Raw genomic sequence first — 51,241 nt, forward strand, 5'->3', positions numbered from 1 at the left:
CATAGCGACACGAACATAGTGCCGGTCCTACAGCACGATTATAAAGCTGGTAGGAGTGATATCATGGTCAATAGCACAAGCAATTAGAACGTTCTTACTCATTCGTTAAGCTCTGTAAATAGGTGTATGTGCGCCTATTTACAGGTCAGAAATTATATGATATGTTATATGCATTTCTTACTGAGTCTGTTGACTCACAGTTCTGCTTCCATGTGTAGGTAAAGGAAAGGCGAAGGCTGAACAGGAGTGAACCTGAGCTCAGGTGGGATTGTACATGTCAAAGCAGCGCGACCTGCAGTGTTCGGTCTCGGGACATCTGGGGATCTTATTTTGATAGTCGTTGTGCGACCTCTAACAGTTATATATTTTGGAATGTTAACTTTTAAAAGTTTAAAAACGGGATCCCGATATATGTAAATATTTTATTACATTTCAAAGTTTAATAATTAATATAAAAGTTTTAATTTGACACGTTTTTCGAGAAAACTCTTTGATTAGCAAAGACTGCACTATAATTGAAAAACACTGTAGCGTGCCTTAGCATTAGGGCGCTACATAAATAAATATAAAAATTGGTATTTTTATAATGTGCGGTGCGGTGCGGTTTGAACCGCATATTAACAATTCAAAACCGCAAACCGCACCACACCGCGCGGTTTAGGAAAAATTCAAACTGCGACCGCACCGCAAAGAATTTCAAACCGCATTTTTTATGCGGTGTGGTACGGTGCGGGCGGTTTGAGCGGTTTGGGCGATTTGATGAACACCCCTACCAAATTGTATCATTATTGATTTTGGAATCAAAATCTAAAGAAAAAACAAGAGGGTTGTTATTCTCATCAGGTGGCTTAAAGTAAAAGAGTTTCCCTTTTTTTTTAGCCAAAATATATCATCAAAACCCTACTTTTTCTATTTTACCTTAAGCTTTTACACCATACGTCACCTTCTTTAAAATACATAACCAAAATTCTTCGTTTTTCAAATTTAATATATTTTATTCATTTTAATTATTTAATATTAATATTTACACATATCCTCACATAAAAATAAAATTAAAACCTCAAACAATTAATAAAAGAAGTTTAAAGCACTGAATAGTATTCTATAAATGTAGATAATGAATTATAAATTTTAAAGAAACTTTAAAATAGAGAAAGGGTTTAGAGCGTTAACCCCATTGCATTGTAGAGCACTGTCAAATACACCCAAAAATTTATGATATCGCAGATGGAATTTTTTTGTGAAAACTGTTTTTTTATGTGAAAAAAATGAATCATTCCCATCAGTTCAATCACATTATAAAGGTGAATGGATTGAAAAATCATAATGGGAAGAAGAACGTTTTCTAAATCGTGGGGTGCAGTTGGTTGAACGTGTCCCTTAACTGATACACCTATGTAATCAGTTTCAATTAAACACATTTCTCTTAAAAAATAAAAAATAATTATTTTATTAAATAATTTTTCTGTAAAAATAATAAAGTGTCACCCCACACCAACCCAAATCAGACGAACAGCACGCGCGCATGTGCGGTGGGTTAAGTGTGTGAGTCCTCACCCAATCACACAAAACTGGGTACCCCTTGGGGCCCAAACTCAAATGCCAAAGTTGCACTCTAAATACCCTTGTAAATAAGGGTTCATATCCCATGTGGGACTCTTTCCACTTCACACACACTATAACACTTCTATATTTTTTAAAATATTCATCAAAGTTCCAACAATCCCCCACTTCATTTTTTAAAAAAATATTTCCATCTACTAGTATCATTCAATAATAAGATTGAGCAGAAACAAAGGTATCTTTTGATTTGAACCTCTACGTAATGAATACGATTTAGATTTTACTAGAGTGACTCGTAGTCTTAAACTCTATCTCTAACATTGAACCACGCAATAAACTTTTCAAAACTGTAATCAAAAGCCTGTGCATTAATGGCCATGAACGTCTATCCTAGTATATGAACGCTCTAGAAATTTTGCCCAAAATTTTATAGGAAGCGACCCCACTCCCACATTAACGTAGGTGAGTTTATCAAAGTACTCACGTAGCTCGGTACTCCACTCCACTTGGAGTATTGATCTGTTGGAAATATTTTACCAGGATCTAGATTTACTACCATGTATGTTTCATTAACATCCTAATATGAATTCTAAAACAATGAAATAAACACATATAAAGTTTAGGAAACCTTACATTGGGTGCAGCGGAATATAATGACTCCTTCCATTCAGATCTCTAGCCCTTGATTCCTTTCTGTAGCAAAGCATTATCAAGATCTGAATCTGGATCTCTTTCTCTCCTTCCTTTGATGCTGATTCTCCTTCTTGTTGTCTGGATTCTTCACAGTCTTCCACACTATGACTGAGATACCACTTGATGTGTGTGGGCACTGCTCTATCACTTAGGGATTTTGAAACAAAGAAGAAGAAAGAGAGAGAGTGGCGGCTCAGGAATTTTTTTCTGAAAGGAATGAGATGCAATTGTGCATAGTTTCCTGAAGCCATTACTTTCTATTTATAGAATACCACATAGGGTTAGGGTTGAATTACTTGGCATTAAATTTTTTTTAAAAATTAAATGATAAAACTAAATGCATGTGGCCGGCCAAGACTTATGGAAAAAGGCCTCACTTTTGCAACTTTCCTGTTTTATCAATTCTGTTTCCCATTTTCTCAAAAATTGCCAATTTTCACATTCAACCATTTAAATGTCAATTTTAACTATTTAATAACTATAATTAATTATTAAATAATATTTTCATTTATTATATTTATTAATTAGACTAACCAAAGTCTCTTAATTATTAAATATACCCTATAAACTCTTTCTTTACAGTTTCGTCCTTGTTTAGTGAAAATTCATAAAGTAGACATAGTCTAACTTTAGAATTATAAGTGATTAATTAAAATCAATTAACTGAGTCTTACAAACAGTATGGTCTCAACTAGTATGGGGACCATGGGCCTATATAACTGAGCTTCCAATAATTCGAACCGAATTTACCAAGTAAATTCCCTAACTTATTAATTCCTTATTGAATCAACACTTAGAACTTGGAATTGCACTCTCAGTCATATAGAACGCTCTATATGTTCCACGATACAGATACGCTATTAGTTATCCATTGTTATAATCCTAATTTGATCAATGACCCTATAATAGATGATCTACATTGAATAGGAACTAAATTACCGTTAAGCCTTCAATGTATTTTATCCTTAAAAAACTTAGCTCCGTATAAATGATATTTCAGCGAAGTGAAATGAGATCTCCACCATTTATCTCTGTTTAGCCAAGCTTGAAGGATATCATCGTTTCACTTCTAAATTCCTATAGAAGTTATAGACTCCATATTTATGTTAGCGCTCCCACTCAATTATACTATCATGTTCCCAAAATGTACGTATCACCCTGACCAAAAGTAGGCTTAACTAACAAATCAAAGAACATGTATAATACTCTTGAGATCGAACCTAACCATATCAGGATTAAGATCATTTGATCTAGGATCAACAGGTGATATTGAATTGAATAGATATTACGGTAAATTTTAATATATCTAATCAAAGTTCAATATCGGTCCCTTCCGATGTATACTCCATACATCCGATACTGGTAAACTTTGCCAATGCCCTGGAAAGACATAACACTTATCCAAGGTGTAAGAATACCTATCGCTGATTATCATGTCAGTCTAAATCCAATGAACTGACAAATCAGGGAATAAACTTTCGAACATATAATTAAGATTATATTCCACTGTGCTGACAACACTATAATCATTAACAAATTCATATGTTCTGGACTTAAATAGAATTCATACATTATATGTATAATCATGAAATAAATCATGTGAACCATGCAACATAAAATGTTATTTCTGATCTTTATTAATAAGTAAATCTTATTATATTGAAATGGGTTTTATTTAGAGCATAAAACCCAACATGATCTCATTAAGAGCTTCTATTAACTCAGCCTTAAATTTCTTCAGGAATTCATGCTTCTCTTTTCGTATAATTATAGCATGATCTCACTATTATCACTTCATAACTTGTTATTACCCACTGAACCTATTTCTTGGGATCTCCAGTCTATAGGTCGGGTTGCCACTATGAGTGATTCATCAATTTAAGGGCAAAAATCTCATTCCTTTTGATATTTTAAGGACTTTCTCTCTAGCTAAACCTTTCGTGAAAGGATCAGCCAAGTTATCATCAGTGCGCACATGATCCACTTTAACAGCTCCTGTTAAGAGAAACTCTCTAATAGTGTTGTACTTACGACATATTTGTCGTCTCTTACCATTGTAATAACAGTTCTGAACTTTTGCAATAGTCGTGGTACTATCACAATGGATCAACACAGCTGGAATACGTTTTTCCCATAAATGAATCTCACCTAGCAGGCTTCTTAGCCAACCTGCTTCTTCACTAGTAGTAGCTAGTACAATCATTTTAGACTCCATTGTAGATTGAGCCAAAATAGTCTATTTCTTACACTTCCATGAAACAGCTCCACTAGCTATGCTAAAAATATAGCCATCGGTTGCCTTGCAGTCATATGATAAAGTGTTCCAATCAGCATCATTGTACCCTTCAAGTACAGCTAGAAACTTCTGATAATGTAATCCAATGGTCAATGTTCTTTTGAGGTATCTCATGACCCTCTCAATAGCATTGTAATGCTCTGCACTAGGTCTACTAGAAAATCTGCATAATAATCCCATGACATACGCAATGTCGGGTCTAGTACAATCAGTGGCATACCGAAGACTAACAATGATGGTCGCTCATTTAGATTATCTTACACCATCACTAGTGTTCTTAAATAATTTTACACTGGGATCATATGGTGTACAAGCAGGTTTACAGTTAAAGTAATTATATTTCTTTAAGATCTCTCAATATTGTGAGATTTATCCAAAGAAATTCCCTTTTCAGACCAAGTGATCTGTATACCAAGGATTACATCCACTTCACCTAGATCTTTCATGTCAAAATTTCCACATAACAAAGATTTCACATTGTTCACGACATGAATATTTGATCCAAAAATCAGCAAGTCACCACATATAAACATATAATAGCACACACATTATTTTCAGATTTATAGTAAATGCATTTGTCACTTTCATTTACTTTAAAACCATGTGAGATGACAAGATTATCAAATTTCTCATGCCATTGCTTAGGTGCCTGTTTCAAACAATACAAAGATTTATCTAATTTACACAATTTATGTTTTTAACCAGGAACAATAAAACTTGTAGGTTGGTCTATGTAACTCTCTTCTTCTAATTCACCATTCAAGAAAGCAGTATTAACATCCATTTGGTGCACAGCAAGATTATGAATAGAAGTAAGAGCAAAAAGCACACGAATAGATGTAATTCTAGTGACAAGTGAAAATATATCAAACAAATCTATATTTTCTCTTTGTCTAAACCCTTTGGCAACAAGACGTGCCTTGTACTTTTTAACAGTACCATCAGATCTCAATTTCTTTTTAAGAATCCACTTACAAACTATTGTCTTACAACCTGGTGGTAACACAACTAAATGCCAAGTTTCGTTTAACTCGAGAGAGTCCATTTCATCATTAATAGCTTCCTTCTACAAATCAGCATCTAGTGAAGTCAAGGCTTTTTGGAGGTTAGGAGGATCCTCCTCTAGAGTATATGTACAGAAATCAGAACCAAAATCTTTAGCTACTCTAGCTCTTTTACTTCTTCTAGGTTCGGTTTCTATACCCTTTTCATGCTCATTATCCCTAATAGCAGACATGTTACTAGATGATGCACCCCCACTATTTCTCAATTTAAATGGAAATTTATGTTCTTAAAAATCAACATCATTAGATTCCAAAATAGTGTGCACATTTAAATCATAAAATCTATAGGCTTTACTATTAATAGCATATCCAATAAAAATAAATTCTAACATATGCCAAACAACCCCAAGTTTTAAAATATGAGATATTGGGTTGTTTATTTTTCAAACTTTCATATGGAGAAATTTTGCTTTTAGATTAGGAACTCTATTAATAAAATTTAAGTAATAGCAATGAGAAGCAGCACCCAAATTCAACAAAATAGCAACAACAGATTCAGTAGGAGTTCTCAACTTTGCCATTCATTTTAGGTAAATAAGGTGTTGTCTTATCGTGTATGATTCCACATGAGTTATAAAACTCAACAAAAATAGTGGAATCATATTTAGTGCTTCTATCGCTACGAAATTCTTGATCTTTATACTAAGTTGATTTTCAATTTTAGCCACAAATATCTTAAACATATTAAGAGCTTTACTTTTATTTTTTATTAAATGCACATAGGTAAAGTCAGAACAATCATCAATAAGAGTGATAAAGTAGTGTTTACTATTTCTAGTAAAAGTTTCATCAAGTTCATAAATATCAGAATGGATTAAATGTAGAGACTCAGTTTCCTTTTCTATCACAGATTTATGTGGTGCTTTAGTAATCTTGGCTTGGCTACAAAATTTGTATTTTTCAAAGTCATTTAAAAATAATTTAGGAATTAGGCCTAAACTATTCATGTTCTTGATGATGCGTTTATTTACGTGACAAAGTCTAGCATGCCAAGTATTAAAGAACACAACATATAAGTAGAAGCATTAACTTTATTGACTTGAACATTCAATTTAAATATTCCCTTAGTTGCATACCCTTCCCTACAAATATCCCATTTTTGATTAAAGTAAACAAATCAGCTCCTATAGTCTGTGTGAACCCCGCCTTGTTGAGAAGGTAGCCTGGGACCAAATTCTTCCTCATCTTTGGAGTGTGCATCACATCTTTTAGAATCCAGTTCTTCCAGAGGTGAAGTTCAATTCTACATTTCCAGTACCAGCAACTATAGTGGTGTAGGAGTTGCCCAACAATACTTTTTGATCCTCAGTAGCAGCAACATATGTTTTAAACATAATTCTATCATAGCAGACATGGCGAGAAGCGCCAATATCTACCGACCACCCTTCAGATCCACCAATGAGGTTGATCTTTGGAATCATAGTTGTAAATGGCAGCTTTTCTATCAGGTTAGCCTGCGGAGTAGAACTAGGAATGTTCTTACACTTTCGTGCTTTATGACCTGGCTTGTTATAGTTGTAACACATGAACAGACCAGAGTTATTTCTATTAGGGGGTACTCGCAGCCTATTATTTTGGTTTCTTTGATGGTTTCAATTCTAATTGTTATTATTAGTCTGAGGTTGACTGTTGCAGTTTGGATTTGCTTTGCGATTCTGATTCTTAAAGTTTTTCCCATTGGATTTCAGAACAGCAGTGGATATTTTATTAATTTTGTTGTTGTTTCCAACAACAACCACCTCTTCCTTTTGGTCTTGTTTTCGAGCTTCCTCCTCAATTCGAAGACGAGTGACCAGACTTTCCAAACGAAAACTCTTTTGTTTTGTGCCTGAGAGTATTTTTAAAATCTTTCCACAAAGGGAGTAATTTATCAATCATAACAACAACTTGAAATTGTTCACCAACAGTCATACCTTCTGATAGAATTTTGTGAGCTATTTTCTAAAACTCGTGAGACTGGGCTTCGACTGATTTATCATCGGTCATTTGAAACTTCAGGTAGCGGCTCACAGCGTATTTCTTTGTTCCTGCCTCCTCTGTATCATATTTTTTCTGTAATGATTCCCATATCTCCTTCGTAGATTTGTCAGGATTATAATAATCATACAAATTATCAAACAGACCATTCAAAATAAAATTCTTACAAGAAAATCGTTCTCTACCTGGAAGTCCCTTTCCTTAACTTGTGATTCGTACTTCTCGACTTCATCCTTCTTCTCGGCAGGAAGTGGAGTCTCAAACACAACTGGTTTCAAAATAGTAAGCACAAACGCAAATTTTTTCATGGTAAAAAAGACAATATCTTCTGTGTCCAACATTTAAAGTGTAAATCCTAAAAACAAAAAGGCCTATGTCAGCAGTAGAACCAGAAAATTCATCGGTAGTAGTCATAGCAGAATGAACGTCTTAAAATTGTTGAGTAAATTGCTAGCAAAAAATAAAAGAGGAACGATGTTACTAAATTAAAATTTTGGGTTGAGTTGTGACTAAGTCGCTCTCTTTAAGACGTTCACGGCACTGCCTAGGAATGTGCAAGCAGTCAGAATTCGCCTGTCGTCCCCAGGATAAAACAGCCGAGTCGTATTGTATCGGAACCCCACTGCATTGCAGAGCACCGTCGAATACATACAAAAATTTATGATGTCTCAGATGGAATTTTTTTGTGAAAATTGTTTTTTTTTTCGATGTGAAAAAGATGTATCCTTCCCATCAGTTAAATCGCATTATATAGATGAATGGATTGAAAAATCACAACGGAAAGAAGAATATTTTCTGAAACGTGGGGTAGTTGGTTGAGTTGGTTCAATTAAACATGTTTCTCTTAAATTGAAAAATAATAAATTATTACATATTTAAATAATTTTTCTGTGGCATGCGTGTATGTGGTGGGTTAAATGTGTGAGTCTTCACCCATTCGCTGGGTACCCATTCGCATTATACATATGTCAGAATTATAACAATCATCAAATCATTAGATAGACCATTCAAAATAAAATTCTTACACAGAAAATCATTCTCTACCCAGGAGTCCCTTTCCTTAACTTGTGATTCATACTTCTCGACTTCATCCTTTTTCTCGGCAGGAGGTGGAGTCTCAGAAACAACCGGTTTCAAAACATTAAGCACAAATGCAACTTTTTTCATGGTCAGAAAAAACAACATCTTCTGTCTCTAACGTTTAAAGTACAAACTCTCAAAATGAAAAGGCTTGTTAATATCAGTAATAGAACCAGAAAATTCATCGGTAGTAGTCATAGCAAAATGAACGTCTCAAAATTGTTGAGTAAACTGCTAGCAAAAAATAAAAGAGGAACGATGTTACTGAATGAAAGTTCTGGGTTGAGTCACGGACTAGGTCCCTCTCTTTAAGATGTTTGTGGTACTGTCGAGGAATGTGCAAGCAGTCAGAATTTGCCTGTCATATCTAGGATAAAACAACCCAATCGTACTGTATCGGAACCCCACTACACTGTAGCACCGTCGAATACATCTAAAAATTAATTATATCGTTGATGAACTTTTTTTTTGAAAACTGGTTTTTTTTCGATGTGAAAAAGATGTATCATTTCCATCAGTTTAATCGTATTATATAGATGAATTGATTGAAAAATCATAACAGCAAGAAGAGCGTTTTTTGAATCGTGGGGTAGTTGGTTGAGTTGGTTCAATTAAACATGTTTCTCTTAAATTAAAAAATAAAAAATAATTATTTCATTAAATAATTTTTCTATAAAAATAATAAAGTGTCACACCACACAACCCAGCTCGAGCAGAGCGCGCGCGAAGTGAGTCAAGTGTGTGAGTCCTCAAAACATTAAGCACAAACGTAACTTTTTTCATGGTCAGAAAAAACAACATCTTCTGTCTCTAACGTTTAAAGTGCAAACTCTCAAAACGAAAAGGCTTATTAATGTTAGCAGTAGAACTAGAAAATTCATCGGTAGTAGTTATAGTAGAATGAACGTCTTAAAATTGTTGAGTAATCCGCTAGCAAAAAATAAAAGAGGAACGATATTACTGAATGAAAGTTCTGGGTTGAGTCCTCACCCATAAGCACAAAACTAGATACCCCTTGGGGCCCAATCTCAAATGCCAAAGTTGCATTCTATATACCCTTGTAAATAAGGGTTTATATCCCATGTGGGACTCTTTCCACTTCACACACTAAAATACTTCTATATTTTGTTAAAATATTCATTGAACAAGTTTGTTATCGCTCATTTGTCGTGTACCATACGCTCCCTTCCAAGTCTCCAAGATGACTCCAGCACACCAGGTGCTAGAATTGTTACAAACATGGCTAATCATAAACTTTCCACAACTGTCAGTGTTGCTGAGCTTTTAGGCATATGTTGGGAGGCACGACGTAGTCGCATTGGTGGGGAAAATGAAGGATCAACAGTCACCCCTAAAAAAACACCAAAATATTGACATTATTTTCGTCAATTATAATTTGATCAAAATTGTTAGAGGCAAGACACGAGGATTATAGTGGTTCGGCCCATACATAAGTGATCTACGTCTACTCTTGAGTTTTGTTTAATATCAAATTGAATTTTGATAGCATTTCCGCGCGCCTAAAAAAATGTCACTTTCACTTTATCACAACCCTCTTCTTTAAAAAGTGGCTGGAGCTCTTTGTTTCAAATCAAGAGTATTGTTACCTGAATAGTGAATTGTACTGCCAATATTCAAATTCAGATAACTGCATTAAATATCATTAACTAGACTTCTTATTTTAATTCTTTTTGACTCGATAGAAGAGTAATTAGAACATAAGTTAAAACAACTCTATAACATCTCATGGAAATGCAGACCAATGATTTAGAGCACTTTAATGAAGAATAATAACCGCAAAAAGTCCATAGAAAACAATGAACGTGATTTTAATTAATTTTTGGAACGTATGAGTCCATCTTGTCAAAATTGAGAACAATAAGGAGTTTTGAAATTAATAAACATGGCTTCACTTTCTAAATTTGTAATTTGTTCTTGATCCCACTCAAAATTTTCTTCAAAGAGCTTTTATCATAAGATAGCAAATGTCCCGCGCAGACTTGGGGGCAAATGTTTTACTATTTTTTTCATCATAAGATAGCATGTTCTATTTATATTTATTTTTATTTAAGTTTTCATAGTAATTTGTGTTTAGTATGTAATAAAATAATAAGAAAGGAAAAGTGAAAACAAGTTTCAATACAAGAATCAGATGGAGAGAATCTATCTTTTCCCATAAAAAATGGCTATTTAGTTTAACAAAGTTATGGTACAAGAACATGGGATGTCTGAAAACTATGCTAGCTATTCTACACTTCTTTCTTGGGATCTCAACAACAAAATGGTCGGAAACAACAGAAGCATGATAACCATTTGCTATGCTGATCAAAAACTCCTTTAGCCCCACCTGCCATAAATGATGTTGATTTAGGTGTCTCTACCCCCGATTTTGGCGTTTGTTTTTCTTCTCCTCCTCCTTTCTTTAGTGATGCAGTTTCTCCTGTCAATCTTCATTTATCAAGAAATAGGTTCAGTTATTTAGATCATGTAAAAATATGCACATTCATATGTTGTCAATCAAACTTGTTAACAATATTATGCTCATATTATTATATGCATTTCAAAATTTGTTGGCTCATTTTAGCAAAGGGTAATATGAAACTTCCTACGTCATTAAGTCTCTTACAATATTAGGCAACAATGAGAAACAAATGAAAAGCTTACCTTGGAAATGCAAAAGATTGGGTGCCTTCATTTTGTTGGTGAGAGATCTTGGCTGATTTCTTGTTAGGAGAAGATGCACCACCATCCTTATCCCAATTCTCTGCACTTTCCCTTATGACTTCTCTCATTATTTCAGCAGCTTTTGCTTCAGTGGCTTGAGAATTGTTTTGAGCACTTTGAACAGGTCTGTTATTGGTTAACTCACCAGTTTTCCCAAGCTCTTCTGATTTACTTACCCATGACATTTGGTCTTTATTAAAACTCATGTTCCCCATGTGAATGCTGAAGAGGGATTCATTGGATGCAGTACTCCACTCCATTGGAGCTGTGGATTTTGTCCTGGCAAAGACATAGTCTGGAATCCTATAACCAGGTGAGTTGTTATCACCACCAACAGGTCTCTCCATCACTTGAGTTGGAGGAAACTGTGTTGTTGAGCTATTTCTACTCTCTGGCTTCAAAGGGGATCCTATTGAATCATAACTCAATTGCTTACTTCCAGGCCTAGAGTTGGCTCGCATCTCTTCTTCACTACGATTTTTCAGCGCCATTGCATAATCTTCAAGTTGGCTTGCAGAGATCTTGAATGCAACTTTAGGGAAACATTCAATAGAAGATCTAGTGTTATTAGTCCTGAAAGAATCACAACTGCTTCTGCTCACATGTTCATTTCCATGTCCTGTGTTTACAATTGTCTGAATTGGTGTTACGTCATTGTCCTCATCTTCTGTTTGGGAGACAAAAGAGACTAAGGGAAATGTTTCACTTTCAGTGAGTTGAAAGCAATACTCAGAGGACGATTCAGATGATGAAGTGGAGTGATTTAGCTTTTGGGATGTTGTAGCAGAACCCTCATCTCCTTCTCCAAGTATTGAGGTGGAAGGATTTGTTCTCAAGTTCCCGTTAGTTTTAGTATCATGTCCAGATTTCATAGCTAAAGATATGACTTGCTTGATTTAGACTCTAGTTTTCATGCTGCAAAATCATATCATGTATATATACATATATATATATATATAAAAAAAAATGAGTCAAAGCTGTGATAAAAGTGAATAACATTGGCTCTTCACTGGATATCTTAGAATTTGAGTTCACAAATCTATGACATTAGGAATTAGAATTCAATAACAATCATCACAATCAATTGAATTTAAAAGAAGAATGAAATGGGGGTGCAAATTCATTTTAATGTGTGTATCAATTCAAAATCAAAATATATTTCGTTTAACAAAATTCTAAATTCTCCCATGCTCATATATAATTATGAATGTATATAAAGTAATGCTCATATACTCACATATTCAGAATAAAAAATACATCAACCTTCCTTTTAAAATAAAAATAAATGACAATGTCTAAAACTTGCCTTGAGAAAAATGTATGATCACCTATTTTGTTTTGCATTGAAGCACCATGCAAGTGAAAGAGAAATCCCAGTAAAAGTAACTCTTGTTTTTGTTTTTTTCCTTCTCCTTTTCCTTTTCTTTCTCTCTCTCTCTTTTCTTCTTCTTAGTTTTTACAAAGAGAAAAATTTGAAAAAGAGAGAAAAACCAAAAAAAAAAAAAACAAGAAGCAAAACAGAAAGTGATGAAATAGAAGGCATTGCATGGCCTTAGGCGTTTGTTTCTCAATTTTTTGCTTTTATTGTCAAAAGGGAAGGAATTAATTCATACAACGTTACACTTATAACTAAATTATTCTCCATGTCACCCCAAAAGAAAATTAGTTTTTTTTAGTATGATTGTTAATCTAATAATGATTATATTAATAGTAAAGCCAATCTATATCCATATATTAATATAAAACAAAGGATAAAGTTAGTGAAGTGGAATCTTACACCTTTTTTACTTATTTTATTTATTTTATTAATTAAAATTAATAATTTTAGTATTATTTTATGATTTTTTTATATAAAAAAAAAAAAAAAAAAAAAAAAAAGAGTCTCACATGGTTTACTGTTTACAAATAATAAATAATGTATTGTATTTCTAAACTATAAATAAAATAATCTTATATTAATTTTATTATATCATGATTAAAATTGAATAACTCAATCTTTTTCAATTAATTATAAATCTTTTTTAGATTGATTAGTGTGTTTCAATTAATTATAAATCTTTTTTAGATTGATTAGTGTGTGCATATTAAAATTAAAAATATAATATCATAAGTATGTAAATATGAATTTTGTAAAACTAAAATATATATCGTGATATATCATTTAAATTTGCAAATTTCATATAATATAATTAGAAAAATAATATCACATATAGTGTAACAATAATATCTATTCTTTAAAACACAATGTAGATACCTATCAACTTTATTATTTTTTAATAAAATATATTTTTATAGATGGATATAAAAAATATATAGTATAATAAGTTTGTTAGAAAAATATGTACAAAAAGAAAATTAAAATTATTTACATAATATTATTTATTATGGTTGTATCATGATTTATTTTATGTGCTAATAGATTATGATATTCTTATATTTTTAATACATTAATAAGAACAAATATTGAAACTGTTTTGGGTGGCATGCAATTTCATATAAATATATAAGTATAAAATTATAAAAATTAATAAAATATAAATGTATAGAAATATCATATTTTTATTTAATTTTACAATTAACTAAATAATCAGACCAAATTATTTAATATATTTATATAATTGTTATTATGATACATCTTTCAATATTTATTTTATTTATTTATTTATTTTTCCATATATTTATATAATTGTGAAACTTAAAGAGATAATGTGATATTATATATGGTGATGCATAGTTCAATATTATTTTTTTTTTATTTTGTTCTTCAAAATTTAGAATAACATGATTCCATAACACTATTTTTTAAAAAACAAAAAAAACTATCACATGAATTAGGAACTATTGTAAGTGATATGTTGTACACTGTAAATAATATATTCAATTCCTTAATTTAATTTGTGTCAAAAATAATATATTTTTTATTATAAAGGTGATTAGCTAATTTAATCTAGTTTTACTTTTTTAGGAAAATACCATATGTATTTTAACGTTTTAGTAATTTTTTAATTTTTATTATCTATTTTATTGTTTCAAAGTTTGGAATATATAACACAACTATTTTTATAATTTGATTTTTTTTTATTTATTTCATAAATTTAATTTAAATTATTTACATTGTGAAAGCAGATTAAATAAATATGTTTTTTTACCTTAAAAAATATTTTATATACTTTTAAATGATAAATTTATATAAAATATATGAAATTTTAAATCTATAAACATATAAAGGAGAGATATGAGGCGGTGATATATTACTATAAAATCTTTCTAACTAGCATTATTTATTCTCTTTTTTTAATTTTTTAATAAGACTAAAATCTCTATCAACTGTACATCAAGTTTTTTTTTGTTATGTGTTCAAAAAAAAGTTTTATTATTATTATTATTATTCTTTATTAAGAAAACATTCAAATACAATTTTGGACAAAAAAAAAATCTACCGTACACCACTATTTATTTTCTAATTATTTTTCTATTTTTCCTATTATTTTATTAAAATAAACTTTCTAATCCAATTTTTTTTTCTTTTAAAGTCCTTCTCCATAATGCTATATAATTACATATATCTATTCTATATAAAGTGTGCCTATATAATAGAATTCTTAGTTTATGAGAAATTTATAGGTTTAACTTATCCTAATTTTTTTTTTCCTACGATTGAAAACATTCAAATTATTTTTTGGATTGAAATTCGAAAAATGTATTTGGGATTTATGAAATCAATATTTATGAAAACGTGTTTGAAATTCTTCTGGCTTCATCGTCGCCGACTCTTGGTCCATCAAGAGCGAGTACAGTAGCACGCTCGATGACGACCAATGCCATGCCAAAGCCGCCGAAGCCCTTTCAATCGGGAACTTCCGCGCGCTGCCTTCGGTTACAGGTTTTTCTTTCATTTTATTTTTCGGTTTGACTCTGAGAAAATGTTGCTATGAAGATATCTTAGGAAACAACTAGGATTATTGAATACAAGTTAGGGTTGCAAACATGGATGGGGTGAGTTGGAATTATCTATTACTTTGTTAATGAATGCATTGAAATAAAAATAGATGTATGATTAGAACTTTCTACATGTATGAATAGGCATCTCATTATGCTTTGGTTATTCTAGATTGTTTAAATACACATAGGCTATTGGTTTTGGAATTTGGTGTCTTATTATGTGTGAAGTTCTGACAAACCAGATTCTGAAGCAGAAGCATGTTAGGTCTTCAGAGTTATTGGTTTTGGGATTCCGCATATGCCGATGAGTTGACTAATTTCTGTGAGCATGTCCATTCCGGTGAAGTTTGGTACAATATACTTTACCTCAGGCCTACTTACTTATGTAATTCTAAAAATCGGTTTTGGGATTTCTTCTTTTTATTGTTCTTTAGTTTATTTTTATGATAGAAAATAAAATAAAATAATAATAATAAAAAGTTTGACTACTTTGTGAATAGATTAAATTTTTTTAATTTTGGCTTTTATAGTTCATTAAATTCATTGTACCTTATTTATTTTAGATCTTATTGGTATTTGGTCTTTTTTTCCTTTAAAAAAAATAGTTGAAAATATTGTAAAAATATTTTAAACTTTAGTTGGAGATTTTATCAACCAGGTAAATTCTATATTTTAGAAAATAATATTATTTTAATATTTTTCAAAGTGTAATTTTTTTTTTTTTTGTATTCCTTCTTTCAATCAGTTTATTTTAAATTTTAGAATTTAAAATTTAATTGGGTTACACAAACAAAAATTAATCTATGCACTAAATTAATTATGTATCACTCACAATTTTTTTAACTCTCTTTTTCTGTCACTATCTCAGTAATTGGAAATACTTCCAGCAAAACCTCACTCTTTTATTTTTTAAAACTTTTCACAATTTTAAGTGGTGTTTGTTTATTATTCTAACACTTTTTTTTTATCATGATTTCTTCAAGCATCATACAATTATATTAAATCATTAGAACTAACATATTGCAATCAGCATTTACTTTTAGGTTGCAAGGCCATCATTTAAATTATGTGAATATACATAAAAATTACTCAATGTAAAACTTAAAATAAGTTTTTCTTGAATAAATCACTTTATTAAAAAAATTTAATTAAAATATAATAATAAATTAAATTATAAAACATCTAACATAAAATTAAAACTAAGTATACGTGCCTTGCACGAAATTTTTTTCATAACAACTTAATATAAATCGCATTCCTCCCTACATTACTCTTTCTACAATATTTATTAATTTTTTTTATATCTAGGTCAACAGATTGATTATAACATAGTGATGACAGAGAATAGAATCAAGAGACTCGTTATGATGAAAACAGAAGAGTATCAATCAAGTAGAGTTAATTATCGGAATCAGTCGTTGATAAAAATATTATCTTCGAGACTCACTAATCATCAATTTAAGGTATCTATATATAAATTACATCTTGCTAATTTTACTTTAATTATTTATCATATAAATATATATAATACAATTTTATTAGCAATCTAATTTTTTTTTCTATGCTCTTCTGTTTTTATATTCCAAGGATTCTCCCCACCTCACATAGTCCCATATCAAAGTCAACTAGTACAAATAATAAAAAAAAAAAGAAAATTGATCTCTAAAATCAAAAATAAGATCGACTACGGATTCGAGCCATAGCACATGGTTTCATAAGACTGTACGATTTCATTACCAAAATAAATAAATGCTTATTAAGACCAAAAAATATCAATATATCATCAATCAATCTATCAAAGGAGAGATATAAGACGGTGACTAGCACTTACAAATTGCTCCAAATAATTCTATCTATTCTATCTTTAATTTTCTTACTTTTTTATTTTTTATTAGATTTATAAATATAAATAACAAATTTTCTATTTTTGTTATACATATTTTAAAAAAAAAAAAACTTAAATATCTAACTCTAAACTTTCTCTAATTTTTAAAATACATATAACTCTAAACTTATATATGTTATTTTTAAAAAAAAAAAAAAAAAGTTTCGATTCCTTTGATACGAGATACGTTCCCGTTTATATTTCATTGATGTTTTTGTATACTAAGGTGGCGTTTGGTAACACTTTTGTTTTTTAATTTTAAAAACAGAAAAATAAAAGTAGATTTTTTGTTTTTAAAATTTTATTTTTAAAAATAAAAATGTGTTCTATAACCACTTTTATTTTTAAATTTTAAAAACAGAAAACAAAAGTATGTTCTCTAACCACTTTTATTTTGTACTTTTAAAAACAAAAAAAAAAATAAAAAATGTGTTTTGTAGTTATTTTTATTTTTTAATATTCAACACAAAAAACATGAATTTCTTTTTTTTTTTTTTTTTTGCTTTTTTTAAATAAAAAATTATGAATATTATTTTTATTTTAGATAAATGTATAAAGATTAAAAATCAAATAAAAAATACTCATCAACATCTTAAAAAAATTAGTATTTTGAAATCACGAAGCTCATTATTTATAACACAAAACCAACAAAAGTCATAATAAAATATGAATTAATAATTATCCAATTTTGAAGAAAAATATTAAAAACCGACAAGAGTCATAACACCTACTTTCATGACCATGCAACACTTCCATTACATACTCACGTCTTGAAAGGGCCGAATTTCTACACACTTCTTTAGATAGATATAATTGATTGTACTCTGCTCAAGCAAACAAAACTAATAACTCTCCAAACTCATTGTCTGAATTATCAAGAAGTAGATTATTTTTGTTGAATGGTGAAACATTTGAAGACATTATTTTATCCTGAAGAGCTTTGGAGACAAAATATATAATCAACAATAATAGTAACATGATATTATTATTGGACAAGCTTTGGTAACACTTTTATTTTTCAATTTTAAAAATGGAAAAATGAAAGTAGATTTTTTGTTTTTAAAAAATAAAAATGTGTTCTATAACCACTTTTGTTTTTAAATTTTAAAAATAAAAAACAAAAGTATGTTCTGTAACCACTTTTGTTTTATAATTTTAAAAATAAAAAACAAAAGTGTGTTTTGTGATCATTTTTATTTTTCAATTTTAAAAACAAAAAAATATAAATTTTAATTTTTTTATTTTTTTTAAATAAAAAAATTATGAATATCATTTATTTTTATTTTTAAATAAATACATAAAAATTATATAAAAAAGGTCAAATAAATAATACTCATTAGCATCTTAAAAAAAATAAGTAATTTGAAATCACAAAACTCATTATTTATAACACAAAACTGACAAAATCATAATAAAATATAAACTAAAAATTGTCCAATCTTGAAAAAAAAAATATTAAAAAAGTTCTAATCGTTGATAAACTTCACTCATTATCTTCATCGTCGATTTGCTCTCTATATATAGTCAGCAATTTCACCACGGACATTAGCTATTTTATGAATTCGATCTCTTGAAATGCTAAACTCAACACTATCATTCAAAGTTTCATGGGTCCTTTGTATAGTAGTACCTTGTACTTCAAAAATGTCTTCATCTTCATCAAAATATGTCTTCTTGCATTCGTCCTTATAAATTTGTAAATCCCACAACAGGAATCACAATGTACTTCTGTATTTTTAGATCATACGAAGGCATTTACTTTAAAATGAGAAAATGAGCCTTCAATACGCTAAAGCACCGCTCGATGACATTTCTCAAAGACTAATGTCGATAATTGAACAACTCCCTTTTTCTTGAAGGACTACGATCTACATATTGATTCAAATGGTATATTTTCCCTTAATATGGGGAAAGAAAACCAGGCATGTTTGTGTATTCCGAATCAAATAAATAATATTTAGTCAAAAATTGACTACCAAATGGCTGGAGAGAATGACTTTAGCTCCATTCTGAGTCAAATACTATTTAGAATATTTTAAGAGCAATTATAAGTGGTTAATCCTCATGAAGTTTACATTCACCACACTTAATCAAAATCTATGTTACATGCTAAAGTGAACTAAATAACATACATTCTTCACAGTAATGCTAGCAAGCGTCATAAATTTGTAAATAATTTGCATCAAAATTGACAAACAATATACAGTATCAAAATACTATTCAATCATTTTCACAAGCAAATCAAACATAAAAATATTGTTTTCTAATCAGAAAGACTATATTCAGGTTGGTCCAATAAGGTTCTTTTTTAAATTTTAAGCTTAGTACCACCAACCAACCTGAATTTCTAGAAGAAAAAGAACCAAACAGAACATCTTGAAACCAACATTAACTTACTAATCAAATTTTGATTCTCATGGTTGGTCACTAAAGAAATCTTGTATTATATGATTCTCAGTTCTCTCACCACATTTCCAATACATTGAGCTGACTGAACAAGTCAAACCACACAACACAGCTTATAATTGTTCTTTAAATCAAAGTTGGCACCTCCTATAAGTCTCACCAAGACAGTTAAGAAGAACAATGCTCAAATCAAGTCATTCACTTAAAAAGAGTCTCCACTGTGAGCTAAATTTCTCAGGCAATAAATCTCACCAGAACTGGAAGTTTATTTTACCATAAAATACAGTACAGCACAAGGACTTATTACGATGGGATATACCAATCAATCTTGTATTGTATATGCCTCAGTTCTCACCACATTTTCAGTTGATAGAGCTCAACCAGTCAAATCACACAACAAAACTTTTACAAACAAATTAACAAACCAGCTCATTTTATAACAATGCAGAATTTGAATCTAGTGGGAAAACAGCGGTCATTGTAATGATGAATTTAGGTAAAATGTATTGCTAACTAGAATAATGTATACAGTGGCCTCTAAATAATATATGCTATCAAATTTGTCAGAATTAATAGATTAGATTATAACAACACAAGCATAGAAAGTGTCTCCACAAAATAGCAAGCAAAGTAGGCGTCTCCACAAGTATATACAGCTATGCCAGACCATGTCGTGAACCATGCTTAGTTATGATAAGTTCACATAGAAAACAATGCATATAGATAAATCTTAGCTAAAAAATAATCCTCTGCCACAAAACCAATTGAATCAACCAATGACAAAAATCACTAGCATACTCAAAACCCACTAATTTGTTTTTGAAATTAAGCAACAAAATCTCATTTCAAATATTAAACCCAAAACCAATTTGAAAAATTAAATCCAAAAAGCTAATAAAGGCTAAGAACAAATTTTCTCAAACAAAAATCCTAAAATCAAAATAAAATACAAGAAAAAATTATACCTGTAATAACAAAGATATCTTTCACACTAAGAGCATCTCCAATGACACATTAAATTTAGTGTTACACTATCACTAAATTTGGTGTCAAAAAATATTTCTACTCCAACCACAACACTAAAATTTACACCAAAAAATATATTTTATTATTATATTAATAAAATATAAAATATTTTAATATTAAACAATATATATATAAACAAAAATCAATTATTAAATATCAATAATAATAATAAAAAAGATGCAGTTGCTACAGTGCTACTGCATAAATGCAGTGCACTGTAGCAAAGACTGCATATTGTGCATCAAAATGGTGTTACCTTGGAGAAGATTAGCCACTGCATCTTCAAATTTAAGGACTCCTTGGAGTTGCTCTAAGAAACCATTCTCATGTCATGCTATTCTCATTTTTTCATTTTCAAATCTGAGAATGAAGGAATAAGAAAAAATTTGAGAAATAAGGAGAAAGAGAGGCCAGATATATATATATATATATATATAGAGAGAGAGAGAGAGAGATACATACATACAGAGAGAGAGAGAGAGATTACCTAGAATAGCTGAAGCCATGGAAGACTCATTGAGGAAGAACGAAGATTAACGAGAGAGAGCGAAGCAAGAGTCAAAAAAAAAGTATTTTTAAAAATTTTTAAAATCATCAAAAATCTATTTTTAAAATTTACTCCTTTTGATTTTAAATTTTAAAAACAAAAAGTGAAATTGATTTTACCGAACACCATTTCTATTTGTATTTTCAAATTTTTGATTAAAAAAATAAAAAACTACTTTTAAAATGGTTACCGAACGTGGCCATAATCAACAATAATAATAACATGATAGTAACAATAATAGTACATTACAGAGTTAGCTGTATTAAGAGGTGCAAGAGAACCAAACAACTCAATGGTATTTGTTCCTTCTTATCCACTAGCTATATTAGAAAATCCTCTAATTACAAGCACAGGGAATCCATTGGACAAGCTTGTTTGCAAAAAAATACACACACCCAATTATATTATTATTCATAAATGGTGTATGATCATATTAAACCTTGTAAATTTTATAAAGAGAAAATAGTTAAGTAATTTACCATAACCATAGCAAAACTTTCCATGCCTGAAGATGAAACCTGAAATGTTTGGAAAAGGAAGTCCCTATAAGCTGCATTGTCCACAAAAATATTAGATGTTGAACCCCTAAGTCCCACAACTAACTTGGGCTTTTTTTCCAAACACAAAGTTGAATTCACACACTGTTTCAGTTCCATCCCCTGAAAGATTTGCTCAATTATGATAATAATTGCCTATGACATACTAGAGTGAGGATGGAGGAGAGAACAAGGCTATTGTACTTATAAAAAGACCAAATGCTTAGTTGGTAAAATAGTAGTAATCATAAATTAATACCATCATATGCTCATAAATTTCAGTTATCACACCAGAGTATGTATAAGAACAAGATTAAAACTCTCCACTGCAACTATTACAATCCCAATTGGCTCACTCCCATAAATCTCTCTACCCATCCAATCAGTATAATAACACTAGTTCAGATACTACAAACCAATACTACTACTACTACTACAAATCATGATCAAATCTTGATCATGATATCATCACTACCAGTACTACTTCTAATCATGACCATCATCTCTACCAGTACTCCTCCTCCTCAAGCACTAATCTGACAAAAAAACCAGCACAAATAAGCAACTAAAATCACAAATAAAATTGGTAAATTTATTCTAAAAATTAAACTAGTTCAAACATGAACAACTCCATCCACACATAATTCAAACAGAAAACTACTAAACCTAAAATCTTATATCAGAGATTAAACCCAAAACCCATTTCAAAGATTAAATGTGAAAGTAAAACAGAGATTTCTTCAAATTTTGCAAACCCTAAGATTAAAAATAAAAAATACAAGAGAATTATACTTGCAACAACAAAAATTCTTCCTCAAGCTACTCTCATCATGCTATTCTGATCATTTTTCATTTTCAAATCTGAGAATGAAAAAAAGAGAAAAAATCGGAGAGAGGGAGAAAGAGAGAGCGAGATATATATATACACACACACACACAGAGAGAGAGAGAGAGAGAGGAAGAAAGAGAGGAAGAGATTTTACCAATTAATTAAAAACTGAAGTCATGGAAGAAACATCTAATAGTTTGAGCTTCTGAAGAGGAAACGAGCAAGAAAGAGAGAAGAAGCAAAAAAGAAAATGTGTTTTTAAAAATTTTTAAAATCAACATAAATCTGTTTTTAAAATTTATTTAATTTTGATTTTAGATTAAAAAAACAAAAAATAAAATGTTGTTACCGAACTTGTTTTCAAAACTTATTTCCAAAATTTTAATTTTAAAAACAAAAAACCACTTTTAAAATTGTTACTGAACAGGACCTAAGTGTTTGTTCCATTAGTACTTTATGGTGATTGAGTATAAAATCTAATTTATGATTTATGATGATGATGATGATGATATGTTGCTATGGTTTGATCAAAGAATTAGCATTAGGATGTGGAGAGAGCATGCTATGCTACTGTTCCATTTAACGTATTTACCGATCGAGCTCCATTATCTATATATGGAACACTATTATTTTTAATGTTCACTAGATAGCTTCAAGACATTAATTTTTAATTGGTATTGTCGATATTCACTCTATTTCTTCTTTTTTTATTTATATATATATAACTATAAATAAATAGATATATAAATTCTTAATCTTTTTCTCACTCATTAAAATATTTCTTCATAATTATTTGGAGATATACAAACTTTTTTTGGATGTCGACAACTTCACTATCGTCGATGACTTCAAATTATTCATGATTTACTCATTAACATGAATTATTTGATATAGAAAAAATTATTTTTTTTAATGATAGACTCTTAAGATTCATGAAAAGTAATGAAATGACTATTGTAATTTTTTCTTCTTTATTCTCACCTGATATTTTCTATTTTTTATTTATTTCTATTGCTCTCTATATAGTTATTTTTAGTATATTTTTTTTTTCAAAAAGATACACATAGCACACATCTTTAATTTTTATTATGGGAGATTTTAATATATATTTATGACTTGCGATAATGTATATTTATTATATATTTATTTTAAATTTTCATTGTATAAAGTTTGAATCATGTGGTCAATCCATTCTATCTGATGCTTTCTTTGGTGATCTCAAACTCCTTGAAGACCATTACAACACCGAACATACTCTTGGTAAGAGATTTTTTTTTATCATATTAAGTAAACTCTTTATAAATTTTTTTATTTGTAATTTATTTTTTTACTTTGTGACAAATAAATTTAACTTTTTTTGTTTAAAAAAATAATAATGAATAACTTTTACTGTGCCAAAATGAATTTAGTATTTTATTTTTTTCCTCAAATATTAAAATTAATTTATTAATTATTTACTATTTCTTCTCTATTTTTTTTTTTTATAAATCATAAATTTTATTGCTACAAATTTTATTTAAGAACTAGATAGTACCAACAAAGAAAGATGGCTTGGGTTGTTTAGCTACTACTATAATGGACATGACATATATCTTCTACAATTTGCATATCCATGCTAAATTCTGTTGTTTTACTTTTTTTGGCAAAATGAAAGATACTCTACAATATATATATATATATGTGTTAAGTTTAATTTAAATGTATCATTTTGAAAATTATACGAGTTCAACGCTATTTTAATTTATTGTTTTGAAATATTTTTTAACAATATTTTTTATTTTATAATATTCACTTTCTTTTTTAATTCATCGTTTGATTTTTGTTTATTTTTTATCAAAAATCATAAACAAATATTAATTTATAAATCTATATATAAATATAGATTATTATTTATTCTGATTTTCTATTAAGTTTTTAACATTGTTATCTAATATCTCGTAATACATATTGTTACGACAAATGACAATGAAAATTTTTGTATTTTATTTACATAATTTTTTAGACTTTGAAATTTAAAAAAAAAAAATTAACTAAAAATAGCTTCAATACCTTCATCTATTCTCTTCTTTATTCTATCATTTTTTTTTTTTACTTTTTTATTACTTTTAAAAGAAAAAAACCTAAAATTAAGCTAATAATAATAATAATAATAACAAAAACAAAAATATCTAACTAAAAGAAACTATATTATCATATCACACCATATTTTTTCTCTTTCAAATCTATATAGATATATATCTTCTAAATTTTACTTTTTTAAAATATATATGTATATATAATACCTTAATAATAAATAATATAAGAAAAATAAATAAATTTTTTATTCAAAATTAATAATTAAAAAATATCTAATCATATATAATAACTAACAAAGCAAAGTCAAAGTATCTATTTATTATTTTTAAATTTATGATAATTAATTAAAAATTAAAAAAAAAATCGAAATATTTATTCTCTCCTTCATTCTCTTATTTTTTTTTAATTTTTCTTTTCTACTTTAAATTCTCTACTTATTCCTCCTGTTTTTCTAATTTTTTATTCTACTTTATTTAATTAGAGATCATTAATTAATTAAAAATTAAAAAAAATAACTATACATTTCTATATAATAACTAATAAATAAATATATATATATTAAAAAAAAATTAATGTACATACAATTTTTTTTACAAAAATTAATATTAACTAATATAATTTATCAAAAGAAATTATTGACTAATATATACTAAAAAAAAATCAAAATTTTAGACTTGATTATGTTTATCACTCTCTTTTCCCTCACATAATAAGTACTATAATCGATCATTGTTTAATTTATTTTATGTACAGAGCAAATCAGAAATGGTATTAATAATGATTACAAGTAAAATACGGTAATAACATCAATTTTAAATACAATGACCACTACGAATGAGATACAGTGATGATAGTTATTTTGAAATTATATGATGAGTTTTTTATAGATTTATTGCCTTCCTTCTATTTTAGATCTCTATTTTTTGTAAGAATTGTTCAATTTTTAATTTTCTTCACTATAATGTACATTTCAAAAAAATTGCGTCATTTTATATTTATATAAAAAAATTGTATGATAATTTTTTTTTTTGAATTATTTAGTGTTTTTTGTATAGATTTATTATTTTTTCAATAAACATATATTTTTCTTTTTAAAAATATACATAAAAATAAATTTAAAATTATTTGATACCGATTTTGTTGTTCAATTAATATTTATTTAATAATTTAACCATCGCACGCGAAGCGCAACCTGTTTACTAGTTGTTAATAAAATTATTAAAATCCTAAAACTAATCATTGTTCAAAACTGTAAAGTCATTTTTTGGCAATCTAGATGCCAAAATATTTTTTATTTTATGGTGAGATTTATTTGCATTCATAACCGATTTTCTTACCTTGATTTTTCGGTTTTTATTGCTTTTTCTATGTTAGGAAAGATTGTATTTTCAGCTGGACTTTTCTTGTATGGAAACTTCTTGTAAGAGAAGCAATTCTCTTATGGAAAGTTGGTTTTTAAAGGAATATTTGACTATTGCCTTTTTCCTTATTAAATTCGATTGTGTCTTGATACAATCAGATTATACACACTGTTCATGGCAGGTATCAAGACCCAATACAAGATCGAACTCGTTTATGGCAAGTTTCCTTTTCTGGTCTGATTTACTGCGTCAGGATCCGTTTCTGATGCTGCAGATCAAGTTTTTCTTAGGAAAGTTTTGTACAGCTGTAGATTCGACTTGTGGCTGTCTCTAGGATTTCTATGTTCTTAAATAGAACCTAGAGAGCAGCCATTCGGATCAACTATTCTAGTCTTCATTTTTTGTATTTTTCTTATTTGTGAGAAGAGAGTTCTTTTTGTGAGAACCTAGCTGTTCTTCTAGGTTCTAGTATTTTTCATATCTGTTCTTACTCTGTCTTAGAGTTTGTTAGAACAACTTGATTGAACAAGAGAGTGGTCTTCGGGAGAAGACTTGTTCAAGCCTTACTTCAGGAGGAAGTAAGCACACACACTTCAAAGACGAAGGGAGTTATCTGTTTGGAGGTGTTTCAGAAGTCAGATTCATAAAGTACATTACAAAGGATTGCGGCAATAATTTAGAGGGAGTCTAAACTTGTAAAAGTCAATTGTCTTTGTAATTATTGATACTTTATTAATTGATTTCATTCTCTGGGCGTGGCCCCGTGGACTAGGAGTGTTTGAAAGAACACTGATACTACGTACAAATCTCTTGTGTCGATCTTGTACTCAAGTACACTGAACATCAACCCAATCTTAATGAATAAGGGCGATAAACAATGACACCTGTGAACTCAGTGATTTAATTTTATGCAATTATTTTTATATTCAATCTATTATGTTTTGTCGCTGCAAAAGTGGGTTCTGCAGTAACAGAATTACATTCTGCTTCTGCAAACGTATACAATTTTATATTTTTATATATATTATTGATATTTGCAAAAAGTTAGTTTTTCAATTGATATCAGAGCGGGACAATAAACTCTTAGCGTGGTCCTTTTAACGGTTTCGTGTGTTTTTATGTAAAATGTCATTTTTTGCAGAAAGAAGTTCGATTTCTAGACCACCTTTGCTTAATGATTCTAATTATCCTTATTGGAAAGTTAGAATGAGGGCCTTCATCAAATCTCAAGATGAGAAAGCTTGGAGGATGGTTCTATCAGGTTGGTCTTCTCCAGTTGAGACAGATTATGAAGGTAATTCTAAAATAAAATCTGAACTGGAATGGTCTATTGAAGATGATAAACTTTCTGCCTACAATAGCAAAGCGTTGCATGCTATTTTTAATGGTGAAGGTGAAGGTTATATTAAACTTATATCATCTTGTGAATCTACTAAGGAAGCTTGGCAGATCCTCCAAATTCAGTTTGAAGGAACATCTGATGTTTAGCGCTCCAGATTTATTAATTTGATGAGCTTAGGATGTCTGATAATGAAACCCTAACTGAATTCTATGAAAGGCTATCTAATATAGCTAATGAATATTTTGCTCTTGGTGAAAAGCTTGATGATTTTGTTCTTGTGAGAAAAATTATTAGAGTTCTTCCAGAGAGGTTTAATACTAAACTTTTGACAATAGAGGAAGCTAAAGACTTTAGCACAATGAAGGTGGAAGAATTAATAGGTTCCTTGCGTACTTTTGAATTGAATCAACAAATCAAACAAAAGGACAAACCCAAATTCATTGTTGATAAAGGTAAAAGTATCGCTTTAAAAATTGCTGACAATGAAAATTCTGATAGTAAATGTGATGATGAAATTGCTTTATTAACCAAGAATTTTCAAAAATATATGAAAAAAATGGGTAATAAAAAGAATAACTCAAAATTTTCAAAAGAAAATGCTTCTTTTAAACCTTCTGTGTCTAACAAAAAGGGAATTCAATGCAGGGAATGTGAAGGATTTGGGCATATTCAATCCAAGTGTGCAAACAATTTGAAAAGGAATAAGAAAAGTTTCAATGTCACGTGAAGTGATGATGAAACCGAGAGTGATGAAGAAAATTTTGAGAATGTTGCCCTAACTTCTGTTTTAACTAATGTGTTTTGTGATTCACGGGTTAAAGCTAGAATGGTATGTTTGAAGGGTTACCCAGATTGAAAAATGTAATGTTAGTTGAAGGGCTAAGGGCTAAGGGCTAATTTACTTAGCTTTAGTCAAATTTGTGACCAAGGGTATACTGTCTCATTTGACAGTGATCATTGTTATGTACTTAATGATGATAATCAATGTATTTTGCAAGGATTTTGATCCAATGATAATTGTTATACCCTAACCCCTGTGTTCACTTATCATTCAGCCATCAACAACACCACGGATTTGTGGCATGCCAAACTCGGACATATTAATTATAAAAATCTAAAAAAATTGTCAAATGTAGGTATTTTTCGAGGTCTACCCAAGCTTGGTAAAGAAAGTGTTCGTAAGTGTGAACCATGTCAACTTGGTAAACAATTAAAAATCACTCACAAATGTGTGTCTGATATCAATACCTCAAAAGTATTGGAATTGCTTCACATGGTGTTGGAAATATTTTACAAGGATCTAGATTTACTAACAAGTATGTTTCATTAACATCCTAATATGAATTCTAAAACAATGAAATAAACACATAAGAGTTTAAGGAAACCTTACATTGGTTACATCGGAATATAATGACTCCTTCTGTTCAGATCTTTAGCCCTTGATTCCTTTCTGTAGCAGAGCATCACCAAGATCTGAACCTGGATCTCTTTCTCTCCTTCCTTTGATGCTGATTCTCCTTCTTGTTGTTTGGAATCTCCTAAAGTCTTACACACTATGATTGAGATACCACTTAATGTGTGTGGGCACTCACTAATTCACTCAAGGTTCGAAAAATTGAAGAGGAAAAGAGAAGAAGAAGTGGCAGCTAGGTAAATAGAAAGAGGCTCAGTTTTCATCTGACAAAGTTAACAAAAGTTCAGTTTGAATGTGAGCCATCACTATCTATTTATAGGTAACTACCTAGGTTTAGGTTAGAATTATTTGGCATTAAAATAATAGAAAAATAAATAGTAAAATCACACTAAGTGTGCCGCCCATGGATAATGGATTGGGCCCACTTTGCAATTTTGTCATTTTGTCATTTTTCTATCCCATATTCTCAAAAACGTCAATTTTCCAATTTAACCATTTAAATGCCAATTCTAATTATTTAATAACTAAAAATTAATTATTAAATAATATTGTCATTTAATATATTTATTAATTAGACATATAAAGTCTCTTAATTAATAAATAAACCTAGAATCCCTTTTCTTTACAATTTCGCACTTGCTTAGTGAAAATTCATAAACTAGACATCGTCTAACTTTAGAATTATAATTGATTAATCAAAATCAATTAACTGAGTCTTACAAGCAGTATGGTCTCAACTAGTATGGGGATCATGGGTCTATATATCCGAGCTTCCAATAAGCAGATCAAGAATTTATATCTTAAATTCACTGACTTATTAATTCTTCGTTGAATCCACGCATAGAACTTAGAATTTCACTCTCAGTATATAGAACGCTCTATATGTTCCACCATATAGACACGTCATTAGTTATCCATTGTTATAATCCTAATTTGATCAATGATCCTCTATATAGATGATCTACACTGTAAAGGGATTAGATTACCGTAATACCCTACAATGTATTTTATCCTTAAAACACTTAACCATGTATAAATTAGATTTCGAAGCATTAATTGCGTCAGAGCATTTATTAGCTGAAAATCATAGGGACGCCCAGTCAGCCTCACATCGAGTCGCGAACAAACGCGCCCAACGCGTGTCACCCATTCAAACGTAAAGACAGCTTGGATGAAGTCTACACGAAAGTTTGGAAGTCCCATACAGACTTGGGGGAAAATGTTATCCCAATTTTTGCACTCTGACGTGGCATCACTCGATGGTGACACGAGGAATCGACTCCGGGTATCTACTCGCAAGGCACAGGCCAAACAGGACACTTCATGGATTCACTCAGACGAAGTCCTTTAAACCAAGCAGTAGGCAATTCGCACAGAACGCCAACACTTAGCGAATTCAGCTTTCGCATCGTGAGTCATCAAGGAAATCCCTATAACTTTGGGATCAGATTAAAGAGATATGGCAAGCTATACAAATCCCATGATCAGTGTATTCTGTATTTATTATGCAGTCTTTCTGCTTATATCAATTGTAACGAGAAGGGAAAGACTTCCTCTCCAAGCTCATAGCCCTATAAATAATGATGCATATTCACTGGGCAAAGGGTCGAAAACATTTTGGTTGAGAGATTTTGTCTAAGAATTCATATTCAGAGATACTGTTGTAAGAGCTATAAGAAAAGGAACCTTTCTCCTTGTTCTTAAATCAATACAAATAACGAGGATTAGACTATTATCGAACTGCTCGGGACTGAACCTCTATAAAATTCCTGTGTCTTTAAATTGCTTTATTATATTTCAATCATTATAAACTACTTGGTGCTTACAAAATTAGACTCACCGTCGTTGGCTAAAAGCGAGGTCAACAATTCCCAATAATAACGACTGGGGAAGCTGGTTGCCCCAAGCCCAAATACTTTCACTTGGTTTCTGTTATGATTTTATGCCATAAATAAAACCCATTTCAATACAATCTGATTTGTTATCAATAGAAGATTAGAAGCTATTTATGTTTATATGTAGTTTTCATGTTTATGGTTTAATGTGTACAAAATCTGTTAAGTCCAGAACATATAGTTATTCACAATTACAGTGATTTTAACACAGTGGAAGGTAATTGTGATTATATGCTTCAAAAGATAATGTCCCTTGATTCATCAGTGCACTGGATTTACACTGATGTGATAGTCAGCGATAAAGTACACCTACACCTTGTATAAGTGTTATGTTCTTTCCAGAACATTTGCAAAGTATGTTAATTTTGGATGTATGGAGTATACATTACACTGGGACCGATATTGATCTTGGTAAAGATATTATAATCTTATCGTTGTATCTTTCTAAGTCAATATCAGTGGTTGATCTTAGATCAAAAGATCTTAATCCTCATATGGTTAGGTTCGATCTCAAAAGTGTTATTTGTGTTCAATAATTTGTTAGTTAAGCCTACCTTTTGGTCTGGGTTATACGTACATTTTGGGAACATGATAATACAATTGAGTGGGAGCGCTAAACATAGATATGGAATCTATAGCTTCTATCTGGAGATAGAAGTGAGATGATGATTTCCTTCGAGCTTGGATAAACAGAGATAAATGGTTGAGTACTCATTTCAGTGATTATGTTAGTTCACTAAAATATCATTTATAGGTGGCTAAGTGTTTTAAGGATAAAATACATTGAATGGTGTAACGGTAAATTAATCCTTATGCAATGTAAATCATCTATAAAGGATCATTGATTATTGGGATTAGAACGATGGTCATATGTTTATAGCATATCTATATCGTGGAACATATAAAGCATTCTATATAACTGAGAGTGCAATTCCAAGTTCTATGATGGATTCAATGAGGAATTAATAAGTTAGAAAATTTACTTGGTAAATTCTAGTTCTGCTTATTGGAAGCTCGGTTGTATAGGCCCATGGTCCCCATACTAGTTGAGACAATACTGCTTGTAAGACTCAGTTAATTGATTTTAATTAATCAATTATAATTCTAAAATTAGACTATGTCTAGTTTATGAATTGTCACTAAGCTAGGGCCTAATTGTGAAAAAAAGAGATTTTAGGATTTATTTGTTAATTAAGAGACTTTATTAAGTCTAATTAATAAATATGTTAAATGGTAATTTTATTTGATAATTAATTTTAATTATTAAATAAATAGTTTTGGCATTTAAATGGTTGAATTAGAAAATATGGTATTTTTGAGAAAATAAGATAAATAATAGAATGGCAAAATTGCAAAGTGGTAGGGCACACATCCATGGTCGGCCACTTGTGGTGTATTTTACCATTTATTTTATCAATTTTTTAATGCTAAATAATTCAAACCTAAACCTAATTGGATTCCTATAAATAGATAGTGATGGCCTCAAATTGAAAGATGATGTATTCAAGCCTTTCAGTCAAAATTTTAAGCCTTCTCTTCTCTCTCTATTTTCGAATCCTTCCTTGCTCTTTCTCTCTTCAAATTTCGAACCATATAGTGATAGAGTACATGCCCACACATAACAAGTTGGTACTCAATCATAGTGTGTAAGACTGTGAAGAATCTAATACAAGTAAAAGAGAATCGGAGTCAGATCTTGGTGATACTCTGCTACAGAAAGGATATAATTGTTAGAGATCTGAGCGGGAGGAGTCATTTAATTCCGCTGCAATCAATGTAAGGTTTCTCAAACTTTATATGTGTTTAAATTACATTGTTTTAAAAATTTATATTTAGGATGTTAAACAACATACATGGTAGTAAATCTGGATCCTGGTAAAACAATATTCCAACAGTTTCATTCACCATTATAACTTTCAAAAAACCTCAAAGAAAAAGAGAGAGAGCGAGAGAGAGAGAGAGAGAGAGAGAGAGAGAGAAAAAAAAAGAATACCTTCTGCCATGGCAAGAAGAGAGGGAGCTTAACACTCAATAATTAATCTCACTGTCGTAACTCCTAACCAGTGGGAACTCCGATTCTTCTCCCAAACGTAATTGAATAATAGAAGATTCCTTCCTCTTCTCAAATAAGTGTTCTGGTTTTGCAATGTCTGTAGTGGAAGATTGTATCTCCTAGACTCGTGGTTTGGAGACTAAGTCGGCTTCTGGGGCGGTTCTCTTGCAAGTGATCTTACGGAAACACACGATGAGAAAGAAGAGGAAAGAGAAAGCAGCACTTGTGGCGGTGGCGGCTATCAGGGGCGGAAGTAAAGGAATAGGAGTATAATTGCAAAAGAAGTGTATTTGTGAATTAAATTTCATATGAACATATAAATGAATAGAAAGTGAGTTCAAAAAGTATAAATGAAAAAACTCCAAATTTAGGATTGTCTCTCTTCGAAGGAACTCTCTCTCTGGATATGGCAATTGGCGATTCCCTTATGCTCTCTTCGGAAGAGCCTATTCAACAGATGTGCTCTGAAAGCATGACCCAAATGGAGGATCTACTATCCCGAACAAGCAAACTAACGGTCACAGACGAGGAAGGATGGGAAATCAACGAAGATGGGGCTGAGGACATTGGCAAATCGTGTATCATTGGGCGACTCTGCACTTTGAAACCATTTACCCGTTCTTTACTAAAGAACATACTATGCAGGCTATGGAATTTGGGGGAACTTGATTGGGATCTGAAAATCAAGAAAATAACAGACAAAGCTCTGCTCTTGATTCTTTCTTTCAAACAGAACAATACACTCGAAAGGATTTTGGGAAGAACTCCATGGGTATTGAATGCAGGGTTCCTTATCTTAGAAAGAATGAATGGAATACCCACGGAGTGGGAGACAACATTGACTTCTTTCACCATCTCTGGGCGAGTTTTGAACCTGCCAATTAAAGCAATTACGAAAACAAATATGCTTCGATTGGCTGGTATGGCAGGAGAGGTTATAGACATCCAAGACTCGGATATCAATCGTATTACAATTAACGGATTCTTTAAATTCACAGTAAAGAACTCCATTCAATCCAAACTTTTCCCAGGATATTTGTTTCCTCATGAAGGACGGCGTAGATGGCTTCAATACCAATATGATCGGCTGCCTTATATGTGCTTCAATTGTGGGAAGATTGGGTATGAATTGTGCCAATGTTCTGAAATTCGGGCTAATGTGATTAAAGAAAATGGAGAAGTGGCTACGGCTTACGGTGCGTGGCTCAAGGTAGATAAGACGAGGAGAATAGAATCAAATAAGAAAAGAGAGCAATACCAGACTAATCAACACGATAGCCAGGGAATAAACATCATACCCCCATCTCAGGTGATAGAACAAAGTTCCAAAGAGGGAGAGGATTCACTCCAGCAAGCAAACCAAATGAAAGGTAACCCCCTTCAAACTCCTTACATTAATAATTATCAACAATCTATTACACACAAAGGTGGAACTATTCTAACCATTGACTCTATTCCTCCTTATGATAATCGGGATGAGGATTGTACCCAAGAAGCCCTGAATATCAACCAGACACAGACTGAAATGGGTATCCGGAAAAGAATGGGAGAAGCTATGGAGTATGAGGCAACCAAGAGTCCAAACGGGAATAGGTCTTGCAAAGCCCGAACCAGTGAGATTGAAATTGCGGATTTGGGATCGAATGGAATCCTCTTTGATGTCCCCGTGACCTTTGATGCAGGGAAAAACAATCAGCAGAAAAGGCAGAGGGAAAAGCGAAGAAAATTTGTTCCAAAATCTGCGATTCGGTCCAAGATTCAAGCACCTGAGACTAAAGAATGGGGAACCAGATTTGATGCTATAACAAGGGAAGTTTCTATGACAAATGATTCAACCTCTGAGCAGATTAATGAAGAAGAAAACTATGCGGGGCAGGGTCGCCGAGAACAATGAATTCCCTTATTTGGAATGTCCAAGGTCTTGGCAACCTTTGGACAGTGACTGCTCTTGCCACTCATGTGAAAGACTTTAATCCTGGTATTGTTTTCCTTTCCGAAACGTGTTCGAAAAGCCATTACATGGAGTCGATCCGTATTTTGTTGGGGTTTGAGGGGTGCTTTTGTGTGGATGCCAAAGGAAAAAGTGGGGGGATTCTTTGGAAGGCTCCTTTCTCGGTTCAATTAAGGTCCTTCAATGACTACCATATTGATGCTTGGATCAATACGGAGGATGACCTTAATTGGCGTTTTACAGGATTCTATGGGGATCCTGATCCATCTCAAAGGAGACACTCATGTATTGGAATTTATTTTACCAGGATCGTAGATCTACTCACAAGTATGTTGATTAACACCCTAAATATGAACTTTCTAAAACGATGAAATAAACACATATAAAGTTTAGGAAACCTTACATTGGGTGCAGCAGAATAATATGACTCCTTCCGTTCAGATATCTAGCCCTTGATTCCTTTCTGTAGCAGAGCATTATCAATATCTGAACCTGGATCTCTTTCACTGAATCTTTGATGTTGAAACTCCTTCTTGCTGAAAGTCTTTCTTCACGATCTTCCTCACTATGATTGAGGTATCACTTGCTGTGTGTGGGCACTACTCATACACTAAGAATTTTGAAATCTCAATGAGGAAGAGAGAGAGAGTGGGTTCGGCCAAAGATAGGGAGAGAGAAGGCTCAGTTTTTTCTGAATGAAAAAGTAGAAAATTTAAGTGTAATTTTCCTGAAGCCTTCACTATCTATTTATAGCATTCCACTAGGGTTAGGTTTGAATTCTTTGGCATTAAAATAATGAAAATATCAGTTTAAAAATTTAAACCAAGTGGCCGGCCATGTACAGTAATGGGCCTTACTTGGATTTTGCAGTTTTCTCAATTCTGCATCTGATTTTCTCAAAAACGCCAATTTTCAAATTCAACCATTTAAATGTCAATTCAAACTATTTAATAACTATAAATAATTATTAAATAATATTGTCATTTATCATATTTATTAATTGAACCATACAAAGTATCATAATTAACAAATATGCCCCTATTAACTCTTTCTTTACAATTTCGCCCTTACTTAGTAAAAAATTCACAAATAGACATAGACTAAATTGAGAATTATAATTGATTAATCAAAACCAATTACATGAGTCTTACAAGAAATATTATCTCAACTAGTGCGGGGACCATGGGTCTATATAACCGAGCTTCCAATAAGTAGATCAAGAATTTATTACTAAAATTCACTAACTTATTAATTCTTCGTTGAATCCACGCATAGAACTTAGAATTGCACTCTCAGTATAATAGAATGCTCTATATGTTCCACCATATAGACGCATCATTAGTTATCCATTGTTATAATCCTAATTTGATCAATGATCCTCTATATGAATGATCTACACTGTAAAGAGATTAGATTACCGTTACACCCTACAATGTATTTTATCCTTAAAACACTTGACCCCGTATAAATGATATTTCAGCTTATGTGAAATGAGTACTCCACCATTTATGTTCGTTTGGTCAAGCTCGAAGGAGATCATCCTTTGCTTACTATTCGCCAGATAGAAGCTATAGATTCCATGTTTATGCTAGCGCTCCCACTCAATTGCACTACCGTGTTCCCAAAATGTACGTATCACCCTGACCTAAAAGTAGGCTTAACTAACAAATTAAAGAACACGAATAGCCTTTCAAGATTGAGCCTAATCATGACAGGATTAAGATCATTTGATCTAGGATCAACTAGGCGATATTGACTTGAATAGATATTACGGTAAGTTTAATAAATCTAAGTCAAAGTTCAATATCGGTCCCTTCCGATGCATACTCCATGCATCCAACCTGAGCTTTACTTTAACCAATGCTTTGGAAAGAACATAGCACTTCTCCAAATGCAAGTAAACTCTGTTGTAGATTATCATATCAGTAAAACCCTATGTCTGATAAATCTAGGAAACTTTATTCACATAGTCATGTTTACTTTCCAATGTGTTGATGGCACAATAAACAGGATCAAGTATGTGAAAAGGGTTTCAGATGAATTTATACATTATGTACATATAATCATGAAATAAATCATGTAAACCATGCAACATTAAATGTTATTTCTGATCTATATTAATAAGTAAATCTGATTATATTGAAATGAGTTTTATTTAGGGCATAAAACCCAACAAACTCCCACTTGCACTAATATAAAACAAAAAGTACGTTTCAAATAATCTCAACACCTCGATATACAAATCAAGTGTAGTAGTAGTAAACTCCTCGTAATAGGATCTGAAAAGTTGAATTAAACACAACCTTTTCTCCACCATTACTCTTCCTTTAATCACAAAATCATTGATAATGTGAAATTCCTCTCTATATGTCTACTCTCTTGGGATACTGGATTCTATACATACCTTTGGCAACTACTTTTGGTTAATCCGGAAATTAATACTAGTAGTTTAGGCAATTTGGAATGGTGCCAAAAATGTATAGAACTTTCCTTAGACTGAATAAGTACCTTTCCTGTAACTTTAACATTCAGTCCCTTCTTGGTAGACCTAGAGAGTTCAGATAGGTTTATTCACTTCTCCAAAATCACTATTCCACCCCCAGAGTAACCACCATCTTATCAGAAAGATTTTCTAGCACAAAGGCAAATTTCAAAATCTGATATGGTGTAGTCTAAGAGTTTTAAACACACCCTTATAGACTAACATATAGTTCCTCTTCTTAATCTTAGGATTTACTTGATTGTCTTCCAATGTTCTTCTCCTGGATTAATCTGATACCTACTCATTACTCCCACTCAACAGCAGGTGTCTGGTCTAAGGCATACTAAAGCATGTCTAAGACCTCTCACTGTTGATTTAAGAATGGCTTTATCTTTTCTGGAATAGTTGAGACTTTTCCTTAGATAAATAAAATCTATACCTAAGAAGTTGTGAAGCTTCTATAGATTGCCATTAGAAAAATAATGCTTCAGCATCTTACTAAAATAAGTTGCTTGCATTAGAGTAAGTAATTTCCAGGTATACCACAAGCCATAGGTTTAGATAAACTCAAACCTATAATACTAGGAACAGGAAGTGTTGTTAAGTCCAGTGAATAGACTTATAAACAAAAATTTCCTTTTATGTCCTTGTAATAAAAAACTTTAGGTTATTCCATGTGACTGGGTTAAACCATAGTTCTTTTGGCTTTCTTCTTAGTTTCTTATCTTGACAATCCATTACTTGTTTAAACTCACAATGGATTTTAATCACTAGTGTTTCCCAAGTCATGAGAAGGTGAGTTCCTAGAAACTCTCCCACTACGACAAGGTATCGTGACTTATGTCGAAGAAAACTAAATGGTATTGATCTCTTCGGTTGTGACAAGACAACAGAGGCAATGGGATCATCATATGTTATATAAGATGTTAGAACACTTTTGGAATCAAGAAATAAATATCTCCTTTATTTGATACTTGTTTTCAGACTTAGTCATTATCTTAGAAAAGTAGTATTTATTTGAACAAACACTTTCTTATCTATTGACAATGGGATGGTCCACCCCTAATCACTTAGAACAGCTAACAAACCATGGTTAACAGCTATTGACAATGGGATGGTCCACCCCTAATCACTTAGAACAGCTAACAAACCATGGTTAACAGTTCTAGCTTTTCTTAAGATTTTGATTAGGTCATCCATGAATCTAGTAATGATTTACATTAAGTATACAACCATTACATCATTCTGAAATTGTATTACCATAGAAGGAATTAGGCAACAACTAGTAACTAATCATCATTATGCAACTCGAAATTTCTGGGGAGGTAAGTTTGGATATAATTCAAAAATCAAATTAATGATCTTTGAACTGCATATCTACTAACTATTTCTCCAACCCTATCAGTTCGCAAGATCTTTAACCACTTACCTTAATGGTTTTAACCATTGCTAGAAATTAATGAAATTTTTCAAACATTTCAAATTTCTTTGCATGAGGTATAATCTAGAGTTACGTTTTAAGAATACAACGAAAAACTCATATCCACCCCTGAATGTACATCCATCTGCGAATGACATGAACTACTTTCAGTGGATATAGGCATATTAACTCTTTGCAGAGATTGATCTCGTCTAATCCACTATGAACAAGATACAAATGCCATAGATTAATAAAAATGTGGTTGTGTCTTTTTGACGACTTAGGTTTAGTTACATCAAACAGTTCTTAGAATAGTGCAAGTGGATCCTGGTCACAGAATACCTAACTCATATTCCATACAGTTTGAATCCATTAATAAAAGATGCATATTAAACACTTGAGAAAGTGTAACTGTATTGTATCTGGAATTAGAAATATAAGAAAATTTCTATTTGGAATCTAAAATTAAAGTCAAAGACTTAAAATTTATACCAAATATAATGAGTAATTCTATCTTGGACCATCACTACTATTTTAAACTCTAAGTCAGATTTGCCCATACAAGTAGGAGATTTCTAAGATTGAGGATTTATATCAATTGGGAATAGAATTTCGAGATTATAATCATATGCGTCATTTAATTTCTTAAGAGAAAATATAGAATGACATGAAATGATTTATAGACCATTCATCCAATGATATGTTATTGAGCTTTTCGAAATGAATAAGCTAAGAGGAATTAGGATAATTTCGTTTATAAATAAGAATCCAACGATGCTTCGATTAGCGAATGTCAAAGTAATCTTATTTATACAATCTTCTTGTTTCATATCGTAAAAATACTAGTCTAAGGTGTCATCAATTGATGAACAGCTAGATGTCGCATATACAATATTTATCTTTCGAGATCTAACATTATTTTGTATGTCTAATGGTGAAAATCCATTAGGGATTTATCTCATTAAAAAAACAAACATGTTAGACCAACAATGAAGATTCGAAATTAAACTACAACTTAATAACAGAAAATAACATGGTTCAATATAAATTCATACACAATTCAGAAATTATTAAACATATAGCAAGTAGGAATGACCAGTGAAAATACTAAAATATACAATCCTAAATAATTTCCAAGGTTTCCAACAAACTGATACAGTGTCGCGGTAGGCGAGAGTCAAAGTATCATTCATTAAATAGAGTTGTCAGCTCATCTAAAATAGTAACCATTCTAGCAACCTTTTATTCGATCAAAATAAGAATCCAACGTTGTCCCGGTAGGCGAGAGTCAAGGTTATTCTCATTTTATGAGCTTCCACCATTGTTTCATGTTTCATAAGTTTATCTCTAAGTAGTCACCGTAGGGGAGAGTCTAATAGAGACGAAAACTTACAAAACACTTATCAAATGAGATCTTACGGTGTTAAATGCGTTCAACGAATAACCATCCATAGGGGGACGAAGTCTAGCGTCTCGAGGTTATATTGAAAACATTTAACTATTGTAAGACCAACAATGGAGATCGAATATCTTAATAATAATAAAGCTCATTATTTAAAGTGAGTTGTATTTTCTTTGATTCTCTTTATTTAATCTATTTATTTTAAATACATATTTATTTAATTAAAATTTCCAATTTAGAATGAAAAATTCTAAATATAAATTTTAATTTAATATTTATAAATTTAACTTAGATGGATATGAAAATAATATAAATTATTTCCATCTTAGTAATAATTTCCAATAAATATTTAGAAAAATATTCAATTTAAGCTGTTACAAAATTAATTTAAATTAATTTACAACTCAAATTTAATTTTCTATAAATATATATTGCATTTCGAAAAATTAAAGTATTCAAGGATACAATTTTCGAAAAATGCATGTTAAAATAAAAAATTAATCCTAGAAAAATTATTTTAATTTAATGTTGGCCCATAATTAATCAATAAAATTAATTTACAACAAAAAATATAATTTTCCTATTTAATTAAATATATAAGAAAAATTTCAAATATTTAAGTATGATGATGAAAATCAACTTAAATATTAATTTTCTATTTAATTAAATACACTAGAAAAATACTTAAAGCAAAAATATCACCTATCTAGATTTTCCTTTGACTAATTAATTCAATTTCTAATAATATATTTTAATTCATGTATTTTAAATTAATCAATTAATGAAAAAATCATTGATTTAAGTTGGTCTAAAATTAAAATAAATAATTTACAACTTTAATCTATTTTTCAAATAAAATTCGAAATTCTAGCATTTAAGAAATGCAATTTCGAAATTTGATTAATAAAATAAAGAAAAAAATATATTTTGAAAATTATTTAAATTTAGTTGAAAAAATAAATTTCAACTAAAAATAATTTTCTATTTAATTAAGTGTCATGAAAAAGAAATATTTAAGTATCATGATGAAAATCAACTTAGATATTTAATTTTTAAATTAATTAAATGTATTAAATTCAAGAAATAAATAATTAAGTGTAGAGAAGGCTTAATTATTAATCTCTAGTTTAATACTAGGAAAAAATAAATTGTACCACAATTAATTATTTAAAATAATTAATTTCACAATATATAATATTTTCCTATTTAATATTAGAAATAATAAGTAGTCTAGAAATAACTATCTAGAAAATATCTTATTTAACTAAGTATCTTTTTCACAAAATTTGAAAAAATAATATCTAATTTAAGTTGTATTAGAAAAAATCTAGAACTTAAATATTTTTCAAATTTAAATTTAATTAAATATCAAAAATTAAGTTATAACCACTTAATTTGAAAATATTTCATTTTAAGTTAATATTCGAAAAGATATTAACTCAAAAAAATATCTAAAATATTCCATTTTAAGTTAATATTCGAAAAAATATTAACTTAAAAAATATCTAAAGAATCTTAATAACCAATGCCTAAAATTTCTCAACTTAATTCTGAAATTTTAAATCCAAAAGATATTCAGATTTAAGTTGGTTAGTTGTAGATAACAAAATATCAACTTGAATAGCAATATTTAATGAAAATTTTAAATTAAGCTTCAGAAAGAATCTAGATGGTTATTGTTGGCCGAGTTTTTCGGCAACTGATAAAATATTATAAGTTTATAGAGCTGTAAGAAAATTAGAGAAGGATTTTTACGTGGTTGGGGCGTTAATGAGCCTTACTCCACGAGTCTTTGTTATTTATGGATGTATTTAATACAGAGAATGTATTTGGTGAGTGTTTCACCCTTATAAATACAGAGAATGTTCTTGGTGAGTATTTACTCTTCTTACTCTTATGCAGCCCAAGATTCTCGACCCCACTTAATGAGCTTTGAGGGGGTATTTATAGTGTTTTTGGTGGGGTGATCCCCAGAACTACTGTACAAATGTATCTGTAAGTATCCATAAAGTTGGGCATTCCCAATGAATATACCATGAGTAATGCATGGTCAAATCCCTAGGTGTTGTAGGGGTTTTATGTGGAATGTCCTTATTGTCTTTTGACTGATGTGACTCTTCACAGTGTAGCCGTCGCTAGACTTAAATGATCATTACTTTGTAGCTGCTGGTTGGAGGTTGTGCCGTCAGACTTTATTGCGTGTAGCAGTCCTAACACGCTTCCTCCCATGCGGCATTAAATGCGACTTGATTGCTCAGGAGAAACCTAACACCCCGCGGAGATGCCTTGGCGTTACTCGAGCTTCCGGGAGCATATGGGGTTCCATATGCCTTCTCCGGGAGACATGTCCCGGACGCTGCTTTATGGCATAAAGACTTAGAAAATATTTTGGATTATAAGTTGCTTGATCCACGCGTCCCTGTCTGGTTGGTCCACGTATATTGGGCAAAATCAGGGGCAACATTTACCCCCCAAGCCTTGTTTATTTGAAAAATAAAACAAGGCTTGCTCAAGTGCTTCCGGTTGACTCCTCGGTTTCCTGGCACGAGCTTTGAGCGCGTGAGGGTGCATTTAATGATGGCTTTTAATGCAGCAATTCACTTTTTGCAGGGGTCGATTCGTTTCACGCCCATTGATTGATACGACGCATTAATGGTGTCAGACGGACACTCAAACGTTTCCACCGCCTTAATTACAAGTCAATCTGGTCTGTTGATCTTTCCCGAGTTATCTGTCCCAATGTGAGGGTGCCTGCTGCGGAGAAGACCTTCCGGGACGAGATCATCGCCACTGCCGAGAAGAAGTACCAGGAATATCTCTACGGAAGGCTCAGGAAAAAGCCTACTCTAAGGCTCAAGCAGCTTCCGGGAGGCCACTTCGCGTGGGGAGCCCGGTAGAGTGGAGAAGCCAGGCGATCGCTGGGAAGCCCCTTCATATCGGGGACTCGACGGAGAGAGGGCTCCCAGGCCAAAGCCTTCGGCTCAGGAGCCGAACACTGGGGCTCCGGGCGCCAGCACTTCCGGCTCCGGTGGTAAGTCTCCTTTAGCAGTTCATTACGTCCCTTCTGTTGGCGAATATGCCAGTCTTAGGCCTGTAGGGTTCGATGAGCGTCTTTACAGGTTTAGGATGCCCTCGACCCGGTGGGGAGACCATATGAAGGAGTTTTATTTTTCCAACTTAGGAGATTTCCTAGGTCGGTCCCGGATGGGTTCTGGTCCTTCGGAGCCCGTCCCCTTAGACCCTTCAGCTTATATTTCATCCAGCTAGTTCCGGCCTTCGGACAGCTATCTCGGAGACGATGCTGCCAGCATTAAGATTCGGAACTTTGCTAGGGCCGAATTAGAGAGTCAGGGTAGGACTAGGTTGTTTGTTATATCTGAGTGTTGTTGTTCCCCACGGATGTTCTAACACTTGCCTTCTTTCTTTTATTGTAGCAGGCGTTTCCATGGACGCCATTTTGGCCGAACTTGCCGGGGTTCACACTCCTGAAGCTCCCCCTCCCTTTACTTCTTCCCAGATGCCCCCCCCCTCTAAAGGCTTCTTCCAGTGCTCCTCCAGACACTATTGACTTAGTGGATGAGGAGGTGCTCCCGGGAGAAGGTCAAGAAAAGAAATGGGGCCTTTCTGAGGAAGTTGAAGAAGGTGAAGGAGGACACCGGGCTCTTCCTGAGGAAGTTGAAGAAAGTGAAGAAGAGCAAGAAGTTTCTCTGATTCGCAAACGCAAGGGCAAAATGGTTGCCCAAGAAGAGCCCAAACGGCAACGGAGAGCTGACACTTCGGCCCACGGTCTTGATGGCCGGGTCTCTCCCATGGAGGAACACATTGCCCCTCCCAATATTGTGCTGACTCCAGTTCCTAGAGATGAGGCGAGACAGGAACTCCGGATAGCTAAACACAACTATGCCATGGACGAATACACCCGGGGGTATGCTGAGGTGGAGGCCCTTAAGAGGATCTTACGAGTTGAGATGCAAAATACTCTCAACAACCCGGAATACCAGAATCTGTGGGATCTAAATTTGGATCCCTTGTCGGACTGGTTCGGTCGCTTCCTCGGGCCCACATTAGCTCCTTTTGCCGCGGAGATGACTGGCGAGTTTGTGTCCCAGCTTACCCGGTGTGCACCTAGGCGGTTCACTGCTTGTGCATCCTTGAACTCCATCTTCCAAGTCCAAGATCTCAGCCACTCCCTCACTGTGGTAAGTATTTTGTAGTTTACTTTTCTCCTTGTTATTATTTTTTGGAGATTCTTACTTATACTTGTATCCTTTCCCAGCTTGCTGCTGAGGCCGGCCGCCTTTCCAAGAACATAATCAACCATGGCTTCGTCCTGTCCGATTTTGGGGACATGGATGAAGTTAGAAAGATCCTTTAAGATCTTACTACTGAGAGGCGGCTTTATCTGGAGGCTGCTGAGCGCCGGGAGGCCATTGCAAAGGCCAATGAGGAAGAGGCCAAGCGGAGGGAGGCGCAGGCGGAGGCAATGATCTGGGAGGAGGCCCTTCGGAGAGACAGGCTGGAGGCCAGGCACCAAGAGGAGCTGAAGACGGAGGGCGAAGCCACTGCTAAGGCCAGGCGAGAGCTTCGGGAGGCCAGGGAAGCCTTGGAGGAAATGGCTGCCAAGGTGAGGTCCTTAGAGGAAACTCACCAGGCAAACTTGGAATCCAGGGCCACCCTGGCCGCGGAGCTGAAGGAGCTTAGAGACTTCAAAGACCAAGCCTCAAAGAAGGCAAAAAGAGATGAGCTTCTTTCTCCTGTCTCCTGTAGCCGGTGCGCCAAGCGTTTTGATGAGGCGTCTTCATGGCCTGGTCTACAAATGACCAGAACATCAAGCTTACCTTCTACCCCAAACCTGAGGAGATGATCGCAAAGTTCCGGGAGAAGAAGAAAAAACTTGATGCCATGGTGGAGGCACGCATCGGACCTCGCCTTCCTCCTCGCATTGATTAGGCCGCTTCGAGTTTGACCCAGTACAACCAGGATTTCACTCTGCTTCTCTTTTTTTTTATTTACAGCTAATTTTTTTGTATTTAAGACGATATTTACATAGCTGTTCTTTTTTTTTAATTTAAAGGGGAGACAATATCTAAGGCCTGTCCCCAGGCCATTTGTATATATTTTGACCTGCCCTTAGGGCTAGGATTTTTATATTTATATATGATCTTTCTTGATGCACATATCTTTCTTTTGGACCTGTCCTTTGGATCAGGACGTTTTGACCTGCCCTTTGGGTCAGGATATTTTACTTAGTTTGTTTTTTGTCTGTCCGTGTGGTATACCTTAGTACCCCCCTGAGTGGCATAGAAACTTTGTTTTTAAGGCACTCAGTTTTATTTATCATGCGGAGGTTGTATACATTTAGACGGTACAAACTCTTTAAACAACATCTAAGTTACATTTTCGGCTATTGGTAATATTTTCTGAGGTGATCGGCATTCCAGACTCTTGGCACAATGGTTTTGTCCATCCTTTTTAGCTTGTAAGAGCCTGAGCCGATTTTATCCTCGATTTCATATGGTCCTTCCCAATTTGGTCCAAGTACCCCCACTACGGGTTCTTGGGTGGCTGGGAAGACTCTTCTTAAGACCATATCCCCAATAGCAAACTTTCTATTTTTAACTTTGGAGTTAAAATACTTCGTCACCTTCTTTTGATAAGCTGCCATCCGTATTTGAGACTCGTCCCGGAGTTCTTCAACTTGATCCAGAGCTTCTTGAAGCAAAGCCTGATTCGTGGCTGGATCGTAAGTCGTTCTCATGTGGGACGGGAATAATGTTTCTACTGGGACCATCGCTTCACAACCGTACGCCATTGAAAAAGGCGAGTGGCCGGTCGTAGTTCTGGGGGTCGTCCGGTAGGCCCATAACACTCTTGGCAACTCTTCGGGCCAGTTGTTTTTGCAGGCGAGCAGCTTTTTCTTCAGGGTGACCTTTAGGATTTTATTGACTGCTTCCGCTTGACCGTTTGTTTGCGGTCTGGCCACTGCGGAGAAGCTTTTCACTACTCCGTGTTGGTTGCAGAAGTCAGTAAATTCTTCGAAATTAAATTGTTTTCCATTGTCAGAGACTATTTTGTGAGGCAGGCCATATCGACATACTATGTTTTTGATAACAAAGTCTAGTGCTTTTTTAGCAGTTATAGTCTTCATGGGCTCAGCCTCCGTCCATTTGGTGAAGTAGTCTATTGTTACTATCGCATACTTTTCTCCTCCTTTTCCTGTTGGCAGGGACCCAATAAGATCTATTCCCCAAACCGCGAAGGGCCAGGGACTAGTCATCAGGGTGATTTCATTTGGAGGAGCTCTCGGTATGTTCGCGAACCTTTGGCACGAATCAAACTTTTGGACGTAGTCTATACAATCTTTTTTCATTGTTGGCCAGAAGTATCCCTGTCTCAATATTTTCTTTGAGAGACTGAGTCCTCCCGTATGATCTCCACAGAACCCTTCGTGGACCTCTAGCATGATTTGTCTAGCTTCAGGGTCCGATACACACCTTAAATAAGGCATGCTGAGTCCTCTTCGGTAGAGAATTTGATCCATCATTACATAACGATGAGCCTGATACTGAATCTTTCGAGACAGTGCCCTTTCTTGGGGCAACTCACCTTTTGTTATGTATTTTATGATGGGGACCATCCAGCTGGGTTCTTGCCCAACCGTTATTGTGGCATCTTTTATTTTGATGCTTGGCTCTGCCAAGCGTTCCACTGGTACTACCCCCAGCCCTTCGATTTCACTATTTGAAGCTAACTTAGCCAGACAGTCCGCGTGAGCGTTCTTTTCTCGGGGGATTCTTTCTATTTTGTAGTCCGTGAACTCGTGGAGCAGCTCTCGGACTATTGTTACATACGCAGCCATTCGCTCGCCGCGTGTTTAGTACTCTCCCGATATCTGATTTACAACCAGCTGGGAATCACTGTAGACTTCCACTCTTTTGGCTCCTACGACTTTTGCTAATTTCAGCCCTGCTATTAAGGCTTCATATTCGGCCTCATTGTTCGAAGCTGGGAAGTCGAACCGTAGGGCCGCCTGGAGTCGTAGTCCGGTCGGGGATATCATTGCCACTCCCGCTCCGGACCCATTTTCATTGGAGGCCCCGTCCACAAACACTCTCCATGTGGGGACCGATGGTACTGGCATATTTGCGGTTGCCTCGGCTTCGTTGCATTCGGTAATGAAGTCCGCCAAGGCCTGGCCTTTTATGGAGATTCGAGGAATGTAGTGTAAGTCGAATTGACTCAACTCCATTGCCCACTTGAGGAGCCTTCCGGATGCTTCAGGTTTTTGGAGGACTTGCCGGAGCGGGTGGTTGGTTAGCACCTTGATCGGATGTGCTTGGAAGTAGGGCCTCAATTTTCTCGAGGCCATTAGGAGGCAAAAGACCAACTTTTCGATGATGGGGTACCTCGTTTCCGCTCCTATCATGCGCTTGCTAACATAGTACACGGGATGTTGAGTTTTCTCTTCTTCCCGGACTAGTGCAGCGCTGACCGCATGTTCAGAGACAGCCAAGTATAGAAATAGGTCCTCTTCGAGAACGGGTTTTGATAGGATCGGAGGCTTGGCCATGTGTTCTTTCAACTTTTTGAATGCCTCCTCGCACTCGTCCGACCATTCGAACTTTTGGCACTTCTTCAATATGTTGAAGAAGGGGATGCACTTGTCTGTAGACCGGGAGATAAAACGGCTCAGGGCAGCAACCTTTCCTGTTAGGCTCTGCACGTCTTTATGCTTTTTGGGGGATGGCATGCTCAGGAGAGCTTGGATTTTTTCTGGGTTTGCCTCGATCCCCCTCTGGCTGACGATGAAGCCGAGGAACTTCCCTGATTTGACCCCAAAGTGCATTTCTTTGGGTTGAGCTTCATGCCGTATCTCCGGACTACCTCGAAACACTCCTCTAAGTCGTCCGCATGGCTACTGCATGCTTTGGACTTGACGAGCATATCATCTACATAAACCTCCATGTTTCGTCCCAGGAGGCCTTTGAACATCCGGTTGACCATTCTTTGGTAGGTCGCTCCGGCGTTCTTCAGTCCGAAGGGCATGACTAGGTAACAGTATACCCCCTTATCGGTCTTGAAGCTAGTGCACTCTTGGTCTGCCGTATGCATCTTTATTTGATTATACCCGGCATAGGCGTCCATGAAATCTAGTAATTTGAATCCTGAAGTGGCATCTACCATCTGGTCGATCCTGGGCAGCGGGAAGCAGTCCTTCGGACAAGCTTTGTTTAGGTCAGTAAAATCTATACAGACCCGCCAAGTTCTGTTCGGCTTGGGCACCAGGACCGGATTGGCCAGCCATTCTGGATAGCATACGTCGCGGATAATGCCGTTGGTCAAAAGCTTATCCACCTCTTTCTCCAGAGCCTCGACTTTCATTGAGTCGAGTAGGCGTCGCTTTTGCTGGACTGGCGACATGTCCGAATTGACGTTGAGGACGTGGGTGATGACGTGGGGACTTATTCCAGTCATGTCCTCTTGGCGCCATGCAAAGATGTCGATGGCGCCCTTCAGTGTTTTTATTATTTTTTCTTTTTCCTCCGGATCTAGGTTCTTTCCCAGCCGGAGTACTTTGGTGGAGTCGAGGTCGCACACTGATAATTCCTCGACATCCTCCATTGGTTTCACAATTTTTTCAGACCCCACCCGGGGGTCCAACTCATCTTCCTCGGCCATTTCTGGCTCAAGGGTTTCCCGGACCATCAGTACGGGCAGGTGGGTCGCAACATTGTAACATTGCCTTGCTTCCCCCTGGTTTCCTCTCACCGTCCCGATCCCAGCTTCCTGGGTAGGGAACTTTAGGCACAGGTGCCGAATAGACGTGACTATGCCAAAGTCTACCAAGGCCGGTCGGCCGAGGATCGCGTTGTAAGCGGTCGGACAGCCCACCACCACAAAAGTGCAGTATTTGAATGTGCTCTGGGGGGTGTCCGAACACAAGGTGACTGGAAGTCTTACTTTTCCCATTGGGATAAGCGTCGTTCCATTAAACCCTGTGAGTTGGGACCCACTGGGTGAGAGGTCTCAGTCCGTCAAGCCTATTGCAGTGAAGGCTTCCTTGAAGAGTAGGTTCACGGAACTTCCATTATCAATTAAGACTCTGGCAACCACTTTATTAGCGATGGGGGTCTCTATGACCAACGGGTCATGGTGAGGGAAGCGCTGTTGGATGTTATTTTACCAGGAACTTAGATCTACTCACAAGTATGTTGATTTAACAACCTAAATATGAACTTCTAAAACGATACGAAATTAAACACATAAGAGTATCAGAAATCTTACAGTGATTGCAGCGGAATATATGTCTCCTCCCACTCAGATCTCTAACCCTTGATTCCTTTCTGTAGCAGAGTATAATCAAGATCTGAGCCCGATAGTCCTTCTTTGTTGTCTCTGAAATCTACACAGCCTTCCTCACTATGATTGAGGTATTACTTGATGTGTGTGGGCACTACTCTAGCACTCATACATTTCGAAACAGTGAAGGAAGAGAGAGAGAGAGGGTGGCGGCTCAGAGAGAAATTTTTTAGAGAAAATTCTTTCAGAATAATGCTGTGAAAAGCTTTTTCAGTTGTGTGCAACTCTGATGCCTTTGCCTTCTATTTATAGAAGACCACCAAGGGCTATGATTGACATTTGGAATTGAAAAAATCAAAGGGAAAAGGAAGCTAAGTGGCCGGCCTAGGCAATGTGGAAACAAGGCTTGCCACTTTTCCAACTTTCCTTTTCCTACACTGATAGTTTCCTGTTTTGTGAAAAACTGCCAATTCCATTGTTCAACCATATTAATGACAAATCTAATTATTTAATAATTAAAAATAATTATCAAATAATATATTATCATTTATTTTATTAATAATGAAACTAATTAAAGTTTCCTAATTAATAAATATGCCCTTCAAAATCTCTATTTACTGTTTTGACCTTAGTAAGTGCTAAATTCTCAAATAGACAAGTCCATCTTGAGAATTTTTAATTGATTAATTAAAATCAATTAAATGAGTCTTACAAGTAATATCATCTCAACTAGTGAGGGGACCATGGGTCTATATATCCGAGCTTCCAATAAGCAGATCTAGAATTTACCACTTAAATTCACTGACTTATTAATTCTTCGTTGAATCCACACATAGAACTCAGAATTGCACTCTCAGTATATAGAATGCTCTATATGTTCCACCATATAGACACATTATTAGTTATCCATTGTTATAATCCTAATGTGATCAATGATCCTCTATATGGATGATTTACACTGTAAAGGGACTTAAATTACCGTAACACCCTACAATGTATTTTATCCTTAAAACACTTAACCCTGTATAAATGATATTTCAACTAAGTGAAATGAGTACTCAATCATTTATCTCGTTTGGTTAAGCTCGAAGGAAATCACCCTTTGCTTACTATTCGCAAGATAGAAGCTATAGATTCCATATTTATGTTAGCGCTCCCACTCAATCGCACTACCGTGTTCCCAAAATGTATGTATTGCCCAGACTAAAGATTTAGGCTTAACTAACAAATCAAAGAACACGAATAACACTCTTGAAATTAAGCCTAACCATATCAGGATTTAGATCATGTGATCTAGGATCAACTTATGATATTGAATTTGAATAGATGCTTACGGTAAGTTTCAAAATCTAATTCAAAGTTCAATATCGGCCCATTCCAATGCATACTCCATGCATCCAACCTGAGCTTTACTTTAACCTATGTTCTGGAAAGAACATAACATTTCTCCAAATGTAAGTAAACTCTGTTGTAGATTGTCATATCAGTGAAAACCCAGTGTTCTGATAAATCTAGGAATACTTTATTCACATAGTCATGTTTATTTTCCACTGTGTTGACAACACAATTAACATGTTCAAGTATGTGAAAGGGGTTTGGATGAATTTATAAATCAAATAGACAAGCAATTGATTAAGTGAACCAAAACATACACAAGTGAATGAAAAATTACTTCTGTTACTTTATTGATATTGAATAATCTGGATTACATTGAAATAGAGTTTTATTTAGGGCATAAAACCCAACAAACTCCCACTTGCACTAATATAAAACAAATCAGTACATTTCAATTAATCCTAAATTCTGACGGTGCTTTTTGAATGAAGTTACTGCCAAGACTTTGGTGAATGGATCAGCCAAGTTATCCTGCGTATCCACTTTCTCCACCAGTACATCCCCTCTTGCCACATATTCTCTGATAATATGATACTTTCTTTCTATATGCTTACTTCACTTGTAGCTCCGAGGTCCCTTACT

At 33.2% G+C, this 51,241-nt stretch overlaps 1 protein-coding gene across 1 annotated transcript; it reads right to left on the reverse strand.

The window, feature by feature from the left end:
* Window positions 1–10,845: 10,845 nt before the first annotated feature.
* On the reverse strand, window positions 10,846–12,308 carry LOC133035493 (uncharacterized). Its single transcript, XM_061111329.1, has 2 exons — window positions 11,338–12,308; window positions 10,846–11,121 (listed from the first exon to the last, which is right to left on the reverse strand). The coding sequence occupies exons 1-2, from the start codon at window positions 12,267–12,269 to the stop codon at window positions 10,944–10,946; spliced, it is 1,110 nt and encodes a 369-aa protein (XP_060967312.1). The 5' UTR covers window positions 12,270–12,308; the 3' UTR covers window positions 10,846–10,943.
* Window positions 12,309–51,241: the final 38,933 nt, after the last annotated feature.

This window comes from Cannabis sativa, chromosome 3, assembly GCF_029168945.1.
Source record: "Cannabis sativa cultivar Pink pepper isolate KNU-18-1 chromosome 3, ASM2916894v1, whole genome shotgun sequence".
In the NCBI taxonomy this organism is placed as follows: domain Eukaryota; kingdom Viridiplantae; phylum Streptophyta; class Magnoliopsida; order Rosales; family Cannabaceae; genus Cannabis; species Cannabis sativa.

What these genes read in the sequence shown, in the direction of transcription:
- LOC133035493 (XM_061111329.1), bottom strand. Translation starts at nt 12,269, where the DNA reads ATGAAATCTGGACATGATACTAAAACTAACGGGAACTTGAGAACAAAT. An exon ending in CAATCTTTTGCATTTCCAAG is followed by an intron (nt 11,122 to 11,337) that starts GTAAGCTTTTCA and finishes TGATAAATGAAG; the next exon opens with ATTGACAGGAGAAACTGCAT.